Consider the following 72,089-nt stretch of genomic DNA (forward strand, 5'->3'; position numbering starts at 1 on the left):
GAGTCATTGGACGTGGTATATCTCGATTTTTCCAAAGCGTTTGATACCGTGCCGCACAAGAGGTTGGTACACAAAATGAGAATGCTTGGTCTGGGGGAAATTGTGTGTAAATGGGTTAGTAACTGGCTTAGTGATAGAAAGCAGAGGGTGGTTATAAATGGTATAGTCTCTAACTGGGTCGCTGTGACCAGTGGGGTACCGCAGGGGTCAGTATTGGGACCTGTTCTCTTCAACATATTCATTAATGATCTGGTAGAAGGTTTACACAGTAAAATATCGATATTTGCAGATGATACAAAACTATGTAAAGCAGTTAATACAAGAGAAGATAGTATTCTGCTACAGATGGATCTGGATAAGTTGGAAACTTGGGCTGAAAGGTGGCAGATGAGGTTTAACAATGATAAATGTAAGGTTATACACATGGGAAGAGGGAATCAATATCACCATTACACACTGAACGGGAAACCACTGGGTAAATCTGACAGGGAGAAGGACTTGGGGATCCTAGTTAATGATAAACTTACCTGGAGCAGCCAGTGCCAGGCAGCAGCTGCCAAGGCAAACAGGATCATGGGGTGCATTAAAAGAGGTCTGGATACACATGATGAGAGCATTATACTGCCTCTGTACAAATCCCTAGTTAGACCGCACATGGAGTACTGTGTCCAGTTTTGGGCACCGGTGCTCAGGAAGGATATAATGGAACTAGAGAGAGTACAAAGGAGGGCAACAAAATTAATAAAGGGGATGGGAGAACTACAATACCCAGATAGATTAGCGAAATTAGGATTATTTAGTCTAGAAAAAAGACGACTGAGGGGCGATCTAATAACCATGTATAAGTATATAAGGGGACAATACAAATATCTCGCTGAGGATCTGTTTATACCAAGGAAGGTGACGGGCACAAGGGGGCATTCTTTGCGTCTGGAGGAGAGAAGGTTTTTCCACCAACATAGAAGAGGATTCTTTACTGTTAGGGCAGTGAGAATCTGGAATTGCTTGCCTGAGGAGGTGGTGATGGCGAACTCAGTCGAGGGGTTCAAGAGAGGCCTGGATGTCTTCCTGGAGCAGAACAATATTGTATCATACAATTATTAGGTTCTGTAGAAGGACGTAGATCTGGGTATTTATTATGATGGAATATAGGCTGAACTGGATGGACAAATGTCTTTTTTCGGCCTTACTAACTATGTTACTATGTTACTATGTTACACCTTTGGCCAAGAATAAGCCTCAGTACTGGGCCCAGCTGACCATGTGCATGGCTCCTGCACATCAGGAAGTTATTCGCTTTCTGGTACTGCATAATTTGCATGATGTGGTCGTGTTGGGGTTGCCATGGCTACAAATCCATAATCCAGTATTGGATTGGAACTCTATGTCGGTAACCAGCTGGGGTTGTCAGGGAGTACATGGTGATGTTCCATTTTTGTCTATTTCGTCATCCATTCCTTCTGACATCCCAGAGTTCTTGTCGGACTTTCAGGATGTATTTGAAGAGTCCAAATCTGATGCCCTACCTCCGCATAGGAATTGTGATTGTGCTATCGATTTGATTCCTGGTAGTAAATTCCCTAAGGGTCGTTTATTTAATTTGTCCGTACCTGAACACACCGCTATGCGCAGTTATATGAAGGAGTCCCTGGAGAAGGGACATATTCGCCCATCGTCGTCACCATTGGGAGCAGGGTTCTTTTTTGTAGCCAAGAAGGATGGTTCGCTAAGACCGTGTATTAATTACCGCCTTCTTAATAAGATCACTGTTAAGTTTCAGTATCCCTTGCCATTGATTTCTGACTTGTTTTCTCGGATTAAGGGGGCTAGTTGGTTTACTAAGATTGATCTTCGTGGTGCGTATAATCTGGTGAGAATCAGGCAGGGAGATGAATGGAAAACGGCATTTAATACGCCCGAGGGTCATTTTGAGTATCTGGTGATGCCGTTTGGACTTGCCAATGCTCCATCTGTTTTTCAGTCTTTTATGCATGACATTTTCCGTGAGTATCTGGATAAATTCTTGATTGTTTACTTGGATGACATTTTGATCTTCTCAGATGATTGGGAGTCTCATGTGAAGCAAGTCAGAATGGTTTTCCAGGTACTGCGTGCTAATTCCTTGTTCGTGAAGGGATCAAAGTGTCTCTTCGGTGTGCAGAAAGTTTCATTTTTGGGGTTCATCTTTTCCCCTTCTACTATCGAGATGGATCCGGTTAAGGTTCAGGCCATCCAGGATTGGACTCAGCCGACATCTCTAAAAAGTCTGCAGAAATTCCTGGGCTTTGCTAATTTTTATCGTCGCTTCATCTGTAATTTTTCTAGCATTGCCAGACCATTGACCGATTTGACCAAGAAGGGTGCTGATTTGGTTAATTGGTCTTTTGCTGCCGTGGAAGCTTTTCAGGAGTTGAAGCGTCGTTTTTGCTGTGCCCCTGTGTTGTGTCAACCTGATGTTTCTCTTCCGTTCCAGGTCGAGGTTGATGCTTCTGAGATTGGTGCAGGGGCGGTTTTGTCACAGAGAGGTTCTGGTTGCTCAGTGTTCAAACCATGTGCTTTCTTTTCCAGGAAATTTTCTGCTGCTGAGCGTAATTATGATGTGGGCAACCGAGAGTTGCTGGCCATGAAGTGGGCATTCGAGGAGTGGCGTCATTGGCTTGAGGGTGCTAAGCATCGCGTGGTGGTTTTGACTGATCATAAGAACCTTACTTATCTTGAGTCTGCCAAGCGCTTGAATCCTAGACAGGCCCGTTGGTCGTTATTTTTTGCTCGTTTTGATTTTGTGATTTCATACCTTCCGGGCTCTAAAAATGTGAAGGCGGATGCTCTGTCTAGGAGTTTTGTGCCCGACTCTCCGGGGTTATCTGAGCCGGCGAGTATCCTCAAGGAAGGAGTCATTGTGTCTGCCATCTCCCCTGATTTGCGGAGAGTGTTGCAGAAATTTCAGGCTAATAAACCTGATCGTTGTCCGGCCGAGAAACTGTTCGTCCCTGATAGGTGGACTAGTAAAGTTATCTCTGAACTTCATTGTTCGGTGCTGGCCGGTCATCCAGGAATCTTTGGTACCAGGGAGTTGGTTGCTAGATCCTTCTGGTGGCCATCTCTGTCACGGGATGTGCGTGCTTTTGTGCAGTCCTGTGGAATTTGTGCTAGGGCTAAGCCCTGCTGTTCACGTGCCAGTGGGTTGCTTTTGCCCTTGCCGGTCCCGAAGAGGCCTTGGACACATATTTCGATGGATTTCATTTCTGACCTTCCCGTTTCTCAAAAAATGTCGGTCATTTGGGTGGTCTGTGATCGCTTTTCTAAAATGGTCCATCTGGTGCCCTTGGTTAAATTGCCTTCCTCCTCTGATTTGGTGCCTTTGTTCTTCCAGCATGTGGTTCGTTTACATGGCATTCCTGAGAATATTGTTTCTGACAGAGGTTCCCAGTTTGTCTCGAGGTTCTGGCGAGCCTTTTGTGGTAGGATGGGCATTGACCTATCTTTCTCCTCGGCCTTCCATCCTCAGACTAATGGCCAGACCGAACGAACCAATCAGACCTTGGAAACATATCTGAGATGTTTTGTTTCCGCTGACCAGGATGATTGGGTGTCATTTTTGCCGTTGGCTGAGTTCGCCCTTAATAATCGGGCCAGCTCGGCTACCTTGGTCTCTCCATTTTTCTGCAATTCTGGGTTCCATCCTCGTTTCTCTTCAGGACAGGTTGAGTCTTCGGACTGTCCTGGTGTGGATTCTGTGGTGGACAGGTTGCAGCAGATCTGGACTCAGGTAGTGGACAATTTGACCTTGTCCCAGGAGAAGGCTCAGCTTTTCGCTAATCGCAGACGCCGTGTGGGACCCCGACTTCGTGTTGGGGATCTGGTTTGGTTATCTTCTCGTCATATTCCTATGAAGGTTTCCTCTCCTAAATTTAAACCTCGTTTTATTGGTCCGTATAGGATTTCTGAGATTCTCAATCCGGTGTCTTTTCGTCTGATCCTCCCAGACTCCTTTTCCATACATAATGTATTCCATAGGTCGTTGTCAGGGGCGGATTATCAGAGGGTCAATATGGGCGGTAGCCCAGGGCCCAGTGGTCTGGGGGGGCCCTGGGCTACCGCACTGTTGACCCTCTGATCATCTGTTATTCGAATGCCGCTGCCGGCGGCCGCCGCCGGCATTTATGTGCCCGCCCCCGGCCCCCTGCCGTAGCCGGTGGGCAGAGAGAGGGGGCCCGCATCGGGCCCCTTCTCATCTGCTCACCGGGCCCCTTCCGGCGCTGCCTGCGGCGGTTTCCTATTGACTTGCGGGCACGCGCCCGCACGTCAATAGTTAACACCAGCCGCCAGCCAATTGGAGGCTAGCGGCTGATGTCGGCCGCAGGCGCACACGTCGCCGGCGTCTGACGTCATTGTCAGTCGCCGGCGAGTGTGCTCTGTTGGAGGGAGCTCACCGCGGCGCTGGAGCGAGGACAGGTGAGGAGACTTTGTTTTTTTTTTTTTTTTTTTTTTTTACAACGGTGGACTGGACACACTGAGGGCAATGCTGGAGGACACTGGGGCAGGTGGCTGGAGGACACTGGGGCAGATGGCAGGAGGACACTTGGGCAATGCTGGAGGACACTGGGGCAGATGGCTGGAGGACACTGGGGCAATGCTGGAGGACACTGGGGCAATGCTGGAGGACACTGGGGCAATGCTGGAGGACACTGGGGCAGATGGCTGGAGGACACTGGGGCAATGCTGGAGGACACTGGGGCAATGCTGGAGGACACTGGGGCAGATGGCTGGAGGACACTGGGGCAGATGGCTGGAGGACACTGGGGCAATGCTGGAGGACACTGGGGCAGATGGCTGGAGGACACTGGGGCAGATGGCTGGAGGACACTGGGGCAGATGGCCGGAGGACACTGGGGCAATGCTGGAGGACACTGGGGCAGATGGCTGGAGGACACTGGGGCAGATGGCTGGAGGACACTGGGGCAGATGGCCGGAGGACACTGGGGCAATGCTGGAGGACACTGGGGCAATGCTGGAGGACACTGGGGCAATGCTGGAGGACACTGGGGCAGATGGATGGAGGACACTGGGGCAGATGGCTGGAGGACACTGGGGCAGATGGCTGGAGGACACTGGGGCAATGCTGGAGGACACTGGGGCAGATTGCTGGAGGACAGTCACTGGGGCAGATTGCTGGAGGACAGTCACTGGGGCAATGCTGGAGGACACTGGGGCAATGCTGGAGGACACTGGGGCAGATGGCTGGAGGACACTGGGGCAGATGGCTGGAGGACACTGGGGCAGATGGCTGGAAGACACTGGGGCAGATTGTTGGAGGACACTGGGGCAATGCTGGAAGACACTGGGGCAATGCTGGAGGATACGGGCAGATGGCTGGATGACACTGGGGCAATGCTGGATGACACTGGGGCACATTGCTGGATGACACTGGGGCAGATTGCTGGATGACACTGGGGCAGATTGCTGGATGACACTGGGGCAGATTGCTGGAGGACACTGGGGCAATGCTGGAGGACACTGGGGCAATGCTGGAGGACACTGGGGCAATGCTGGAGGACATTGGGGCAGATTGCTGGAGCTGGAGGACACTGGGGCAATGCTGGAGACACTGGGGGAAATGCTGGACTTACTGGGGCAGATTTCTGGACACACTGGTGGTAATATTCTGGACACACTGTCTGGGGGCAATGCTGGACGCACTGGGGCAGATTGCTGGACACACTGTCTGGGGGCAATGCTGGACACACTGGGGGCAATATGCTGGAGACACTGGGGCAGATTGCTGGACACTGGGGCAATATGCTGGACATACTGGGGCAGATTGCTGGACACAATGGGGGCAGGACTGGAGGCATGGGCAGAATGTAGACACGGGGCATGATTGGAGACACGGGGCAGAATTAAAGACATGGGGCAGGATTGGATCATGTGGCAGGATGGATACGATGGAGACATATGGGGCAGGATGTGGAGATCATATGGGGTAGAATGGATACTCATGAGGGCAGGATGCGAGAACATATGGCTGGAGCCAGGAATGAGACACACGGGGCCAGGATGTGGAATATTATTACCATAGGGGCTAATTTAGGGATATTATTACTGCAGTGATGTATTTATTTTATTTTTTGAGTATACTGTTTTAAATGGGGGGCGGTCCTGTTACTGTGCAGAGTGACACTATATCACCTTTTTTTCTTCATGTGGTGTAATGTAGAAGTTGTGAAAATTAAGTAATGTGTTCTGCAAGCGGAGCTCGAGATAACTGTGTTATTTCCTGCAGAAACGAGTCCTGGCTGGAAGAAATGATGGCGGTCTGTGCTGGCTGAAAGATGAAGGACTTCACCTAGAGACGTCACTGGTGAGTCAGTGTTACCTATACACTGACACTATACAATGTATACTATATTGAGCTCCTGTGTATAATACCACCAGTGATCTCTGTATTACCTCTACACAGACACTGCATACTAAGTACAGATCTCCTGTGAATACTGGCACTTATGGTGATAGTATTGTGTTGTTGTTTTTTACTGATCAGTATTGTAGTATTCAGTCACTATGTGGTGGTAATATGTGGTCTGGAAATGGTGTTGTGGTATTTGTCCCTTGTATGTGATATTATTCGATCACTGTGGTTGTAATTTGTGGTCTGGTCATGGCGCGGTGGTATTTGATCCTTGTATGTAATATTATTCGATCACTGTGGTTGTAATTTGTGGTCTGGTCATGGCGCGGTGGTATTTGATCCTTGTATGTGATATTATTCGATCACTGTGGTTGTAATTTGTGGTCTGGTCATGGCGCGGTGGTATTTGATCCTTGTATGTGATATTATTCGATCACTGTGGTTGTAATTTGTGGTCTGGTCACGGTGCGGTGGTATTTGTTCCTTGTATGTGATATTATTGGTCAAAATATACCTAAATTGTATTGCAGATTCTAACAAATATTTAATAGGTTACAGTAGAGTAGGGCCCGGCCATTTTTCTGGAATAATCTGGTTCGGGTATATCATGACCCCCGTCACATGACCCCCGTCACATGACCCCCGTCACATGACCCCCGTCACATGACCGGGGGGGCCCACAGTGTCTGAACAGCCCGGGGCCCTGGCTACCCTTAATCCACCCCTGGTCGTTGTTGAGGAGATACGTGGCACCTATGGTTCCATCTGTGGAGCCTCCTGCCCCTGTTTTGGTGGAGGGGGAATTGGAGTATATTGTGGAGAAGATTTTGGATTCTCGTGTCTCTAGACGGAAACTCCAGTATCTGGTCAAATGGAAGGGTTATGCTCAGGAAGATAATTCCTGGGTTTTTGCCTCTGATGTCCATGCTCCAGATCTTGTTCGTGCCTTTCATGTGGCTCATCCTGGTCGGCCTGGGGGTTCTGGTGAGGGTTCGGTGACCCCTCCTCAAGGGGGGGGTACTGTTGTGAATTCTGTGGCTGAGTTCACTTCTGTGGTCACAAGTGGTATTGCAGTCTCTGGGCTTCCTCCCTCAGGTGTTTTGGTGAGCTCGTTGGCTGCCTTGCTATTTAGCTCCACCTGAGTCTGTCTTCCTTGCTCCTTGTCAATGTTCCAGTGTTGGATCTGAGCTGCTGCATCTTTCCTTGGGCCTGCTGCTCTGCTAGATAAGTGCTTCTAGTTTGTTTTCTGTTTTTTCTGTCCAGCTTGCTATTTACTTTTGCTGGAAGCTCTGAGAAGCAAAGGGGTGCACCGCCGTGCTGTTAGTTCGGCACGGTGGGTCTTTTTGCCCCTTTGCGTGGTTTTCGTTTTAGGGTTTTTTGTAGACTGCATAGTTCTCTTTGCTATCCTCGCTCTGTCTAGAATATCGGGCCTCACTTTGCTGAATCTATTTCATTCCTACGTTTGTCTTTTCATCTTGCTAACAGTCATTATATGTGGGGGGCTGCCTATTCCTTTGGGGTATTTCTCTGAGGTAAGTCAGGCTTGTATTTCTATCTTCAGGCTAGTCAGCTCCTCAGGCAGTGCCGAGTTGCATAGGTAGTGATAGGCGCAATCCACTGCTGCTTATAGTTGTGTGAGGATAGATCAGGTACTGCAGTCTACAGAGATTCCACGTCTCAGAGCTCGTCCTATTGTTTTTGGTTATTGCCAGATCTCTGTATGTGCGCTGATTACTGCACGCTGTGTTGCCTGATTGCCAGCCATAACAGCGCACTCCGGCGCTAATGCAACTCTGAGAAAAAAACGGATACGGCGGAAAAAAAAAATCCGGCGAAAAAAACGGATCCTGCAAATGTGCTCGCATATAGTATATAAGACAGCCTCCCCCATAGAATAGAATATACCCCCGCAGTATACATGACATATGACAGAACAGGGGTGCAGGATGGGAGCAGCACATGACAGGATGGGGGCGCAGGATGGAGCAGCACATGACAGGATGGAGACCATATACCAATATAAATGCTCGCCACCTGGGCGTAGAACGGGTTCAATAGCTAGTAGTATATAACACGGCCTCCCCCATAGAATATAATATACCTCCCATAGTATATATCAAAGCCCGCATATAATATAGCACAACTTGCATAGTATATAGCACAGCCCGCATAGTAGTATACAGCACAGCCCGTGTAGTAGTATACAGCACAGCACGGGTCGTAGTATATACAGCACAGCCCGCATAGTAGTATACAGCACAGCCCGTGTGGTAGTATACAGCACAGCCTGTGTAGTAGTATACTGCATAGTCTGGGTCGTAGTATATACAGCACAGCCCGCGTAGTATTATATACAGCACAGCCCGCGTAGTAGTATATACAGCACAGCCCGCGTAGTAGTATACACAACACAGCCCACACAGTGGTATATACACAACACAGCCCACACAGTGATATATACACAGCACAGCCCACACAGTGGTACATACACAGCACAGCCCACACAGTGGTATATACACAGCACAGCCCACACAGTGGTATATACACAGCACAGCCCACACAGTGGTAAATACACAGCACAGCCCACACAGTGGTATATACACAGCACAGCCCACACAGTGGTACATACACAGCACAGCCCACACAGTGGTATATACACAGCACAGCCCACACAGTGGTATATACACAGCACAGCCCACACAGTGGTATATACACAGCACAGCCCACACAGTGGTATATACACAGCACAGCCCACACAGTGGTATATACACAGCACAGCCCACACAGTGGTACATACACAGCACAGCCCACACAGTGGTATATACACAGCACAGCCCACACAGTGGTATATACAGCACAACCCACATCTCATCCCCCCGATAATGGCTCCACACTCTCCTCACCTTTCCTCTTGCCCGCGCTGCTCCTGTCTCGGCGGCTGCAGTCTGCCCGGGACACAGCAGGTCTGTGATGATATGACGTCATCGCGCACCCGCAGTGTCAGAGGCAGAGCGGGGAATGATGGGAGAGGGAGCGTCAGCGGACGCTCTCTCCTCCATCATTGCATTGAACTATACCGGCGTCATAGACGCCGGTATAGTTGAATGCAGCGGCGGCACTGGCGGAAGGAGGGGGAAAGAGTGCAGCGGCCCACTACTGGCACCGGCCCTTCTGGCATTTGCCAGAAGTGCCCGATGGCCAGTCCGGCCCTGGTCACCACCCACACGCTTCCCTCCTCCTGAACTGCAGCGTTTCTTGGACCCACATCCGCAGCAAAACTGCAGATATTTTTTACATCTCAATGAAAGTCTAAGGCCGGAGTCACACTACAGCGAGATACGGCCGAGTCTCGCAGGTTAAATATGGTCGAGTCTCGCAGGTCAAATACAAGCTCTGGCACCGGCACTCCGGAGCGGAGCGTGCGGCTCCATGTATTGCTGTGCGGCCGCACGCTCCGCTCCGGAGTGCCGGTGCCAGAGCTTGGTTTTAAATTGCGAGACTCGGCCGTATCTCGCTGTAGTGTGATCCCGGCCTAAGGGTGCAGAAACGCTGCAGTTCGGCACAAAAGAAGTGACATGCTGCGGAGAAAAAAAAAAGTTGCGTTTCGGTGCGGCCTTTTCCGCAGCATGTGCACAAAACAAGTCTGAGGCTCCCATAGACTTACATTGGTTGTGCACTACACTGCGGATTTGCTGCAATTCTGTGCGACAAAAAACGCTGCGGATCTGCAATCAAATCCGCAACGTGTGCACACAGCCTTAGCATTTAGTGAACCTAGCAAAAAGGCAAGCAAAAAACAAGTGTGGGATTGCACTTTTTTTGCAATTTCATCGCACTTTTAATTTTTTTCACATTTTCTGTTACACGACATGGTAAAACCAATGGTGTAATTCAAAAGTAGAACTTGTCCCGCAAAAGATAAGCCCTCACATGGCCATATTGACGGAAACATTATGGCTCTGGAAAGAAGGGGAGCGATAAACGAAAAAAGCTCCAGGGGTGAAGGGGTTTAGAAACATGGATATGGACATATCTATGGAAATAGACATAGATATATAGATATATAGATATATCTGTATGTATTTATCCCATATCTATCTAATTCTACAGGTCCTTCTCAAAAAATTAGCATATAGTGTTAAATTTCATTATTTACCATAATGTAATGATTACAATTAAACTTTCATATATTATAGATTCATTATCCACCAACTGAAATTTGTCATGTCTTTTATTGTTTTAATACTGATGATTTTGGCATACAACTCCTGATAACCCAAAAAACCTGTCTCAATAAATTAGCATATCAAGAAAAGGTTCTCTAAACGACCTATTACCCTAATCTTCTGAATCAACTAATTAACTCTAAACACATGCAAAAGATACCTGAGGCTTTTATAAACTCCCTGCCTGGTTCATTACTCAAAACCCCCATCATGGATAAGACTAGCGACCTGACAGATGTCGAGAAGGCCATCATTGACACCCTCAAGCAAGAGGGTAAGACCCAGAAAGAAATTTCTCAACAAATAGGCTGTTCCCAGAGTGCTGTATCAAGGCACCTCAATGGTAAGTCTGTTGGAAGGAAACAATGTGGCAGAAAACGCTGTACAACGAGAAGAGGAGACCGGACCCTGAGGAAGATTGTGGAGAAGGACCGATTCCAGCCCTTGGGGAACCTGAGGAAGCAGTGGACTGAGTCTGGTGTGGAAACATCCAGAGCCACCGTGCACAGGCGTGTGCAGGAAATGGGCTACAGGTGCCGCATTCCCCAGGTAAAGCCACTTTTGAGCTACAGAGAAGCAGCACTGGACTGTTGCTAAGTGGTCCCAAGTACTTTTTTCTGATGAAAGCAAATTTTGCATGTCATTCGGAAATCAAGGTGCCAGAGTCTGGAGGAAGACTGGGGAGAAGGAAATGCCAAAATGCCTGAAGTCCAGTGTCAAGTACCCACAGTCAGTGATGGTGTGGGGTGCCATGTCAGCTGCTGGTGTTGGTCCACTGTGTTTCATCAAGGGCAGGGTCAATGCAGCTAGCTATCAGGAGATTTTGGAGCACTTCATGCTTCCATCGGCTGAAATGCTTTATGGAGATGAAGATTTCGTTTTTCAGCACGACCTGGCACCTGCTCACAGTGCCAAAACCACTGGTAAATGGTTTACTGACCATGGTATTACTGTGCTCAATTGGCCTGCCAACTCTCCTGACCTGAACCCCATAGAGAATCTGTGGGATATTGTGAAGAGAAAGTTGAGAGACGCAAGACCCAACACTCTGGATGAGCTTAAGGCCGCTATTGAAGCATCCTGGGCCTCCATAACATCTCAGCAGTGTCACAGGCTGATTGCCTCCATGCCACGCCGCATTGAAGCAGTCATTTCTGCCAAAGGATTCCCGACCAAGTATTGAGTGCATAACTGAACATTATTATTTGTTGGTTTTTTTGTTTGTTATTAAAAAACACTTTTATTTGATTGGATGGGTGAAATATGCTAATTTATTGAGACAGGTTTTTTGGGTTATCAGGAGTTGTATGCCAAAATCATCAGTATTAAAACAATAAAAGACCTGACAAATTTCAGTTGGTGGATAATGAATCTATAATATATGAAAGTTTAATTGTAATCATTACATTATGGTAAATAATGAAATTTAACACTATATGCTAATTTTTTGAGAAGGACCTGTATCTATCTGTCTGTCTGTGTCTATCTATCTATCTATCTATCTATCTATCTATCTATCTATCTATCTATCTATCTATCTATCTCACATCTATCTATCTATCTATCTATCTATCTATCTATCTATCTATCTATCTATCTATCTATCCCACATCTATCTATCTATCTATTATCTATGTATCTAATATCTATCTATCTATCTATCTATCTATCTATCTATCTATCTATCTATCTATTATCTATCTAGCTATCTATCTATCTATTATCTATCTATGTATCTAATATCTATCTATCTATCTATCTGTGTGTAATGGAGTGTGGGTTGGACAAATGTAAAAGAGGAGTTGGACAGAAATGACACCACAAATCTTTTTAAAGAGAGGAGGGAGGGGTTTGGGTTCGTTTTTGGAGTGGGTGTGCTAGGTTCGGGCTTAGTGGCAGTGCAAAGCATCATGGAACTTGTAGTATTAGGGCACAATAAGGAAGTTGTCGATTAACCCCATGAGAGCTGAATCCAGCACTGAAGATGTGCTGCTGCAGCATGATAACAGGTAATATTGCTAAAATAAACACAGTAGATGTTTTCAGTGGCACATAATAGCAAGATTTATGAAAAAAAAAAAACTTTATAGTAGTGGACAACTTCTTTAATTATTAGGCAACTTCCTTTCCTTTGGCAAAATGGGTCAGAAGAGAGATTTGACGGGCTCTAAAAAGTCCAAAATTGTGAGATGTCTTGTAAAGGGATGCAGCAGTCTTGAAATTGCCAAACTTTTGAAGCGTGATCACCGAACAATCAAGCGTTTCATGGCAAATAGCCAACAGGGTTGCAAGAAGCGTGATGGGCAAAAAAGGCGCAAAATAACTGCCCATGAATTGAGGAAAATCAAGCGTGAAGCTGCCAAGATGCCATTTGCCACCAGTTTTGCCATATTTCAGAGCTACAACGTTACTGGAGTAACAAAATGCACAAGGTGTGCAATACTCAGGGACATGACCAAGGTAAGGAAGGCTGAAAAACGACCACCTTTGAACAAGAAACATAAGATAAAATGTCAAGACTGGGCCAGGAAATATCTTAAGACTGACTTTTCAAAGGTTTTATGGACTGATGAAATGAGAGTAACTCTTGATGGGCCAGATGGATGGGCCAGAGGCTGGATCAGTAAAGGGCAGAGAGCTCCACTCCGACTCAGACGCCAGCAAGGTGGAGGTGGGGTACTGGTATGAGCTGGTATAATCAAAGATGAACTTGTTGGACCTTTTAGGGTTGAGGATGGAGTGAAGCTCAACTCCCAGACCTATTGCCAGTTTCTGGAAGACAACTTCTTCAAGCAGTGATACAGGAAGAAGTCGGTATCGTTCAAGAAAAACATGATTTTCATGCAGGACAATTCTCCATCACATGCCTCCAACTACTCCACAGCGTGGCTGGCCAGTAAAGGTCTCAAAGAAGAAAAAATAATGACATGGCCCCCTTGTTCACCTGATCTGAACCCCATAGAGATCCTTTGGTCACTCATAAAATGTGAGATCTACAGGGAGGGAAAACAGTCTACCTCTCGGAACAGTGTCTGGGAGGCTGTGGTAGCTGCTGCACACAATGTTGGTCGTAAACAGATCAAGCAACTGACAGAATCTATGGATGGAAGGCTGTTGAGTGTCATAATAAAGAAAGGTGGCTATATCGGTCACTAATTTAGGGGGGTTTTGTTTTTGCATGTCAAATGTTTATTTCTAAATTTTGTGCAGTTATATTGGTTTACCTGGCAAAAATAAACCAGTGAGATGGGAATATATTTGGTTTTTATTAAGTTGCCTAATAATTCTGCACAGTAATAGCTACCTACACAAACAAATATCCTCCTAAGATAGCCAAATCTAAAAAAAAATACCCACTCCAACTTCCAAAAATATTAAGCTTTGATATTTATGAGTCTTTTGGGTTGATTGAGAACATAGTTGTTGATCAATAATAAAAATAATCCTCTAAAATACAACTTGCCTAATAACTCTGCACACAGTGTAGTTGAAGAACAATTTGTGATTAGTTTTACTCTCCTGAGCAATGTGCTTCTCTGTTTCCTTTTTGGCAGCTTTAAAGAACAGTTTGTGATTAGTTTTACTCTCCTTGGCAATGTGCTTCTCTGTTTCCTTTTTGGCAGCTTTAATTAGTTTTTTTTAGATAAAGTATTGTTCTCCCTATAGTTTTTTAGAGCTTCAAAGGTGCCATCCTGATTTAGTAGTGCAAATGCTTTCTTTTTACTGTTAATTGCCCCTCTTACTTCTTTGTTTAGCCACATAGGAAAAACCCCAATTTCTTGTCCTTTTATTCCCACAAGGTATAAACCGCTTACACTGCCTATTTACGATGTTCTTAAACATTTTCCATTTATTATCTGTATTCTTATTTCTGAGGATATTGTCCCAGTCTACCAGATTAAGGGCATCTCTAAGCTGGTCAAACTTTGCCTTCCTAAAGTTCAGTGTTTTTGTGACTCCCTGACAAGTCCCCCTAGTGAAAGACAGGTGAAACTGTACAATATTGTGGTCGCTATTTCCTAGATGCCCGATGACCTGCAGCTTTGTTATTCTGTCAGGTCTATTAGATAGTATTAGGTCTAAAAGTGCTGCTCCTCTGGTTGGATTCTGCACCAATTGTGAAATAATTTTTCTTGGTTATTAGCAGAAACCTGTTGCCTTTATGGGCTTCGCAGGTCTCTGTTTCCTAGTTAATATCCGGGGTAGATAAAGTCCCCCATAACAAGCACCTCATTATGGGTTGCAGCTTCATCTATCTGCTTTAGAAGTAGACTTTCCATGATTTCTGTTACACTTGGGAGCTTGTAACAGACCCCAATGAGAAATTTGCTACTATTTTTCCCTCCATGTATTTAAACCCATATGGACTCGACATCCTCATTCCCTTCGCCAATATCCTGCCTTAAAGTGGACTTTAGATAAGACTTTACATAGAGACCCCCCCTCCGCTGCTCTTAAATCTTTTAGCAATGGTATGTTTACATCCATATAATCCCCTCTCTTTTTTAAAGTAATCACACCATCATATGTATACAGTTGACATTGTTAGATGAGAAAATCCCACATGGTTGACATTTTATTTTTAAATACTGGCCGAGGTAATCTAGCACTTGTGCCATGACTTCTACATACCGCTCAGATCGATTTTCCCATTCTAATGTAAATTAGTACCTGATACAGAACCACTGAAAATGTACTTACTTGTTTTTTTTTTCTTCACTCTGGGGTCACACGTCTAATTATAATAGAAGACAGCTCCAAGTGTGAAAAGTTAAGAGTCTGTAGCAGAAAGTGGTAATAAGCTACATGGAACCTTAGCTTAACAAAGTGAACATCATACTTAAAATGATTTATTACATAAATACATGTCCAGTTACAGGCCCCCATTAAAAATCTGTATAAAATACACGCTCAGTAAATACATTGTGACTCAGAATAATGTATAAATATTTACAAATAGGTTTATTCATGCCGAGAGCAGAAGTCACCGAGGTTTACCATTTTGATCAGATGCTGACTGATTAAAGTGTCCAAAAGGTTTCACAGATTGCAATTCTGAGGAAAAGCTCCTTATAATAAAACATTTCTCTAAGATACCGGGTTGGATCAGTGTGATATTTCTAGTACTGTCAATTAGGCATGTTGTTCTTGTACTTTAATCCTGTACATTCTAGAAGAGGAGTTCAGACTACGAAAAGTTGTTTTAGGCCATGTGCAAAAAGGCGGCTTTTTATTCCTGCAAGTTTTTTCCTCTTTGATGAATTCATTTGAATTTCTTGACACCCTTTCCCTTTTGTATATACACATACATTATATATGATGTATATACTTCAGGCAGATTTGGCTTACATATTTTTTTTAGCTACAAACGCAGGCAATTTTTTTTTTCAGGATCTTTCTTTGCATTAAAAAAAATGTCTTTAAATGCACAGTGTGTACTAGTTTTTCATGACATTTCATCCATTTTGTTTAAACTATTAAAAAGCAGCAACTATGCTAATGTTAGAACATGGCTTTGAAAGGCAGTCGATCCCAAAAAATTTGGGATCTTTTATTCCCAAAAAGATTAAAAAAAAAAACGTCCAGAAAACAGTCAGAACTGATTTGGCCATGCATATGAGGAGATGAAGTAGCATTCTGGTAGTCCAGTTCTCTTTAAGGAATAAGGAGGATTTTTGCTTGATTGGATGCATAAGCTTCGAGTGTACTTTGTTATTTAAGACTATTAAGAAATTTGCCATGCTCCTCTCCTCTTGGCAGTAGTGTTTCACCTCCAATTTTTGGTCCACTTTTTTCCTGTTTAGAAAAACATAAAAATAAATGTAATCTGAAATCCGTACAAACATTAACAAATTTCCAGGTCAACAAAGTGCTGCCCAAGAACTTTCTTCACATATCTTCTAAATCTTAGAGAAATATCTTATTATTTCCAAAACTTGGAGACATGGCTTCACATCTCTACACCAGCAGCTTTTATTGATGTGGCTTTCCATGTGGAGAAAGGTACCCATCCCTCACTACCCATGAATCAAAGTGTGCCATTAGTTACTAATACAGACAATGTACTGCAAAGACTGCAGTTGGCAAATTTTCAGCAAAATTCACTAAAGTGGGTCTTAGGGGTGCTTGCTGGCAGTTTCTGTGACTAACGGGGTTCCTACTTTAACCCCTTTACCCCCAAGGGTGTTTGCACGTTAATTACCGGGCCAATTTTTACAATTCTGACCACTGTCCTTTTATGAGGTTATAACTCTGGAACGCTTCAACGGATCCCAGTGATTCTGACATTGTTTTCTCATGACATATTGTACTTCATGGTAGTGGTAAAATTTCTTTGATATTACCTGCGTTTATTTGTGGAAAAAAAACAGAAATTTGGCGAAAAATTTGAAAATTTCGCAATTTTCCAACTTTTAATTTTTATGCAATTAAATTACAGAGATATGTCACACAAAATACTTAACATGTAACATTTCCCACATATCTACATTACATCAGCACAATTTTGGAACCAAATTTTTTTTTGTTAGGGAGTTATAAGGGTTAAAAGTTGACCAGCAATTTCTCATTTTTACAACACCATTTTTTTTAGGGACCACATCTCATTTGAAGTCATTTTGAGGGGTCTATATGATAGAAAATACCCAAGTGTGACACCATTCTAAAAACTACACCCCTCAAGGTGCTCAAAACCATATTCAAGAAGTTTATTAACCCCTCTGGTGCTTCACAGGAATTTTTGGAATGTTTAAATAAAAATGAACATTTAACTTTTTTTCACAAAAAATTTACTTCAGCTCCAATTTGTTTTATTTTACCAAGGGTAACAGGAGAAAATGAACCCCAAAAGTTGTTGTACAATTTGTCCTGAGTACACCGATACCCCATATGTGGGGGTAAACCACTGTTTGGGCGCATGACAGAGCTCGGAAGCAGAGGAGCGCCATTTGACTTTTCAATGCAAAATTGACTGGAATCGAGATGGGACACCATGTTGCGCTTGGAGAGCCCCTGATGTGCCTAAACATTGAAACCCCCACAAGTGACACCATTTTGGAAAGTAGACCCCCTAAGGAACTTATCTAGATGTGTGGTGAGCGCTTTGACCCACAAAGGGCTTCACAGAAGTTTATAGAGCAAAGCCGTAAAAATAAAACAATCATTTTTTCCCGCAAATATTATTTTTTAGCCCCCAGTTTTGTATTTTCCCGAGGGTAACAGGAGAAATTGGACACCAAAATTTGTTGTCCAATTTGTCCTGAGTGCGCTGATACCCCATATGTGGGGGGGAACCACTGTTTGGGCGCATGAGAGGGCTCGGAAGGGAAGGAGCGCCATTTGGAATGCAGACTTAGGCTACTTTCACACTAGCATTAACTGCAATCCGTCACAATGCGTCGTTTTGCAGAAAAAATGCATCCTGCAAAAGTGCTTGCAGGATGCGTTTTTTTCCCCATAGACTTGTATTGACGACGCATTGCGACGGATTGCCACATGTCGCATCCATCGTGCCACGGATGCGTCGTGCTTCTGCGGACCGTCGGGAGCAAAAAACGCTACATGTAACGTTTTTTGCTCCTGACGGACCGCTTTTTCCGACCACGCATGCGCGGCCGGAACTCCGCCCCCACCTCCCCGCACCTTACAATGGGGCAGCGGATGCGCCGGAGAAATGCATCCGCTGCCTCCGTTGTGCAATGCGTTAAACGCTAGCGTCGGAATCTCTCCCCGATGCATTGCGACGGGGAGATTCCAACGCTAGTGTGAAAGTAGCCTTAGATGGAATGGTTTTTTTTTTTACTTTTTTACTTTGTCCCAGGGGGGACATCACAGATTGCTGATCTGACAGTTTGCACAGCACTCTGTCTGATCACCAATCTGTCTCAGAGCACTGCAGGCTTACCAAGCGCCTGCTCTGAGCAGGCACTTGGTAAGCCACCTCCCTCCCTGCAGGACCCGGATGCCGTGGCCATATTAGATCCGGGCCTGCTGCAGGGAGGGAGGTAAGGAGACCCTCGCAGCAACTCGATCACATCGCGTTGCTGCGGGGATCTCAGGGAAGCCCGCAGGGAGCCCCCTCCCTGCGCGATGCTTCCCTACCGCCGGCACACCGCGATCATGTTTGATCGCGGTGTGCTGGGGGTTAATGTGCCAGGGGCGGTCCGTGACCACTCCTGGCACATAGTGCCAGATGTCAGCTGCGATAGACAGCTGACACCCGTCCTCGATCGGCCCCGTGAGCGCGGCTGATCGCGTATGACATACTATCCCGTCGGTGGTCATACGGGCCCACCCCACCTCGACGGGATAGTACGTCATATGGCAGAAAGGGGTTAAATCTGCTGAGAAACATGGCCTACTCCTAATAATACAAGTCAGATTCACCAAATTCAACACCATAAAAAAAAAACAACTAAAAAATGTAAACTTCCCCAGCCCCTCCCCCCCAAAAAAAAATTCAAAAACAGGAAACACTGTTTTAAAACTACCGTAACCTTCTTCAGGCTGCATAATTTTACAACATTAACAGGCTGCAGAGGTACAATTGTACCTTTATATATATTTTATTGAAATTTGGCCAATATATTCTGGACCAAAACTGCAGAGATGTCACGAAATTTCAGCCCTCTACGGCTTTTCGAAAAAAAAAGTTATTGCAATTTTAAAACGGAATAGTTACAATTGTACCTACTCAGCCGGACGAAGGTTAAGCATGCCATCTCGTTCCCATTTGAAGTGACCACAGGTACTACAAGGAAGAAAAAAAAAGGAAAGTTATAGCAATCCATTAAATAAACTCCTGTATAATCAACATTGTAGTATTTTGGAGGCTTTAGGAAGGCCTGTTACCACAGAAATTCAGTTCAATCAATGAGCGTGTCACAGAGCAGGAGAAGCTGAACAGATTAATATTTAATTCTATGAGAGAATATATATCATATTATAGAATATGATATATAATATATTTACAAGTGTATAATACCATATTTTTCAAACTAAGCCGAACTTTTGTACTCCAAAAATGAGGAGGAAAATGGGAGGGGGGAGATGTCTTATAGTCCGGATGTACCTGTCTGGCTGTGGTGAGGAGGTGGGAGAGCAGCAGCGGGTCACAGGAGGCAGGAGCTGGCGGCTGCGGCTTACTCTACTCCCGTGCCCGCTGCTAAAGAGAAATGCTTAGCTACTTACCAGTAGCAGTGTTTTTCGGATACCATGACAGCACCATGAGAAAGGGAATCTGCCCTTCAGGGACAGAAAACCTACAGTCATAAAAGGGTGGCACCTCTCTCCTGCAATCAATACAGAGCATGAGAGGACCTCCCAGGTTAGTAGCAAAATATACAACATTTTAAACAAAATACAATTTTCACACGTGTAGAAGCTTCAAGCCCCAGAAGGGAGAGAATATAAGGGTGCTGTCATGGTATCTGAAAATCACCGCTACCGGTAAGTAGCTAAGCATTTATTCGGTCTCCCATTACAGCACCACAAGAGAATTACAGAGATGTAAAGAACCTAGGGAGGGACTACTGCTTCAAACACCCTTCTCCCAAATGTGAGATCAGAAGAACCACCCAAAATCCAATCTATAATGTTTGAAGAACGTGGATGGGGAGGACCACATAGCCGCCTTACATATGTCCTCAATCGATATTTCCGAACTCTCCACCCAGGATGTTGGAACGGCTCAGGTGGAGTGCGCCTTTAAGCCCTTTGGAACTGCAGTGCCACTCGCTGTGTATGGCAAAGAAATTGCCTCGGTACTCTACGCCCTTTCCTAACCCCTTCAAAGGACACAAATAAGGAGTTTTCTCCCAATCTCCGCCCCAGAGACTGACAGGAACTTTCTCCAGATTCTGGCGTAAATCCTAGTCGTGGATGCTTTCCTACTTTTTAGTAAAGTATCTACTAAAGGTACCTTCACACTCAGCGACGCTGCAGCGATACCGACAACGATGTCGATCGCTGCAGCGTTGCTGTTTGGTCGCTGGAGAGCTGTCACACAGACAGCTCTCCAGCGACCAACGATCCCGAGGTCCCCTGTAACCAGGGTAAACATCGGGTTACTAAGCGCAGGGCCGCGCTTAGTAACCCGATGTTTACCCTGGTTACCAGCGTAAAAGTAAAAAAAAAACAACCACTACATACTTACCTACCGCTGTCTGTCCCCGGCGCTGTGCTTCTCTGCACTCCTCCTGCACTGGCTGAGCACAGCGGCCGGAAAGCAGAGCGGTGACGTCACCGCTCTGCTTTCCGGCTGACCGACGCTCACAGCCAGTGCAGGAGGAGTGCAGAGAAGCACAGCGCCGGGGACAGACAGCGGTAGGTAAGTATGTAGTGGTTTTTTTTTTTTACTTTTACGCTGGTAACCAGGGTAAACATTGGGTTACTAAGCGCGGCCCTGCGCTTAGTAACCCGATGTTTACCCTGGTTACCAGTGAAGACTTCGCTGGATCGGTGTCACACACACCGATCCAGCGATGTCTGCAGGGAGCCCAGCGACGAATAAAGTTCTGGACTTTCCTCAGCGACCAACGATCTCCCAGCAGGGGCCTGATCGTTGGTCGCTGTCACACAGAACGATTTCCTTAACGATATCGTTGCTACGTCACAAAAAGCAACAATATCGTTAACGATATCGTTATGTGTGAAGGTACCTTAAGCCCCGGGAAAACCCCTTCTCCCTCAGCAGTGGCCTCTCAAACTCCACACCGTCAGATGTAGACTGGACACTTGTGGATGGAAGCTTGGACCCTGTGAGAGGATATCTGGGAGCTGCGGGAGAACCCAAGGGTCGGTGACAGACATCTTTCTTAGCCAGGGAAACCATGGCCTTCTGGACCAGAATGGAGCTTTCAGAATTATAGATGCCCTGTCTTCCCGTATCTTCCTTAGAACTAGTGGTATCAGGGCTATCAGGAGGAAGGCATATGCAAGCCTAAAGTCCCTTGGGATCAGTAAGGCATCCACAGCATATGGATCTTCTCTGGGGTTTAAAGAACAAAACTGCTGCACCTTCCAGTTCCCCTGTTGGCAAACAGATCTATGTCCGGGGACCCCCACATCTGCACAATCAGGTCGAAGATAGTACAGTCATGGACAAAAATTTTGAGAATGAGACAAATATTAATTTTTCCAAAGTCTACTGCTTCATTTTTTCTAATGGCAATTTGCATATACTCCTGAATGTCAGAGTGATCAGCTTAACAGCAATTACTGTACTTGCAAAGTCAATATTTGCCCAGAAAATGAACTTTAACCCCCAAAACACATTTCAACATCATTGCAGTCCTGCCTTAAAAAGAGCAGCTAACATCGTTTTAGTGATTGATCCATTAAGACAGGTGTGGGTGTTGATAAGGACAGGGCTGGCGATCAGTCAGTCATGATTAAGTAAGAATGACATCACTGAACACTTTAAAAGGAGGCTGGTGCTTGGTATCATTGTTTCTCTTCAGTTAACCATGGTTATCTCTAAATAAATACGTGCAGCCATCATTGCACTGCACAAAAATGACCTAACAGGGAAGAGTATCGCAGCTACAAAGATTGCACCCCAGTCAACAATCTATCGCATCATCAAGAACTTCAAGGAGAGAGCTTCCATTGTTGTCAAAAAGGCTCCAAGGCGCCCAAGAAAGACCAGCAAGCGCCAGGACCGTATGTTAATACTGTTTCAGCTGCGGGATCGGACTACCAGCAGTGCCGAGCTTGCTCAGGAATGGCAGCAGGCTGGTGTGAGTGCTTCTGCACGCACTGTGAGGCGGAGACTCTTTGAGCAAGGCCTGGTTTCAAGGAGGGCAGCAAAGAAGCCACTTCTCTCCAGAAAAAACATCAGGGACCGACTGATATTCTGCAAAAGGTACAGGGAGTGGACTGCTGAGGACTGGGGCAAAGTCATTTTCTCTGATGAATCCCCTTTTCGATTTTTTGAGACATCTGGAAAACAGCTTATTCGGAGAAGAAGAGGTGAGCGATACCACCAGTCTTGTCTCATGCCAACTGTAAAGCATCCTGAAACCATTCATGTGTAGGGTTGCTTCTCAGCCAAGGGAATCGGCTCACTCACAGTCTTTCCTAAAAACACAGCCATGAATAAAGAATGGTACCAGAATGTCCTCCAAGAGCAACTTCTCCCAACCGTCCAAGAGCAGTTTGGCGCCCAACAATGCCTTTTCCAGCATGATGGAGCACCTTGCCATAAAGCAAAGGTGATAACTAAATGGCTCATGGAACAAAACATAGAGATTTTGGGTCCATGGCCTGGAAACTCCCCATATCTTAATCCCATTGAGAATCATCAAGAGACGGGTGGACAAACAAAAAACAACAAATTCTGGCAAAATGCAAGCATTGATTATGCAAGAATGCACTGCTTGCAGTCAGGATTTGGTCCAGAAGTTGATTGAGAGCATGCCAGGGAGAATTGCAGAGGTCTTGAAGAACGGTCAACACTGCAAATATTGACTTGCTGCATTAACTCATTCTAACTGTCAATATAACCTATTGGTACTCATAATATGATTGCAATTATATTTCTGTATGTGATATAAACATCAGACAAACACTAATAAAAACCAGAGGGCAGCAGATCATGTGAAAATATAATTTTGGTGTCATTCTCAAAACTTTTGGCCATTACTGTATACCGTATATACTCAAGTATAAGCCGACCCAAGTATAAGCCAACCCCCCTAATTTTGCCACATAAAATGGGAAAACTTAATGACTCGAGTATAAGCCTAGGGTGGAAAATGCAGCAGCTACTGGTAAATGGGCTCTATAAGATGCTCCATATTAAAATATGCCCCATATAATGCTGCACATATGCTGATTATGGCCCCATAAGATGCTCCATAGACACATTTGCCCCGTATAATGCTCCACAAATGTGGATTATGGCCCCATAAGATGCTCCAGAGATATTTACCCCATATAATGCTGCACATGGCCCCATACAGATATTTGCCCATATAATGCTGCACATGGCCCCATAAGATACTCTATACAGATAATTGCCCCATATAGTGCTGCATATGGCCCCATAAGATGCTCCATACAGATAATTGCCCCATATAATGCTGAACAAATTCGGATTATGGCCCCATAAGATGCTTCATACAGATATTTGCCCCATATAATGCTGCACATGGCCCGATAAGATGCTCTACACAGATAATTGCCCCATATAACGTTGCACATGACCCCATAAGATGCTCCATACAGATATTTGCCCCATATGCTGTTGCTGTGGTTAAAAAAATAAAAAAATCACATACTCACCTCTCAGGCCCCCGACACTTGCTATATTCACCTGCTGCCCCCTGCCTGAGCTCGTAGTGGCTTAAAAAGTCGTCTCTGATGTTCTCTTTTCCTTTTACTGTGCAGGGATGTTAATGACAGAAGATGAGTTTCAGCCATCTGAAAAATACGATCCGTCACCTCCATCAAAGACCCAGATCGAATTCCCTAAGGAACATGGATGGATTATTTATAGCCCTCTGCACCTGTCGCTGAATACCAACTACCTTTGACTGTGGTAAATGACACTCCTGCACCCCGGAGTCCAGGACGAGACCAAGAAACTCGTGCACCCTAAGGGGCTGCAACCATGACTTTTTAAAATTAATAAGCCATCCCAATTTTTCTAAAACCGATATTACTGCCTCCAATTGAGTCTTGCTGTGCTGGAGTGAGCGGCCAACGATTAGAAAGTCGTCCAGATAGGGGACCACCAGTATGTCCTGCTCATGGAGATGTGCCATCACCTCTGTGACTACTTTAGTGAATACCTGATGAGCAAAGGCAAGGCCGAACGAATCCTTAAAGAGCAGTTTTATTTCTGACCTCACTGACTCCATCTTAAAGTAATCGGACCAATGAGAATTTATTCAGACCCTCAGGTTAACAAAGGTCCGAAAGGAACCGTCTGGTTTCTCAATCAGGAAGAGGGGTGAATAGAACCCTTCACCTCCTGATGCAGGAACATCTATCAGGACTGCTTTCTGCCATAGTCCCAGGACCTCCGACTCCGCCTGTTGTTCTGCTGGTGAAGAACGAGTGGGAGTCAATTTAAAGCTGTCATGAAGCACTTTCAGGAACTCAGACTTAAGACCTGTGCTGATGACACCCTGTATCCACACACTGTCCAAAATCTATGACCAGGTTGGGTAGAAAGCTGAGAGCCTCCCCCCATCTGGGCCGGCAGTCATTGAGGCAGTTTCCTGAGATCTCGGGAGGAGACGAACATATAGCCTCTACCTCTCTTTTTGCTGTTTCATTTAGCATTATCTCTAGAAGATCTCCTACGGCTGGACCATCTTCTACTGGAGTCACGCCTGTATGAAGGACCCGCTAGACTAGGGAACCTTTTCTTGCTGTCCCCTGCGCTCTCCAAGAGTTCATCCAATACTAGCAAAAACAGATGTCCTCCTTCACAAGAGATACTGCACAACTTAGACCTGGCCTGAATATCCCCCGGCCAGCATTTTAGCTATTGTGCCCTGTGTGAAGCAGTAGAAAGGGCCACAGTTCTTGCTGCTAGCCTGAGTCTGCCAAAGCGTCTGATAGAAAGGCCGCCGCCCCTGAATCATGGGAAGGGAAGATGGAATACTGTCTCTCGAAGCTCCCTCCCTAAGCTGTTCCTCCATCCGGTCTAACCAGACCATTAATGACCTAGCAGTGCAGGTAGCCGCCACTGCTGGTCTAAGGGACCCTGCCAATGTTTCCCAGGAGCCCTTCAGAAAAACCTCTGCCTTTTTGTCCAATGGGTCCTTTAAACTTCCTATGTCTTCAAACGGCAGTGAAGCCTTCCTGAAAGCCTAAAGGTACCGTTACACTAAACGATCACGACCAGCGATACAACCTGGCCGTGATCGTTGGTAAGTCGTTGTGTGGTCGCTGGGGAGCTGTCACACAGACAGCTCTCTCCAGCGACCAACGATCAGGGGAACGACTTCGGCATCGTTGAAAGTGTCTTCAAAGATGCCGAAGTCCCCGGGTAAACATCAGGTTACTAAGTGCAGGGCCGCGCTTAGTAACCCGATATTTACCCTGGTTACCATTGTAAAAGTAAAAACAAAAAAAACAGTACATACTCACATTCCGATGTCTGTCACGTCCCCCGCCATCAGCTTCCCGCACTGACTGTGTCAGCGCCTGCCATAAAGCAGAGCACAGTGGTGATGTCACCGCTGTGCTCTGCTTAACGGCTGGCGCTGACCGTCAGTGCAGGGAAGCTGACGCCGGGGGGACGTGACAGACAACCCGATATTTACCCTGGTTACCAGTGAACACATCGCTGGATCAGCGTCACACACGCCGATCCAGCGATGACAGTGGGTGATCAGCGACGAAAAAAAGGTCCTGATCATTCCCCAGCGACCAACGATCTCCCAGCAGGGGCCTGATCGTTGGTCGCTGTCACACATAACGATTTTGTTAACGATATCGTTGCTACGTCACAAAAAGCGTGACGTTGCAACGATATCGTTAACGAAATCGTTATGTGTGAAGGTACCTTTAGCCATTGCTGTGACCAGCTTTGGGGCCTTAGTCCATGAAGACGAGGCTGATTCCTCAAACGAGAACCTCCTCTTAAAAGCTGGAGGCAGAGACCCTTTTCTTTTAGGCTTCTTCCATTCACGGGTAATCACTGCACGGATTTTATCATTAAGTGGGAAGGGCCTGCGAACCTTCAGATCCAGACCCCTGAACATCACATCCTACATGGACTTTTCCAGATGGGGCTCTACAATACCCATTGTGTTATTAACTGCTTTCACTAGATGGTCCATTTGCTCAAGCGGAAGGCAGGAATGGCCTGTTCGGGCCTCTGACAATGAGAGGATGAAGGAGATGATTCTGAAATGATCTCTCCAGAGTCACTCTCAGACCTTGACACCGGAGAGCTGGATGATCTTTCTTTAAGGGGCATTTCTTGGGAAAGGGATCTTACTGAACCCCTGCTCTAACCATTTCCCTCAATGTGGAGGCAAAGTTCGGAGTCTACTCTGTCACCATCTGCTGGATGCAAGGCTGGCATAATTTTTTTACATAGTGGACTGGTAGCAGAACTCCGCAAACCGCACACTCCCTGGGTTTGGCATTAGAGGTATACTTCTTCCCTTAATAAAACATGGAGAGACAAGGGGAGAGCTACATCACCAAGCGAACTGTCACGAAGATCACTTACCAGTGACGTGTAAATGAATGGTACCGTAATCCTGGGGGCCTCTCTCAGACGAAGGGTCGTCCTTATGGGCTGGAGATTCGTCCAGTCCACTCTTCTGACTGGCTCTAGTGCCACCCCTAAGACCACGAGCTGTGACACTGTCATCGTCGCTGGGTGACCTATACGTTAAGCTTCTCCATCTGGTGCTGCTGCTCTGGTGACTGCTGCATCTGTTGCTCAGGTGACTCCATACTTAGAATATGAGCTCAGAAGCACATGGCGTTCACCCTGGCCTCCTTAAGTAGCACTGGCCACTCCCCCTGTTCGGTGCTCCCCCTGTTCAGGGCCAGCAGGATCTCCAGATGGTCTGGGAGCCCCCCCAGGCACGCACGCGGCAACCCCCCCACCCTACTGGCCTGGTCCCGCGACATCAGCACTGCTGCAGCTTCCACTGCCATGCGCCCCCCACTGTGCTCTGCTTTACGGCCGGCGCTGACACAGTCAGTGCGGGAAGCTGACGCCGGGGGACGTGACAGACATCTCTGCCCCAACACGTCCGACTATCAACCACAGTCGGATCCTTCAGACGGAACCTGAAAACTCATCTCTTCAGGAAAGCCTACAGCCTGCACTGACACCGCTGCTGCCTCACCAACACCGGAGCTACCGCCTGACCAACACCGGAGCTACCGCCCGACCAACACCGGAGCTACCGCCTGACCAACACCGGAGCTACCGCCTGACCAACACCGGAGCTACCGCCTGACCAACATCGGAGCTACTGCCTGACCAACATCGGAGCTACCGCCTGACCAACACCGGAGCTACCGCCTGACCAACACCGGAGCTACCGCCTGACCAACACCGGAGCTACCGCCTGACCAACACCGGAGCTACCGCCTGACCAACACCGGAGCTACCGCCTGACCAACACCGGAGCTCCTGCAACCCTCAACCTACTGTCTCCTTCCCCATAATCCTGTAGAATGTAAGCCCGCAAGGGCAGGGTCCTCGCCCCTCTGTATCAGTCCGTCACTGTTAGTTTGTTTACTGTATGTGATATTTGTAACTTGTATGTAACCCCTTCTCATGTACAGCACCATGGAATCAATGGTGCTATATAAATAAATAATAATAAAATAATAATAATAATGTGAGTATGTACTGTTTTTGTTTTTTTAACTTTTACAATGGTAATCAGGGTAAATATCGGATTACTAAGCACGGCCCTGCACTTAGTAACCTGATGTTTACCCTGGTTACCCGGGGACTTCGGCATCGTTGAAGACAGTTTCAACGATGCCGAAGTCGTTCGTCGCTGGAGAGAGCTGTGTGACAGCTCCCCAGCGACCACACAACGACTTACTAACGATCACGGCGAGGTCGTATCGCTGGTCGTGATCGTTGGTAAGTCGTTTAGTGTAACGGTACCTTTATCTGTATGCAGTTTACCTCCAGCGGTGGAGTGGGAACATTAAAGTACAGAAGCATGACATTGCAAAAAGTAATATTTTGTAGGAATCACGTCTTTGCTGATTTAACCCCTTTCTGACATCGGACATACTATCCCGTCGAGGTGGGGTGGGCCCCTATGACCACCGACGGGATAGTACGTCCAGCGCGATCGGCGGAGCTCACGGGGGGAGCGCGGCCGATCGCGGCCGGGTGTCAGCTGCCTATCGCAGCTGACATCCGGCACTATGTGCCAGGAGCGGTCACGGACCGCCCCCGGCACATTAACCCCCGGCACACCGCGATCAAAGATGATCGCGATGTGTCGGCGGTGCAGGGAAGCATCGCGCCGGGAGGGGGCTCCCTGCGGGCTTCCCTGAGCTCCCCGCAGCAACGCGATGTGATCGCGTTGCTGCGAGGGTCTGCATACCTCCCTCCCTGCTCCAGGCCCGGATCCAAGATGGCCGCGGCATCCGGGTCCTGCAGGGAGGGAAGTGGCTTCACAGAGCCTGCACAGAGCAGGCACTGTGAAGCCTGCAGCACTGTAAGTCAGATAGGTGATCTGACAGAGTGCTATGCAAACTGTCAGATCATCGATCTGTGATGTCCCCTGTTGTGAATTCTGTGGTCGAGCTCCCTCCTGTGGTCACCAGTGGTACTTCGGCTGATTCTGTCTATGGGCTTCCGTTGGTGGATGTGAGTGGTACTGCGGCTTCTGAGTTTCCTTCCTCAGGTGATGAGGTTAAGTCGTTAGGTGCTGCTCTATTTAACTCCACCTAGTGCTTTGATCCTGGCCTCCAGTCAATGTTCTAGTGTTGGTCTTGCTTCCTCCTGGATCGTTCCTGTGGCCTGTCTGCTCAGCATAAGCTAAGTTCTGTTTGTGTTACTTTTGTTTGCTATATTTTCTGTCCAGCTTGCTTTATTGGTTCTTCTTGCTTGCTGGAAGCTCTGAGACGCAGAGGGAGCACCTCCGTACCGTTAGTCGGTGCGGAGGGTCTTTTTGCCCCTCTGCGTGGTTGTTTGTAGGTTTTTGTGTTGACCGCAAAGCTATCTTTCCTATCCTCGGTCTATTCAGTAAGTCGGGCCTCACTTTGCTAAATCTATTTCATCTCTGTTTGTATTTTCATCTTTACTCACAGTCATTATATGTGGGGGGCTGCCTTTTCCTTTGGAGAATTTCTCTGAGGCAAGGTAGGCTTATTTTTCTATCTTCAGGGCTAGCTAGTTTCTCAGGCTGTGCCGAGTTGCATAGGGAGCGTTAGGCGCAATCCACGGCTACCTCTAGTGTGGTGTGATAGGTTTAGGGATTGCGGTCAGCAGAGTTCCCACATCTCAGAGCTCGTCCTATGTTTTTTGGTTATTCTCAGGTCACGTTGTGTGCTCTGAACTTCAAGGTCCATTGTGGTTCTGAATTACCTATTCATAACAGTACTGGAGGCCCAAAGTACTATGCTTCTCAATAGAGGGAAAAAAGAAGTTCTGAGACCATTTTTTTTTTCTTTGCACTGTGTTTTGCCTTTTTTTCCCCCTAGAGATTTGGGTGGTTCAGGACACAGGTGTAGTGATGGACATTAGAGGTCTGTCTTCATGTGTGGATCATCTCACTGCAAGAGAACAAAATATTCAAGACTTTGTGGCTCAGAATTCTATGTTAGAACCAAGAATTCCTATTCCTGATTTGTTTTCTGGAGATAGAGCTAAATTTCTGAGTTTCAAAAATAATTGCAAACTGTTTCTGGTGTTGAAACCTCGCTCCTCTGGTGACCCAGTTCAACAAGTTAAGATCATTATTTCTTTATTACGTGGCGACCCTCAAGACTGGGCATTTTCCCTTGCGCCAGGAGATCCTGCATTATGTAATATTGATGCGTTTTTTCTGGCGCTCGGATTACTGTACGATGAACCTAATTCAGTGGATCAGGCAGAGAAAAATTTACTGGCTCTGTGTCAGGGTCAGGATGAGATAGAGATTTATTGTCAGAAGTTTAGAAAGTGGTCCGTGCTCACTCAATGGAATGAATGTGCGCTGGCAGCTATTTTCAGAAAGGGTCTCTCTGAAGCCCTTAAGGATGTCATGGTGGGATTTCCTATGCCTGCTGGTCTGAATGAGTCTATGTCTTTGGCCATTCAGATCGGTCGACGCTTGCGTGAGCGTAAATCTGTGCACCATTTGGCGGTATTATCTGAGCATAAACCTGAGCCTATGCAGTGCGATTGGACTTTGACCAGAGCTGAAAGACAAGAACACAGACGTCAGAATGGGCTGTGTTTCTACTGTGGTGATTCCACTCATGCTATCTCCGATTGTCCTAAGCGCACTAAGCGGTTCGCTAAGTCTGCCACCATTGGTACGGTACAGTCGAAATTTCTTTTGTCCGTTACTTTGATCTGCTCTTTGTCTTCCTATTCTGTCATGGCATTTGTGGATTCAGGCGCTGCCCTGAATTTGATGGACTTGGAGTTTGCTAGGCGCTGTGGGTTTGTCTTGGAGCCCTTGCAGTGTCTTATTCCATTGAGAGGAATTGATGCTACGCCTTTGGCCAAGAATAAGCCTCAGTATTGGACCCAGCTGACCATGTGCATGGCTCCTACGCACCAGGAGGATATTCGCTTTCTGTTGTTGCAAAATCTGCATGATGTGGTCATGTTGGGGTTGCCATGGCTACAAGTCCATAACCCAGTATTAGATTGGAAATCAATGTCTGTGTCCAGCTGGGGTTGTCAGGGGGTACATGGTGATGTTCCATTTTTGTCTATCTCATCATCCACCCCTTCTGAGGTCCCAGAGTTCTTGTCTGATTACCGGGATGTATTCGATGAGCCCAAGTCCAATGCCCTACCTCCGCATAGGGATTGTAATTGTGCTATCGAGTTGATTCCTGGTAGTAAGTTTCCTAAGGGTCGACTGTTTAATTTATCTGTACCTGAGCACGCCGCTATGCTGAGTTACGTAAAAGAATCCTTGGAGAAGGGTCATATTCGCCCGTCGTCATCGCCATTGGGAGCAGAGTTCTTTTTTGTGGCCAAGAAGGATGGTTCGCTGAGACCTTGTATTGATTACCGCCTTCTAAATAAAATCACGGTCAAATTTCAGTACCCCTTGCCGCTGCTATCTGATTTGTTTGCTCGGATTAAGGGGGCTAGTTGGTTCACCAAGATAGATCTTCGTGGTGCATATAATCTTGTGCGTATTAAACGGGGCGATGAATGGAAAACTGCATTTAATACGCCCGAGGGCCATTTTGAGTACCTAGTTATGCCATTCGGACTTGCCAATGCTCCATCAGTATTTCAGTCCTTTATGCATGACATCTTCTGAGAGTACCTGGATAAATTCCTGATTGTATACTTGGATGATATTTTGGTCTTCTCGGATGATTGGGAGTCTCATGTGAAGCAGGTCAGAATGGTGTTCCAGGTCCTGCGTGCTAATTCTTTGTTTGTGAAGGGATCAAAGTGTCTCTTTGGTGTTCAGAAGGTTTCATTTTTGGGGTTCATTTTTTCCCCTTCTACTATCGAGATGGACCCTGTTAAGGTCCAGGCCATTTATGATTGGACTCAGCCGACATCTCTGAAGAGTCTGCAAAAGTTCCTTGGTTTTGCTAATTTTTATCATCGCTTCATCTGTAATTTTTCTAGTATTGCTAAACCATTGACCGATTTGACCAAGAAGGGTGCTGATGTGGTCAATTGGTCTTCTGCTGCTGTGGAAGCTTTTCAAGAGTTAAAGCGTCGTTTTTCTTCTGCCCCTGTGTTGTGTCAACCAGATGTTTCGCTTCCGTTCCAGGTCGAGGTTGATGCTTCTGAAATTGGAGCGGGGGCTGTTTTGTCGCAAAGAGGTTCTGATTGCTCGGTGATGAAGCCATGCGCCTTCTTTTCCAGGAAGTTTTCGCCTGCTGAGCGAAATTATGATGTTGGCAATCGAGAGTTGCTGGCCATGAAGTGGGCATTCGAGGAGTGGCGTCATTGGCTTGAAGGAGCTAAGCATCGCGTGGTTGTCTTGACTGATCACAAGAACTTGACTTATCTCGAGTCTGCCAAACGGTTGAATCCTAGACAGGCTCGTTGGTCGCTGTTTTTCTCCCGTTTTGACTTTGTGGTTTCGTACCTTCCTGGCTCTAAAAATGTGAAGGCGGATGCCCTGTCTAGGAGTTTTCTGCCCGACTCTCCGGGTTTGCCTGAGCCGGCGGGTATTCTCAAAAAGGGAGCAATTGTGTCTGCCATCTCCCCTGATTTGCGGCGGGTGCTGCAAAAATTTCAGGCTAATAAACCTGATCGTTGCCCAGCGGAGAAACTGTTTGTCCCTGATAGGTGGACGAATAAAGTTATCTCTGAGGTTCATTGTTCGGTGTTGGCTGGTCATCCTGGAATCTTTGGTACCAGAGATTTAGTGGCTAGATCCTTTTGGTGGCCGTCTCTGTCGCGGGATGTGCGTTCTTTTGTGCAGTCCTGTGGGATTTGTGCTCGGGCTAAGCCCTGCTGTTCTCGTGCCAGTGGGTTGCTTTTTCCCTTGCCGGTCCCGAAGAGGCCTTGGACACATATCTCTATGGATTTTATTTCGGATCTCCCCGTCTCTCAAAAAATGTCGGTCATTTGGGTAGTTTGTGATCGCTTCTCTAAGATGATCCATTTGGTACCCTTGTCTAAATTACCTTCCTCCTCTGATTTGGTGCCATTGTTCTTCCAGCATGTGGTTCGTTTACTTGGCATTCCAGAGAACATCGTTTCTGACAGAGGTTCCCAGTTTGTTTCGAGGTTTTGGCGAGCCTTTTGTGCTAGGATGGGCATTGATTTGTCTTTTTCCTCGGCTTTCCATCCTCAGACAAATGGCCAGACTGAACGAACCAATCAGACCTTGGAAACATATCTGAGATGTTTTGTTTCTGCTGATCAGGATGATTGGGTGTCCTTTTTGCCGTTGGCTGAGTTCGCCCTTAATAATCGGGCCATTTCGGCTACCTTGGTTTCGCCGTTTTTCTGCAATTCTGGGTTCCATCCTCGTTTCTCTTCAGGGCAGGTTGAGTCTTCGGACTGTCCTGGTGTGGATACTGTGGTGGACAGGTTGCAGCGGATTTGGACTCATGTAGTGGACAATTTGACCTTGTCCCAGGAGAAGGCTCAACGTTTCGCTAATCGCAGACGCTGTGTGGGTCCCCGACTTCGTGTTGGGGATTTGGTTTGGTTGTCATCTCGTTATATTCCTATGAAGGTTTCCTCTCCTAAGTTTAAGCCTCGTTTCATTGGTCCGTATAGGATTTCTGAGGTTCTTAATCCTGTGTCTTTTCGTTTGACCCTTCCAGATTCTTTTTCCATCCATAACGTATTCCATAGGTCATTGTTGCGGAGATACGTGGCACCTATGGTTCCATCTGTTGATCCTCCTGCCCCGGTTTTGGTGGAGGGGGAGTTGGAGTACGTAGTGGAGAAGATTTTGGATTCTCGTGTTTCAAGACGGAAACTCCAGTATCTGGTTAAGTGGAAGGGTTATGGTCAGGAAGATAATTCCTGGGTCTTTGCCTCTGATGTCCATGCTGCCGATCTTGTTCGTGCCTTTCATATGGCTCATCCTGGTCGGCCTGGGGGCTCTGGTGAGGGTTCGGTGACCCCTCCTCAAGGGGGGGTACTGTTGTGAATTCTGTGGTCGAGCTCCCTCCTGTGGTCACAAGTGGTACTTCGGCTGATTCTGTCTATGGGCTTCCGTTGGTGGATGTGAGTGGTACTGCGGCTTCTGAGTTTCCTTCCTCAGGTGATGAGGTTAAGTCGTTAGGTGCTGCTCTATTTAACTCCACCTAGTGCTTTGATCCTGGCCTCCAGTCAATGTTCTAGTATTGGTCTTGCTTCCTCCTGGATCGTTCCTGTGGCCTGTCTGCTCAGCATAAGCTAAGTTCTGCTTGTGTTACTTTTGTTTGCTATATTTTCTGTCCAGCTTGCTTTATTGGTTTTTCTTGCTTGCTGGAAGCTCTGAGACGCAGAGGGAGCACCTCCGTACCGTTAGTCGGTGCGGAGGGTCTTTTTGCCCCTCTGCGTGGTTGTTTGTAGGTTTTTGTGTTGACCGCAAAGCTATCTTTCCTATCCTCGGTCTATTCAGTAAGTCGGGCCTCACTTTGCTAAATCTATTTCATCTCTGTGTTTGTATTTTCATCTTTACTCACAGTCATATGTGGGGGGCTGCCTTTTCCTTTGGAGAATTTCTCTGAGGCAAGGTAGGCTTATTTTTCTATCTTCAGGGCTAGCTAGTTTCTCAGGCTGTGCCGAGTTGCATAGGGAGCGTTAGGCGCAATCCACGGCTACCTCTAGTGTGGTGTGATAGGTTTAGGGATTGCGGTCAGCAGAGTTCCCACGTCTCAGAGCTCGTCATATGTTTTTTGGTTATTCTCAGGTCACGTTGTGTGCTCTGAACTTCAAGGTCCATTGTGGTTCTGAATTACCTATTCATAACAGTCCCCTCCCCGGGACAAAGTAAAAAAAAATTTTTCCAAATGTGTAAAAAAAAATTAAAAAAAATATTCCTAAATAATGAAAAAAAATATATATTGTATTCCCATAAATACATTTCTTTATCTAAAAAAAAAAACCAAAACAATAAAAGTACACATATTTAGTATCGCCGCGTCCGTAACGGCCCGACCTATAAAACTGGCCCACTAGTTAACCCCTTCAGTAAACACCGTAAGAAAAAAAAATAAAAACGAGGCAAAAACAACGCTTTATTATCATACTGCTGAACATAAAGTGGAATAACACGCGATCAAAAAGACAGATATAAATTACCATGGTACCGCTGAAAACATCATCTTGTCCCGCAAAAAACGACCTGCCATACAGCATCATCAGCAAAAAATAAAAAAGTTATAGTCCCGAGAATAAAGCGATGCAAAAATAATTATTTTTTCTATAAAATAGTTTTTATCGTATAAATGCGCCAAAACATAAAAAAATGATATAAATGAGGTGTCGCTGTAATCGTACTGACCCGAAGAATAAAACTGCTTTATCAATTTTACCAAACGCGGAACGGTATAAATGCCTCCCCCAAAAGAAATTCATGAATAGCTGGTTTTTGGTCATTCTGCCTCACAAAAATCGTAATAAAAAGCGATCAAAAAATGTCACGTGCCCGAAAATGTTACCAATAAAAACGTGTGATGGTACCCTTAGTCGAGGTTCTTTATCCAACATCCGCACAATCTTGCATTGAAATCTCTTGTCAATTTTTGTTTTCCATCCACATCTAGGGAGGTTAGCCACAGTGCCATGGGCTTTAAACTTCTTGATGACACTGCTCATGGTAGACACAGGGACATTCAGGTCTTTGGAGATGGACTTGTAGCCTTGAGATTGCGCATGCTTCCTCACAATTTGGTTTCTCAAGTCCTCAGACAGTTCTTTGGTCTTCTTTCTTTTCTCCATGCTCAATGTGGTACACACAAGGACACAGGACAGAGGTTGAGTGAACTTTAATCCATGTCAACTAGACCTCACATGACTCTGTGGACCATAATATGGAAAAATTATAGCTCTCAAAATGTGGTAACGCAAAAAATATTTTTTGCAATAAAAAGCGTCTTTCAGTGTGTGACGGCTGCCAATCATAAAAATCTGCTAAAAAACCCGCTATAAAAGTAAATCAAACCCCCCTTCATCACCCCCTTAGTTAGGGAAAAATTAAAAAAATGTTTTTATTTCCATTTTCCCATTAGGGCTAGGGTTAGGGCTAGGGTTAGGGCTAGGGCTACAGTTTGGGTTGGGGCTAAAGTTAGGGTTAGGGTTGGGGCTAAAGTTACAGTTAGGGTTTAGATTACATTTACAGTTGGGAATAGGGTTGGGATTTGGGTTAGGGGTGTGTCAGGGTTAGAGGTGTGGTTAGGGTTACTGTTGAGATTAGGGTTAGGGGTGTGTTTGGATTAGGGTTTCAGTTATAATTGGGGGGATTCCACTGTTTAGGCACATCAGGGGCTCTCCAAACGCGACATGGCATCCGATCTCAATTCCAGGCAATTCTGCGTTGAAAAAGTAAAACAGTGCTTCTTCCCTTCCGAGCTCTCCCATGTGCCCAAACAGGGGTTTACCCCAACATATGGGGTATCAGCGTACTCAGGACAAATAGGACAACAACTTTTGGGGTTCAATTTCTCCTGTTACCCTTGGGAAAATACAAAACTGGGGGCTACAAAATTATTTTTGTGGGGAAAAAAAAAGATTTTTTATTTTCACGGCTCTGCGTTATAAATTGTAGTGAAACACTTGGGGGTTCAAAGCTCTCACAACACATCTAGATGAGTTCCTTAGGGGGTCTACTTTCCAAAATGGTGTCACTTGTGGGGGGTTTCTACTGTTTAGGTACATTAGGGGCTCTGCAAACGCAATGTGACACCTGCAGACCATTCCATCTAAGTCTGCATTCAAATGGCACTCCTTCCCTTCCGAGCCCTCCCATGCGCCCAAACAGTGGTTCCCCCCAAATATGGTGTATCATCGCACTCAGGACAAATTGGGCAACAAATTTTGGGGTCCAATTTCTCTTGTTACCCTCGGGAAAATACAAAACTGGGGGCTAAAAAAATAATTTTTGTGGGAAAAAATTTTTGTTTTATTTTTACGGCTCTGCATTATAAACTTCTGTGAAGCACTTGGTGGGTCAAAGTGCTCACCACACCTCTAGATAAGTTCCTTAGGGGGTCTACTTTCCAAAATGGTGTCACTTGTGGGGGGTTTCAATGTTTAGGCACATCAGTGGCTCTCCAAACGCAACATGGCGTCCCATCTCAATTCCTGTTAATTTTGCATTGAAAAGTCAAACGGCGCTCCTTCCCTTCCGAGCTCTCCCATCCGCCCAAACAGTGGTTTACCCCCACATGTGGGGTATCGGCGTACTCAGGACAAATTGTACAACAATGTTTGGGGTCCATTTTCTCCTGTTACCCTTGGTAAAATAAAACAAATTGGAGCTGAATTAAATTTTTTGTGAAAAAAAGTTAAATGTTCATTTTTATTTAAACATTCAAAAAATTCCTGTGAAGCACCAGAAGGGTTAATAAACTTCTTGAATATGGTTTTGAGCACCTTGAGGGGTGTATTTTTAAGAATGGTGTCACACTTGGGTATTTTCTATCATATAGACCCCTCAAAATGACTTCAAATGAGATGTGGTCCCTAAAAAAAATGGTGTTGTAGAAATGAGAAATTGCTGGTCAACTTTTAACCCTTATAACTCCCTAACAAAAAAAAAAATTTGGTTCCAAAATTGTGCTGATGTAAAGTAGATATGTGGGAAATATTACTTATTAAGTATTTTGTGCAACATATCTCTGTGATTTAATTGCATAAAAATTCAAAGTTGGAAAATTGCGAAATTTTCATAATTTTCGCCAAGTTTCCGTTTTTTTCCACAAATAAACGCAGGTACTATCAAAGAATTTTTACCATTGTCATGAAGTACAATATGTCACGAGAAAATGTCAGAATCACTGGGATCCGTTGAAGCGTTCCAGAGTTATAACCTCATAAAGGGACAGTGGTCAGAATTGGGGGTGAAGGGGTTAAAAGGAGTCTTATATTTTGCCTTAAAAGTCTAATCACTGGGAGTCAGACAGCTGGGACCACTAATTGCTGTTTAAATCCTTGGGTTGTTCTAGGAGGAGTTGCCACCACTGTATGTCAGCCTAATGAGTTCATAATGTGAGTTGCTAAACATATGGTATCCCAGGGCTGTATATACAGCACCCTGTGCCGAGATACAATCAGGTTTATCTACAGCGGCATCACATTCTGAAGCTTTTCAGATATTCATTACTTGTCTTTAATAGACCAAGAGCTAAAAATCTGTAATAATTTACTGGTGACTTAGTTTAGTGTAATTACGAAGAATTGCTGTGTAGACACCATCTATTTTTTTTCTCATCGTTGCCTTTTAGTACTGGGGTCTTGAGCTTGAACCCAAGCAAGGACAACATCTGCATGGAGCTTTTACATGTTCTCCCCGTGTTTCTCTAGGTGGCCTCACCCAGAGTTAAAAAAAACATTAAAGAGGTTCTCCAATACTGGACAACCTATTAATCACTTCATGTAAAATAAAAACAATGGACACTCGTCTCCCCAAGCGGCGCTGTTCCAGTGGTGGCGGTACCACTATTCTGCAGCCAATCAGCCTTTACTATTTCATCAGAGCAGATGTCTTATCTGATGGAATATTAATGCGGTACAACTAATCGGCCGCTTATTAGATGTAGCTCGTCATTATTCCCTCAGTCTAGATGTCCACTGTGGCAAAATTTTAAAGACTGCAGCTCGTCATTTGCCACTGATTGTCTGCAGTGGTCAAATGACACAGTAATGTAAATAGCGGTGCTGACATCACTAGAATGGAGGAGAGTATCTATTGTTTTTGCTTTACATAGGGCACTGAAGAGATTAAAAACCTAAAAGAAAAACAACCCTTGAAATTTCACTTTTAATGCAATAGGATTAAAAAAAAAAATTCCCTAGAAAAATTCTTAACAAATGCAACTCGCACCTCCTAAAGGTTTAGATCAAGGGAATATTACCAGGGAATAATGCACAGTGTAATAATACAGTCCTCACGCTGCCCCTATAAATGCCCTAATAAGCCGATAGCCTGCCTGACAGCGGAGGTTGGCAACCTAAAATTCGATATGGCACCCCCACTCAACGTCGGCTGTCCCTTGAAATCCCTGCAGGCCCCTATTACTAAACCCGTACCAATGTTACCCAACATGCACACAAATGAAACAAAATATCTATGATCTTGCTGATAGTCTCTAGACTATTTTATAATACTGAAGGGTTTTTGGACATATGGTAAAGTAACTATATAAACCCTTTCAAGATCAGGATGGTTATCTTCACCTCTAATGCATAGCCAAATGTTCAGTAAAGTGCATATGTAAACAATAGAGCTCCACGCCTATACTTGCACTACCTCTTATAGGAGGCTGTCAGTGCAACGTTGAGTGGGGGCACCACATCGAATTTTAGGGTGCCAACACTTTCAGGCAGGCAGCTATCAGCTTATTAGGGCATATTCCCTTGATCTAAACCTTTGGGAGGTGCGATTTGCATTTGTTAAGAATTAAGAATTTTTCTAGGGAATTTTTTTTTAATCCTATTGCATTAAAAGTTAAATTTTAAGGGTTGGTTTTCTATTTTTTTTAGCTTAATTACACCCATCACAATTGTTTTTGGTTGAATCACTGAAGAGATTAAGAAGGGGTTGCTCCTTAGTGGACAAACTCCTTTTAATATGTTGGCTCTAGTGTTTGAGACTATTGTGAGCCCCATTTGGGACAGAACTGTGTACTCTGCATCAGAATATGTTGGGATTACAAGCAACAGGAATTGTACAGACTTTCTAGTCACTTAAATGGTTTACTGGCTAAAATAGTATTTTTCATTAAAAAAAAAAACACTTTAAAAAGACAAAAATGTTTTCCCAAATTTTGAGGTTTATTGAAGTTGTAATACAGCATTTACAGTCATGGCCAAAAGTATTGACACCCCTGCAATTCTGTCGGATAATACTCAGTTTCTTCCTGAAAATGATTGCAAGCACAAATTATTTGGTGTTATTATCTTCATTTAATTTGTCTTAAATGAAAAAATACAAAAGAGAATGAAGCAAAAAGCAAAACATTGATCATTTCACACAAAACTCCAAAAAGGGGCCAGAGAAAAGGATTGGCACCCTCAACCTAATACTTGGTTGCACAACCTTTAGCCAAAATAACTGCGACCAACCGCTTCCGGTAACCATCAATGAGTTTCTTACAATGCTCTGCTGGAATTTTAGACCATTCTTCTTTGGCAAACTGCTCCAGGTCCCTGATATTTGAAGGGTGCCTTCTCCAAACCGCCATTTTTAGATCTCTCCACAGGTGTTCTAAGGGATTCAGGTCTGGACTCATTGCTGGCCACCTTAGAAGTTTCCAATGCTTTCTCTCAAACCATTTTCTAGTGCTTTTTGAAGTGTGTTTTGGGTCATTGTCCTGCTGGAAGACCCATGACCTCTGAGGGAGACCCAGCTTTCTCACACTGGAGCCTACATTATGCTGCAAAATTTGTTAGTAGTCTTCAGACTTCATAATGCCATGCACACAGTCAAGCAGTCCAGTGCCAGAGGCAGCAAAGCAACCCCAAAACATCAGGGAGCATCTTTTCTTTGAATGCCTCTTTTTTTCTCCTGTAAAGTCTATGTTGATGCCTTTGCCCAAAAAGCTCTACTTTTGTCTCATCTGACCAGAGAACATTCTTCCAAAACGTTTTAGGCTTTTTCAGGTAAGTTTTGGCAAACTCCAGCCTGGCTTTTTTATGTCTCGGGGTCAGAGGCGTAGCTAGAGCTTTTGCCGCCCAGGGCTGGTCCCGAGCTTGGCGCCCCCCCCCCCCCCCAGCAGGAATAAGACCTCAGATGTAGAACTTTAATTGTTTCGCCGGTGAATGTTACCATCACATGATCGGGACTGCAAAAAAAAAACAAGTTCTGCTTACCTGACCGCGCTCCTGCTCTCTCCACGCAGCTGAAACGTGCACTCGCCGGCGACTGACAATGATGTCAGACGCCGGCGACATGCACACTGGGACTGACGTCTGCTGCCAGCCTCAGATTGGCTGGCGGCTGTTAACTATTGACGTGCGGACGCGGGCCCGCACGTCAATAGCGTTAAACAGCTGCAGCGCCGGCCGCGGCCCGGTGACCCACCCCCAGGGCCGGCTCCAGGTTTTTGAGGGCCCCGGGCAAAAGAGTCTCAGTGGGTCCCCCCCCCCCTTTAACACATACCACGATTCATGATGCCCAGATACGGCAGAGAAATCTAGGTATAGTCCAATGCCATAATTCACTTCTTACATGAGTGATAGCTATTGTAAATTCTGCAGTGTATATATACAGGACAGGAGGAGTGGTACTGTGCGGTGTATATATACAGGACAGGAGGAGCGGTACTGTGCAGTGTATATATACAGGGCAGTGGTACTATGCAGTGTATATATACAGGGGAGAGGTACTGTGCAGTGTATATATACAGGGCAGTGGTACTGTGCAGTGTATATATACAGGGCAGTGGTACTGTGCAGTGTATATATACAGGGCAGTGGTACTGTGCAGTGTATATATACAGGGGAGTGGTACAGTGCAGTGTATATATACAGGAGGAGTGGTACTGTGCAGTGTATATATACAGGGCAGTGGTACTGTGCAGTGTATATATACAGGGCATTGGTACTGTGCAGTGTATATATACAGGGGAGTGATGGTGCTGTGCAGTGTATATATTTCAACAGCCGCCCAGCCCAGGCCCCCAGCACCTGTCCTGTATATATATTATATATACTGTCATACAGGCTGTATAGATACAGTATATACATATACAGGACAGGTGCTGGGGGCCTGGGCGGCTGCTGAAGTATATAATATACAGTATATCAGCTGTGGCCGCCCCAGGTCACCCAGACTGTCAGAATACAGGGATACATCGCACTCACTCAGGGCGGCAAGGAGCTCCTCCGGAATCTGCCTGTCCTGATAAGTTCAGCAGTCAGGGAGGGGCGGGCGGGAGAGCAGAGCAGGAGAACTCTCCGCCCACAAACAATGTCACGCTGGCTGCGTTGTTAACCCCGATGTGCCTGCACTGCCTGGCCCTGCACTGACTGAAAAGATGCTTGTGCCAGCAGGGCTAGATGCCCGCCCCCCGCATTGTGCCGCCCGGGGTGGCCCGTCCCCCCGCACCACCCTTCCTACGCCACTGCTCGGGGTAAGAAGTGGGGTCTTCCTGGGTCTGCTACCATACAGTCCCTTTTCATTCAGATGCCGACGGATAGTAGGGGTTGACACTGTTGTACCCTTTGACTGCAGGGCAGCTTGAACTTGTTTGGATGTTAGTCGAGGTTCTTTATCCAACATCCGCACAATCTTGCATTGAAATCTCTTGTCAATTTTTGTTTTCCATCCACATCTAGGGAGGTTAGCCACAGTGCCATGGGCTTTAAACTTCTTGATGACACTGCTCACGGTAGACACAGGGACATTCAGGTCTTTGGAGATGGACTTGTAGCCTTGAGATTGCGCATGCTTCCTCACAATTTGGTTTCTCAAGTCCTCAGACAGTTCTTTGGTCTTCTTTCTTTTCTCCATGCTCAATGTGGTACACACAAGGACACAGGACAGAGCAGGTAAGTTACAGGTGCTGTTAATTAAACAAATTAGAGAAGCATCACATGATTTTTCGAACAGTGCCAATACTTTTGTCCACCCCCTTTTTTATGTTTGGTGTGGAATTATATCCAATTTGGCTTTAGGACAATTCTTTTTGTGTTTTTTTCATTTAAGACAAATTAAATGAAGATAATAATACCAAACAGTTTGTGTTTGCAATCATTTTCAGGAAGAAAATGAGTATTATCTGACAGAATTGCAGGGGTGTCAATACTTTTGGCCATGACTGTACATAGAAGCGAATGTATGAATTCTTTACCAGAAGAGGGCAGTGTAGCACACTTTAAAAAAGACTTTCATTAGGTAGAAATTGCATTCTCCTATAGGTTCACTCTTGTTTTCCTCTGTTTGCTCATAAAAACCTTTATGTGAGAAGCGCAGAATAAGGATAAAGTCAGCAATGTGTTTAGAAGTTACAGAGACATGTAATTATGTAATGTTGTAAAGCATTATCAGCCTCATCATTTTTATTACTACCAGCACTTGGCTCTGGATGGAGAGGAAAGTCGTTCCTTTACCTTTGCACTTTTTACCTTTATATCTATTTTAGATATGCATTGGTCAGACACAAACTAAGTTATGTAAAGCGTTACACTGTTGTAACAAAATAAATAAGTAACTTGCATGTATGTTTAGGGAAAAAAGGAAATTGGTGAAAGTAAAAGGCACTCGCATGTAACTAGTCTAATACATTCACATGTCTAGGTATTAGAAACACAACAAAAAGGAAAATGGGGAGCCAGACCAGGAGGGGACACCTTTTCTAGCAAAATCACTATGGGTAAGTCGGATCCAATATACGGTGCACTATAGGCACCATGCTCTTGTGCTATTTATAGTAAGGAGAGACAGGTGGGACCCTGAATGTAATGGTATATGATTCAATAGTGCTAGTGTAAGGGATGATACAAAGATATATGAGATATGTGAGACAGTGTCTATCCCTCCTCGAGTTTTGGCTACCACCATGTCTCCTTTTTAGTACCTCTCTGTATGTGCGGAGTGCTTACAGCACTTACTGCACTATCAGCATCAGATATGTTTTTCTGATGCTAATATTGGTGTTATTTTGATGTTACTTCTGATAGAATTATTTAATAAACGTTATACCTTTTTAATAACTATGGTGTTATGGATGTCTATGCTCCGTTTTTTCGTACTAATCCCTGCTTGGAGCAATCCTGGTTGGCTAGCGCCTGTTGGGCGTGTAGGGAGAGCTAATGGTATTAGCTCTTCATCACTAATTACCTCAGTGCTTCATGGTTCTGCTATTAAAAAGGAAAATGTGTATAAAGGCTTTTGCATCAGTTTTCTGGAATCAAAAACTCTCACATTTAGACATGCCATTTTTTTTTAATAACAATTTGCAACTTTTTCCAATTTTATGCCACTTGGCCACTTTGGGAAAAGTGTGTCCAGTTAGTTTTGTAAATGAGCTGCAAGCAAGAGTTATGAATTGAAACTTTTAGAAATTCATACGTCATGTGAGACTGTAATACATTTACACGAATAACAGCAATGCAGCCAAAAGGAGAAGTGACCTGGAAGAGTTCCCTCATAATACCGTCCCACCAAACTGTTCTTACCAAATTGCTCTTCAAGGATGTTGTACCAAATATAGGACCATACATCACTTATAGCACATTGCATATTTATGTATTTTTTGTGAAAAATGTAACAATTTGTTTGGTATCATCCATGATATAGGTTTATCTACAGGTTAAAGCTGTGTGGCTACAGCACTTAATGCCGAGCTGCCAGGAGGAAAAGAACTGTATTCCTCCCGGCAGCCTCTGGTTTTCAGTCATGGAGGCTTCAGTCTCCACTCAGTACATAGAGATCACTGTAACTATGCCACAGCACTCGAACACCCTGCTGTACAGTTTATCATTGTACAGCCTGCTGTCAGTCGCTGCTCACCGTGTACTGAGTGGTGATTGAGGCCACACCTCTGACTGAAAGCCCACGGCTGCTGGGAGGAGTACAGTTAATTTCCTCTCGGCAGCGAGGCTTTCAGTGCAGAGGCAGCTTAAGAACACTATTATAGCAGAAAGCCGGTAATTTAATTGCCGGCTTCTGCTTTCTCCTTCCTAAAACCCGACATGATTTGAGACCTGGTTTACATACAGTAAACCATGTCTTCTCCCCATTTTTTTGCATATTCCACACTACTAATGTCAGTAGTGTGTCTATGCAAAATTTGGCCATGTGACCGCGACATCATCACAGGTCCTGCGAGAAGGACTTGCCATGACGTCATGGTCATGTGACCGCGACGTCATCACAGGTCCTGCGCTCATACCAACCCTGGGACCAGAAGCTGCCGCATGCACCGCACACAGGGCCAGGACTTCAAGGGGCCTTCGGAAGGTGAGTATATGTTTCTTTTTTATTTTAAGTCTGTTTACTACGTGGCTCTGTGCTGTATACTATGTCGCTGTGCAATATACTACGTGGCTGGGCAATATACTACGCGGCTGGGAAATATACTACGCGGCTGGGAAATATACTACGTGGCTGGGCAATATACTACGTGGCTGGGCAATATACTACGTGGCTGGCCAATATACTACGTGGCTGTGCAATATACTACGTGGCTGTGCAATATTCTACGTGGCTGTGCAATATGCTACGTAGCTGGGCAATATACTACGTGGCTGGGAATATGCTACGCGACTGGGCAATATGCTACGTGACTGGGCAATATACTACGTGGCTGGGCAATATACTATGTGGCTGGGCAATATACTACGTGGCTGGGCAATATGCTACGTGGCTGGGCAATATGCTACATGGCTGGGCAATATACTACGTGACTGGGCAATATACTACGTGGCTGGGCAATATACTACGTGGCTGGGCAATATGCTACGTGACTGGGCAATATACTACGTGGCTGGGCAATATGCTACGTGACTGGGCAATATACTACGTGGCTGGGCAATACTACGTGGCTGGGCAATATACTACGTGGCTGGGCAATATACTACGTGACTGGGCAATATACTATGTGGCTGGGCAATATACTACGTGGACATGCATATTCTAGAATACCCAATGCGTTAGAATCGGGCCACCATCTATTCTACTATATAATTGTCCAAGGGTCACTTCCGTCTGTCTGTCTTTCTGTGTGTCTTTCTGTCGGTCACGGATATTCATTGGTCGCGGCCTCTGTCTGTCATGGAAATCCAAGTCGCTGATTGGTCGTGGCAAAACACCCACAACCATTGCCACAACCAATCAGCGACGGGCATAGTCAGGCGGCAAAATGGCCGCTCCTTCCTCCCCGCAGTCAGTGCCCGCTCCATACTCCCCTCCAGTCAGCCCTCACACAGGGTTAATTCCAGGGTTACCAGAGCACGGTGTAACGCACTCCGGTAACGCAGCTATTAACTCTGTGTGACCAACTTTTTACTATTGATGCTGTGTATGCAGCATCAATCGTAAAAAGATCTAATGTTACAAATAATAATAAAAAAAGGTTATTCTCACCCTCCGAAGTCGCCCACTGTCCTCGGCAGTGCAAGCGGCAGGTTCCGGTGCCAAGGATGCTATGCGAGAAGGACCTGCCATGACGTCACGGTCATGTTACCGCGACGTCATCACAGGTCCTGCGCTCATACCAAGCCTGGGACCGGAAGCTGCTGCGTGCACCGTACACAGAGCCAGGACTTCAAGTGGCCTTCGGAAGGTGAGTATATGTTTATTTTAAGTCTGTTTACTACGTGGCTCTGTGCTGTATACTATGTTGCTGTGCAATATACTACGTGGCTGGGCAATATACTACGCGGCTGGGAAATATACTACGCGGCTGGGAAATATACTACGTGACTGGGCAGATACTACGTGACTGGGCAATATACTACGTGGCTGGGCAATATACTACGTGGCTGGGCAATATACTACGTGACTGGGCAATATACTACGTGCCTGGGCTATATACTACGTGGCTGTGCAACATACTACGTGGTTGTGCAACATACTACGTGGCTGTGCAATATACTACGTGGCTGGGCAATTTACTATGTGACTGGGCAATATACTACGTGACTGGGCAATATACAGTCATGGCCAAAAGTATTGACACCCCTGCAATTCTGTCAGATAATACTCAGTTTCTTCCTGAAAATGATTGCAAACACAAATTATTTGGTATTATTATCTTAATTTGTCTTAAATGAAAAAACACAAAAGAGAATGAAGCAAAAAGCAAAACATTGATCATGTCACACAAAACTCCAAAAATGGGCCAGACAAAAGTATTGGCACCCTCAGCCTAATACTTGGTTGCACAACCTTTAGCCAAAATAACTGCGACCAACCGCTTCCGGTAACCATCAATGAGTTTCTTACAATGCTCTGCTGGAATTTTAGACCATTCTTCTGTGGCAAACTGCTCCAGGTCCCTGATATTTGAAGGGTGCCTTCTCCAAACTGCCATTTTTAGATCTCTCCACAGGTGATCTATGGGATTCAGGTCTCGACTCATTGCTGGCCACCTTAGAAGTAACATAGTAACATAGTTAGTAAGGCCGAAAAAAGACATTTGTCCATCCAGTTCAGCCTATATTCCATCATAATAAATACCCAGATCTACGTCCTTCTACAGAACCTAATAATTGTATGATACAATATTGTTTTGCTCCAGGAAGACATCCAGGCTTCTCTTGAACCCCTCGACTGAGTTCGCCATCACCACCTCCTCAGGCAAGCATCACCACCTCCTCAGGCCGTCGCTCACAGTCAGTGCGGGAAGCTGAAGGCGAGGGACGTGACCAGACACCGGAATGTAAGTATGTAGTGTTTTTTTTTTTACATTTACAATGGTAACCAGGGTAAACATCGGGTTACTAAGCGCGGCCCTGCGCTTAGTAACCCGATATTTACCTGGTTATCAGTGAAGACATCGCTGAATCGGCGTCAGACACGCTGATTCAGCGATGTCAGCGGGAGATCAGCGACCAAAATAAAGTACTGATCATTCCCCAGCGACCAACGATCTCCCAGCAGGGGCCTGATCGTTGGTCGCTGTCACGCATAACGATTTCGTAACGATATCGTTGCTACGTCACAAAAAGCAACGGTATCGTTAACGATATCGTTATGTGTGACGGTACCTTAAGTTACAGGTGCTGTTAATTACACAAATTAGAGAAGCATCACATGATTTTTCGAACAGTGCCAATACTTTTGTCCACCCCCTTTTTATGTTTGGTGTGGAATTATATCCAATTTGGCTTTAGGACAATTCTTTTTGTGTTTATTCATTTAAGACAAATTAAATGAAGATAACAATACCAAATAATTTGTGTTTGCAATCATTTTCAGGAAGAAAATGAGTATTATCTGACAGAATTGAAGGGGTGTCAATACTTTTGGCCATGACTGTACTATGTAGCTGGGCAATATACTACGTGGCTGGGCAATATACTGCGTGGCTGGGCAATATACTGCGTGGCAGGGCAATATACTACGTGGGCAGGGCAATATACTATGTGGACATGCATATTCTAGAATCGGGCCACCATCTAGTATATATATATATATATATATATATATATACTAGCTGAAGAGCCCGGCATTGCCTGGGCATAGTAAATATCTGTGGTTAGTTATAGCACCTCACTTCTCTTATATTCCCATCACGCCTCTCATTTGCCCCCTCACAGCTTTCATTTTCTCCCTTACACCTCTCATTTTCCCCCTCACTCCTCTCATTCCCCCCTAACACTTGTCATTTCAACCTCACATCTGTCATTTTTCGATCACTCCACTATTTTCCCTCACTCCTCTCATTTTGCACTCACACCTTTTCATTTTCACCTCACACCCCCATTTTCACCTCATACCTCTCATTTTCCCCTCAGTATATACATGTTTGTCATCTCCCCTATATATAGTATACACCTGTATGTCATCTCCTGTATATAGTATATACCTGTATGTCATCTCCCCTGTAAATAGTATATACCTGCTGTATGTCATCTCCTCCTGTATATTGTATATACCTATGTGTCATCTCCTCCTGTATATAGTATATACCTGTATGTCATCTTTTCTGCATATACTATATACCTGTATGTCATCTCCTCCTATATATAGTATATACCTGTATGTCATCTCCTGTATATAGTAAATACCTGTATGTCATCTCCTCCTGTATATAGTATATACTTGTAAGTCATCTCCTCCTGTATATAGTATATACCTGTGTGTCATCTCCTCCTGTATATAGTATATACCTGTATGTCATCTCCTCCTGTATATAGTATATACCTGTGTCATCTCCCCTGTATATAGTATATATGTGTTTGTCATCTCCCCTGTATATAGTATATACCTGTGTCATCTCCTCCTGTATATAGTATATATCTGTGTGTCATCTGCTTCTGTATATAGTATATATGTGTCTCATCCCCTCCTGTATCTATAATATAACGCTGGGAGCATCACTCTGTCCGAAGCCTTTATAGACTACGCAGGCGCGACGCTCCTAACGTTACATCATAGTGTCAGGAAAAAAAAATGGCGCCGGAAGGCGCGGACTGCCGGGAGCAGGGGGTCGGGAGCAGGGGGACATCGTCCACATATTTCCGCTGATTATGCTGTGGCACTTCATGCCACAGCAATTTATTACGTACGCCATTCCTTTCCGCAGCGGCCATAGCAAGTTGTTACTTGCGCCACCTGATTCCTTTCCGGCGCCATTGTCTTGCTCCTCCTGGTGCCGGAATCGGCGCCTGCGCAGTCCGCGCTTTCCGGCGCCATTTTCTTGAAGACACACTGCCGTGTGTCTTCAAGAAAATGGCGCCGGAAAGTGCGGGCTGCGCAGGCGCCGATTCCGGCACCAGGAGGAGCAAGACAATGGCGCCGGAAAGGAATCAGGTGGCGCAAGTAACAAATTGTTGTGCCATGAGGCTGTGGCACTTCATGCCACAGCTATTTGTTACTTACGCCACCTGATTCATTTCCGCTGCCATTTTCTTTCTCCTCCTGCTCCCGGAATCGGCGCCTGCGCAGTCCGCGCTTTCCGGCGCCATTTTCTTGAAGACACACTGCAGTGTGTCTTCAAGAAAATGGCGCCGGAAAGCGCGGACTGCGCAGGCGCCGATTCCGAGAGCAGGAGGAGAAAGAATATGGCGGCGGAACACAACCAGGTAGCGTCTTCACAGGATCCCACCCTCATTACGCTGTGGCACTTCATGCCACAGCGATTTCTTACTTTTAGGCCCCCTGACTCCGGGCAATGAATGTCTCTCTTCTCCCGCAATCGGCGCATGCGCAGTCCGCGCTTTCCGGCGCCATTGTGTGGGAAACCTCAATGTGTCTTCAAGAAAATGGTGGCGGAAATCGCAGACTGCGCAGGGGCCGATTCCTGAAGCACCAGTCTGCACTTTTCGGCTCCATCAACCATAATGGAGCAGTGTACGGGGGCATATAATATGGAGCATCTTATGGGGGTCATCAACCATAATGGAGCAGTGTACGGGGGCATATACTATGGAGCATCTTATGGGGGCCATCAACCATAATGGAGCGGTGTACGGGAGCATATACTATGGAGCATCCTATGGGGGCTGTTGTGAATTCTGTTATCGAACTCCCTCCTGTGGTCATGAATGGTACTTCGGCGAGTTCTGTCCATGGACTCCCTCTGGTGGCTGTGAGTGGAGCTGCAGCTTCTGAGGTTCCTTCCACAGGTGACGTAGTTTATTCTTTGGCTGGCTGCTCTATTTAACTCCACTCAGATCGTTACTCCATGCCAGCTGTCAATGTTCTTGTACTGGTTCAGTTCGCTCATGGATCTTTCTGGTGACCTGTCTACTCCAGCAGAAGCTAAGTCCCTGCTAGTTCATTATTTGTTCTTTGTTTCATTGTCCAGCTTGCTATCATGATATTGCCTTGCTAGCTGGAAGCTCTGGGATGCAGAGTGGCACCTCCGCACCGTGAGTCGGTGCGGAGGTCTTTTTGCACACTCTGCGTGGTCTTTTTGTAGTTTTTTGTGCTGACCGCAAAGATACCTTTCCTATCCTCGGTCTGTTTAGTAAGTCTGGCCTCCCTTTGCTGAAACCTGTTTCATTTCTGTGTTTGTGACTTTCATCTTAACTCACAGTCAATATATGTGGGGGGCTACCTTTTCCTTTGGGGAATTTCTCTGAGGCAAGGTAGGCTTTATTTTCTATCTCTAAGGCTAGTTAGCTCTTAGGCTGTGAAGAGGCATCTAGGCAGTGTTAGGTACGCTCCACGGCTATTTCTAGTTGTGTGATAGGATTAGGGTTTGCGGTCAGCAGAGCTCCCACTTCCCAGAGCTTGCCCTGTGTGAGTTTAACCATCAGGTCGTTCCGGGTGCTCCTAACCACCAGGTCCATAACAGTACAGCTGGCCCGAAGTATTAATGCATCTCAATAGAGGGATCAGAGAAGTTCTGAGACCATTTTTTTTTCTCTGCTGTGTGTTTTGTCTTTCTTTTCCCCTTAACCTCTGGGTGGTTCAGGACACAGGTGTAGATATGGACATTCAAGGTCTGTCCTCTTGTGTGGATCATCTCACTGCAAGGGTACAAAACATTCAAGATTTTGTGGTTCAGAATCCGATGTTAGAGCCTAGAATTCCAATTCCTGATTTGTTTTCTGGGGATAGATCTAAGTTCCTGAATTTCAAAAATAATTGTAAACTGTTTCTAGCTTTGAAACCCCGCTCCTCTGGTAACCCCGTTCAACAAGTAAAAATCATTATTTCTTTGTTGCGTGGTGACCCTCAAGACTGGGCATTTTCCCTTGCGCCTGGAGATCCTGCATTGCATGATGTAGATGCGTTTTTTCTGGCGCTTGGATTGCTTTATGATGAACCAAATTCAGTGGATCAGGCAGAGAAAATCTTGCTGGCTTTGTGTCAGGGTCAGGATGAAGCGGAGGTTTTTTTTCCAGAAGTTTAGAAAGTGGTCTGTGCTTACTCAGTGGAATGAGAGTGCCCTGGCGGCAATTTTCAGAAAGGGTCTTTCTGAAGCCCTTAAGGATGTCATGGTGGGATTTCCCACGCCTGCTGGTCTGAATGAGTCTATGTCCTTGGCCATTCAGATCGATCGGCGCTTGCTTGAGCGCAAAGCTGTGCACCATTTGGCGGTATTCTCTGACCATAGGCCCGAGCCTATGCAATGTGATAGGACTTTGACCAGAGCTGAACAGCAAGAACACAGACGTCGGAATGGGCTGTGTTTTTACTGTGGTGATTCCACTCATGCTATCTCCGATTGTCCTAAGCGCACTAAGCGGTTCGCTAGGTCTGCCACCATTGGTACGGTACAGTCTAAATTTCTTTTGTCTGTTACTCTGATTTGCTCTTTGTCGTCCTATTCTGTTATGGCATTTGTGGATTCAGGCGCTGCCCTGAATTTGATGGACTTGGAGTTTGCCAGGCGCTGTGGTTTTTTCTTGGAGCCCTTGCAGTATCCTATTCCATTGAGAGGAATTGATGCTACGCCTTTGGCCAAGAATAAGCCTCAGTACTGGACTCAATTGACCATGTGCATGGCTCCTGCACATCAGGAGGATATTCGCTTTTTGGTGTTGCATGATCTGCATGATGTGGTCGTTTTGGGGTTGCCATGGCTACAGGTCCATAATCCAGTATTGGATTGGAAATCTATGTCTGTGTCCGGCTGGGGTTGTCAGGGGGTACATGGTGATGTTCCATTGTTGTCAATTTCGCCTTCCACTCCTTCTGAAGTCCATGAGTTTTTGTCAGATTACCGGGATGTATTTGATGAGCCTAAATCCGGGGCCCTACCTCCTCATAGGGATTGCGATTGTGCTATTGATTTGATTCCTGGTAGTAAGTTTCCTAAGGGCCGACTGTTTAATTTATCTGTGCCAGAGCACGCTGCTATGCAGAGTTATATAAAGGAATCCTTGGAGAAAGGTCATATTCGCCTGTCATCATCACCGTTGGGAGCAGGGTTCTTTTTTGTGGCCAAGAAGGATGGTTCTTTGAGACCTTGTATTGATTACCGCCTTCTTAATAAGATCACAGTCAAATTTCAGTACCCTTTGCCGCTGCTGTCTGATTTGTTTGCTCGGATTAAGGGGGCTAGTTGGTTCACCAAGATAGATCTTCGAGGGGCGTATAATCTTGTGTGAATTAAACAGGGCGATGAATGGAAAACGGCATTTAATACGCCCGAGGGCCATTTTGAGTACCTGGTTATGCCATTCGGGCTTTCTAATGCTCCATCTGTGTTTCAGTCCTTTATGCATGACATCTTCCGAAAGTACCTGGATAGATTCATGATTGTATATTTGGATGATATTTTGGTCTTTTCGGATGATTGGGAGTCTCATGTGAAGCAGGTCAGAATGGTGTTTCAGGTCCTTCGTGCAAATTCCTTGTTTGTGAAGGGGTCAAAGTGTCTCTTTGGAGTTCAGAAGGTTTCATTTTTGGGTTTCATTTTTTCCCCATCTACTATCGAGATGGACCCTGTTAAAGTTCAGGCCATTTATGATTGGACTCAGCCGGCATCTGTGAAGAGCCTGCAGAAGTTCCTGGGCTTTGCTAATTTTTACCGTCGCTTCATCGCTAATTTTTCTAGTGTTGCTAAACTGTTGACTGATTTGACCAAGAAAGGTGCTGATGTGGTCAATTGGTCCTCTGCGGCTGTAGAGGCTTTTCAGGAGTTGAAGCGTCGTTTTTCTTCTGCCCCTGTGTTGTGCCAGCCAGATGTTTCGCTCCCGTTTCAGGTCGAGGTTGATGCTTCTGATTTTGGCGCAGGGGCTGTTTTGTCGCAAAGAAGTTCTGATGGCTCGGTGATGAAACCATGTGCCTTCTTTTCTAGAAAATTCTCGCCTGCTGAGCGCAATTATGATGTTGGCAATCGAGAGTTGTTGGCCAAGAAGTGGGCATTCGAGGAGTGGCGACATTGGCTTGAAGGAGCCAAGCATCGCGTGGTGGTCTTGACGGATCACAAGAATTTGACTTATCTCGAGTCTGCCAAATGGTTGAATCCTAAACAGGCTCGATGGTCGCTGTTTTTCTCCCGTTTTGATTTTGTGGTTTCGTACCTTCCGGGCTCTAAGAATGTGAAGGCTGATGCCCTGTCAAGGAGTTTTGTGCCTGACTCTCCGGGTGTTCCTGAGCCGGCGGGTATTCTCAAAGAGGGGGTAATTTTGTCTGCCATCTCCCCTGATTTGCGGCGGGTACTGCAGAAGTTTCGGGCTGATAGACCTGACCGTTGTCCAGCGGAGAAACTGTTTGTCCCTGATAGATGGACTAGTAGAGTTATCTCTGAGGTTCATTGTTCGGTGTTGGCTGGTCATCCTGGAATCTTTGGTACCAGAGATTTGGTGGCTAGATCCTTTTGGTGGCCTTCGTTGTCACGGGATGTGCGTTCTTTTGTGCAGTCCTGTGGGACTTGTGCTCGGGCTAAGCCCTGCTGTTATCATGCCAGTGGGTTGCTTTTGCCCTTGCCGGTCCTGAAGAGGCCCTGGACGCATATTTCTATGGATTTTATTTCAGATCTCCCTGTCTCTCAAAGGATGTCGGTCACTTGGGTGGTTTGTGATCGCTTCTCTAAGATGGTCCATTTGATACCCTTGTCTAAATTGCCTTCCTCCTCTGATTTGGTGCCATTGTTTTTCCAGCATGTGGTTCGTTTGCATGGCATTCCAGAGAACATCGTCTCGGACAGAGGTTCCCAGTTTGTTTCGAGGTTTTGGCGGTCCTTTTGTGCTAAGATGGGCATTGATTTGTCTTTTTCTTCGGCTTTCCATCCTCAGACAAATGGCCAAACCGAACGAACTAATCAGACTTTGGAAACATATCTGAGATGCTTTGTTTCTGCTGATCAGGATGATTGGGTGTCCTTCTTGCCTTTGGCTGAGTTCGCCCTTAATAATCGGGCCAGCTCGGCTACTTTGGTTTCGCCTTTTTTCTGTAATTCTGGTTTGCATCCTCGTTTCTCTTCAGGGTAGGTTGAGCCTTCGGACTGTCCTGGTGTGGATACTATGGTGGACAGGTTGCAGCAGATTTGGACTCATGTGGTGGACAATTTGAGATTGTCCCAGGAGAAGGCTCAACGTTTCGCTAACCGCCGGCGCTGTGTTGGTCCCCGACTTCGTGTTGGGGATTTGGTTTGGTTGTCGTCTCGTTATGTTCCTATGAAGGTTTCCTCTCCTAAGTTTAAGCCTAGTTTCATTGGTCCGTATAAGATTTCTGAAGTTCTCAATCCTGTGTCTTTTCGTTTGGCCCTTCCAGCTTATTTTGCCATCCATAATGTGTTCCATAGGTCGTTATTGCGGAGATACGTGGCGCCTATGGTTCCCTCCGTTGATCCTCCTGCCCCGGTGTTGGTCGAGGGCGAGTTGGAGTATGTGGTGGAGAAGACTTTGGATTCTCGTGTTTCGAGACGGAAACTCCTGTACCTGGTCAAGTGGAAGGGTTATGCTCAGGAGGATAATTCCTGGGTTTTTGCCTCTGATGTTCATGCTGCCGATCTAGTTTGTGCCTTTCATTTGGCTCGTCCTCATCGGCCTGGGGGCTCTGGTGACGGTTCGGTGACCCCTCCTCAAGGGGGGGTACTGTTGTGAATTCTGTTATCGAACTCCCTCCTGTGGTCATGAATGGTACTTCGGCGAGTTCTGTCCATGGACTCCCTCTGGTGGCTGTGAGTGGAGCTGCTGCTTCTGAGGTTCCTTCCACAGGTGACGTAGTTTATTCTTTGGCTGGCTGCACTATTTAACTCCACTCAGATCGTTACTCCATGCCAGCTGTCAATGTTCTTGTACTGGTTCAGTTTGCTCTTGGATCTTTCTGGTGACCTGTCTACTCCAGCAGAAGCTAAGTCCCTGCTAGTTCATTATTTGTTCTTTGTTTCATTGTCCAGCTTGCTATCATGATATTGCCTTGCTAGCTGGAAGCTCTGGGATGCAGAGTGGCACCTCCGCACCGTGAGTCGGTGCGGAGGTCTTTTTGCACACTCTGCGTGGTCTTTTTGTAGTTTTTTGTGCTGACCGCAAAGATACCTTTCCTATCCTCGGGCTGTTTAGTAAGTCTGGCCTCCCTTTGCTGAAACCTGTTTCATTTCTGTGTTTGTGACTTTCATCTTAACTCACAGTCAATATATGTGGGGGGCTGCCTTTTCCTTTGGGGAATTTCTCTGAGGCAAGGTAGGCTTTATTTTCTATCTCTAGGGCTAGTTAGCTCTTAGGCTGTGAAGAGGCGTCTAGGCAGTGTTAGGTACGCTCCACGGCTATTTCTAGTTGTGTGATAGGATTAGGGGTTGCGGTCAGCAGAGCTCCCACTTCCCAGAGCTTGTCCTGTGTGAGTTTAACCATCAGGTCGTTCCGGGTGCTCCTAACCACCAGGTCCATAACAGGGGGCCACAAACCTTTATGGAGCAGTGTACGGGGCATATAATATGGAGCATCTTATGGGGGCCATAAACCTTTATGGAGCAGCGTATGGGGCATATGGATGGGAGCAGCAAATTACAGAATGGTGGCGCAGGATGGGAGCAGCACATGTCAGAATGGGGGCGCAGGATGGGAGCAGCACATGTCAGAATGGGGGCGCAGGATGGGAGCAGCATATGTCAGAATGGGGGCGCAGGATGGGTGCAGCACATGTCAGAATGGGGGCGCAGGATGGAGCAGCTCATGACAGGATGGGGACGCAGGATGGAGCAGCTCATGATAGGATGGGGACGCAGGATGAAGCAGCACATACCAGGATGGAGACCATATACCAATATAAATGCTCGCCACCCGGGCGTAGAACGGGTTCAATAGCTAGTATAGTATATACCTGTATGTCATCTCTTCCTGTATATAGTATATACCTGTGTCATCTCCCCTGTATATAGTATATATGTGTGTGTCATCTCCCCTGTATATAGTATATACCTGTGTGTCATCTCCTCCTGTATATAGTATATACCTGTGTGTCATCTCTCCTGTATATGCAGTAGTATATATCTGTATGTCATCTCCTCCTGTATTAGGTCCTCGTTCACACGTTATTTGCTCATTATTTTTACCTCAGTATTTGTAAGCTAAATTGGCAGCCTGATAAATCCCCAGCCAACAGGAAGCCCTCCCCCCTGGCAGTATATATTATATCACACATACACATAATAGACAGTTCATGTGACTGACAGCTGCCGTATTTCCTATATGGTACAGTTGTTGCTCTTGTAGTTTGTCTGCTTATTAATCAGATTTTTATTTTTGAAGGATAATAAAAAACTTGTGTTTGTTTTAGGGCGAGTTTCATGTGTCAAGTTGTGTGTGTTGAGTTGCGTGTGGCGACATGCATGTAGCGACTTTTGTGAGATGAGTTTTGTGTGGCGACATGCGTGTAGCAACTTTTTGTGTCGAGTTGCATGTGACAGGTTAGTGTAGCAAGTTGTGTGCAGCAAGTTTTGCGCATGGCGAGATTTATGTGTGGTGCGTTTTAAGTATGTGCAAGTTTTGTGTGAGGCAACTTTTGCATGTGTTGCAACTTTTGTGCATGTGGCAATTTTTCCGCGTGTGGCGAGTTATCCATGAGGTGAGTTTTGCACGTGTGGCGAGTTTTGCGTGAGCCTAGTTTTGCACGTGGCGTGTTTTGCGCGTGGCGAGTTTTGAGCGGCGACTTTTGTATTTCGACTTTTATGTGGCGAGGTTGGGGTATATGTGGTGAAATGTGTGCTGAGGGTGGTATATGTGTTCAAGCACGTGGTAGTGTGTGGTGCATTTTGTGTGTGTGTGTTCATATCCCCGTGTGTGGTGAGTATCCCATGTCGGGGCCCCACCTTAGCAACTGTATGGTATATACTCTTTGGCGCCATCACTCTCACTCTTTAAGTCCCCCTTGTTCACATCTGGCAGCTGTCAATTTGCCTCCAACACGTTTCCTTTCACTTTTTCCCCATTATGTAGATAGGGGCAAAATTGTTTGGTGAATTGGAACGCGCGGGGTTAAAATTTCGCCTCACAACATAGCCTATGACGCTCTCGGGGTCCAGACGTGTGACTGTGCAATATTTTGTGGCTGTAGCTGCGACGGTCCAGATGCCAATTTTGGACATACACACACACACACACATTCAGCTTTATATATTAGATATACCTGTAAGTCATCTCCCCTGTATATAGTATTTACCTGTATGTCATCTCCAATGTATATAGTATATACCTGTATGTCATCTCCTCCTGTATATAATATATACCTGTATGTCATCTCCAATGTATATAGTATATACCTGTATGTCATCTCCTCCTGTATATAATATATAGCTGTATATCATCTCCCCTGTATATAGTATATACCTGTATGCCATCTCCTCTTGGCTGTCAATTTGCCTCCAACACTTTTCCTTTCACTTTTTCCCCATTATGTAGATAGGGGCAAAATTGTTTGGTGAATTGGAAGGTGCGGGGTTAAAATTTTGCCTCACAACATAGCCTATGACGCTCTCGGGGTCCAGACGTGTGACTGTGCAAAATTTTGTGGCTCTAGCTGCGAGAATGCAGATGCCAATCCCGGACATACACACACACACACATACATACACGCGCACATACAGCTTTATATATTAGAGATTATATATATATATATGTGTGTCTCACTGATATATATATATATATATATATATATATATATCATATATACCGTAAGCTGAAGCTGAAGGGAGATGGGGACCATAAGGCCTAGCTTACCCTGAGAAGTATTGTTAATGTGACATAAAATATGCAAATAACATGCCTCCTTTGGCAGATTTAACAGCCCACAGCCCCAGGGAGATATGATAAGTTAATGGAGCCACAAGTGTGGACTCTGAGTCCGGGTATATTAAGCGGGGTACAGCCGGAGTATTAATGGCACCTCAATGTGGTCGAGTGTACCTGAGTTGACTGGAAGGCAGGAAGGCGGGAAAACGTGAAGGAAACCGATATGCCTCTGGTAGCAGGGGGGGTGGGAAATCACTGCAAGGCCTCACCGCAGCGTTGATGTTCGGTGTCCGGAGTGTCCTCTCTGCTGGTGGTCCTGCTGGTGGTCCGGAGGGGAATCCTGATCTTGTAATCGGGTGCAGCGATGGCTTCCCTGTTCACCGCAGCTTCGATGTCAAGAGCTGCAGCCGTCTCCTTGTGTTCTCTGTAGTGGCGAAGGCTTCCGGGTCTGTGCTACGGGCAGGAGTGTGCTCCAGGGTTGAAGACACTGTTGTTGATGGCGGCAATGGCTGTCCTCACACGCTCCTAGTAGGCCTCAGATTGCCATGAGGTAAATAAATCTTCCTGGGTGAATGGACAATTTTTGTTCTTTTTGGTCTAAAATAAGCCTGGGGGAAGGCTGTATCAATCACCCATATAAAATTGTGTGGATGGTTTGTAAAAGTAGGGATTAAAGTTGGATTGGAGGTTTTTACCTCAGGAGCTCCCTGATGGCATGTCTCACATAGCCAGAGACCGAAGCCACGCCCCTCCTTTAACCCCTTCATGACCTTGGGATTTTTCGGTTTTCCGTGTTTGTTTTTCACTCCCCTCCTTCCCAGAGCCATAACTTTTTTATTTTTCCGTCAATTTTTCCGGCCATGTGAGGGCTTATTTTTTGCGGGACGGGTTGTACTTTTGAACGACATCATTGGTTTTAGTATGTCGTGTACTAGAAAACGGGAAAAATATTCCAAGTGCGGTGAAATTGCAAAAAAAGTGCAATCCCAAACTTGTTTTTTGTTTGGCTGTTTTGCTAGGCTCACTAAAACTGACCTGCCATTATGATTCTCCAGGTCAGTACGAATTCATAGACACCTAACATGACTAGGTTATTTTTTATCTAAGTGGTGAAAAAAAATTTCAAACTTTGCTAAAAAAATAAATAAATAAATTGCGCAATTTTCCGATACTCGTAGCGTCTCCATTTTTCGTGATCTGGGGTCGGTTGAGGGCTTATTTTTTTGCGTGCCGAGATGATGTTTTTAATGAAAGCATTTTGGTGCAGATACGTTCTTTTGATCGCCCGTTATTGCATTTTAATGCAATGTCGCGGTGACCAAAAAACGTAATTCTGGCATTTTGAATTTTTTTCTCGCTACACCGTTTAGCGATCAGGTTAATGCTTTTTTTTTTTAATTGATAGATCGGGCGATTCTGAGTGCGGCGATACCAAATATGTGTAGATTTGATTTTTTTTTTATTGATTTATTTTGATTGGGGCGAAAGGGGGGTGATTTAAACTTTTATATTTTTTTTATTTTTTTCACATTTTTTTTAACTTTTTTTTTTTACTTTTGCCATGCTTCAATAGCCTCCATGGCTAGAAGCAGGCACAACTCGATCGCCTCTGCTACATAACAGCGATCTGCTGATCGCTGCTATGTAGCAGAAATGGAGGTGTGCTGTGAGCGCCGACCACAGGGTGGCGCTCACAGCCACCGGTGATCAGTAACCATAGAGGTCTCTAGGACCTCTATGGTTACCATCCTGACGCATCGCCGACCCCCGATCATGTGACGGGGGTCGGCGATGACGTCATTTCCGGCCGCCCGGCCGGAAGCGGTAGTTAAATGCCGCTGTCTGCGTTTGACAGAGGCATTTAACTAGTTAATAGGTGCGGGCAGATCGCGATTCTGCCCGCGCCTATTACGGGCACATGTCAGCTGTTCAAAACAGCTGACATGTCCCGGCTTTGATGCGGGCTCACTGCGGAGCCCTGCATCAAAGCAGGGGATCTGACCTCGGACGTACTATCCCGTCCGAGGTCAGAAAGGGGTTAAAAGATTTTAACCAAGAACCCTAGAGCTGAAAAACACCAACCACAGATCCACCATGCTGTACAACTGCAGCCTTTGTACATTACAGGGAATTAGTGATTTGTTTCCTTTTACCCGTCTATAGGTTTGTTTTAGGCTGCTTTCACACATCAGGTATTTGGTTTCAGGCGAAATCCGGCAAATTTGCTAAAAAACAGATCCGGCGTAAATTGTGAAAAACTGATGCACTGAAACTGTGAAAAACTGATGATCCGTTTTTTAGCTAGATCTGGCTCTCTGCGACTGCGCATGGTTTTTGACTTACTGAGGAGAGAGAGAGAGAGAAAGAGAGAGAGAGAGAGACTCGAAAACACAGCTTCTGGTCGTCAAAACGGCGGCCCTCTGCTGGTTGTTTCTAGATCATGGGAACTTTCCTAGAAAGCTCCCAGGCTCGAGTTCATATGAGGACAACCAGCAGAGGGCGCCTCTTATGAACTTGAGCCTGGGAGCTTTCTAGGAAAGTTCCCACGCTCCAGGAACAACCAGCAGAGGGCGCCTCACCGCAAATGAAGGTAAATATAGGTCATTGACCTACTTTACCTTCATTTTCCGGGGTTTTTGCAGCCATGAGCATCATTGCATTAGCAAAGCTCGTGGATGCAAATTATTTTAACCCCTTCAGATGGATTTACATCGTTGGACGTTACAGATCTGCGGAGGGTAAGGATATTGTTGGTTTATTATGTTTTTTTTTGTTACAGAACGAGGGTCTTCAGTGACTGGATTGGGCGTAGCATAAAATACTCCAACAACCATTGTTTTTATTTCATTAAAATAATTTTTAATAATGTGTGTGTGTTTTTTTTTAACCCTTTACTACTATTGGATTAATAATGGATAGGTGTCATAATTGACGCCTCTCCATTATTAATTTGGCTTAATGTCACCTTACAATAGCAAGGTGACATTAACCCTTCATTACCCCATATCCCACCGCTACACGGGAATGGGAAGAGAGTGGCCAAGTGCCAGAATAGGCGCATCTTCCAGATGTGCCTTTTCTGGGGTGGCTGGGGGCAGGTGTTTTTAGCCGGGGGGGGGGGGGCCAATAACCATGGACCCTCTCCAGGCTATTAATATCTGCCCTCAGTCACTGGCTTTACTACTCTGGCGGAGAAAATTGCGCGGGAGCCCACGCCAATTTTTTCCGCCATTTAACTCTTTAATTTAGTAGATAGAACGGCCAAATTTTGCAGATACACACTACTGACATTAGTAGTGTGGAATCTGCAAAAAAATGGAGAGAAGACATGGTTTACTGTATGTAAACCATGTCTCAAATCATGTCGGGTTTAGGAAGGAGAAAGAAAAAGCCGGTAATTGAATTACCGGCTTTCAAGCTGTATAGCGCTGGAAAAAATATTAATATATATACATATATGTGTCTCCTGACATATATATATATATATATATATAACGAGTATGAAGAAAGGAGCGCACTACCTGGACTTTCGCTGCGGGTGAACTTTATTGCAAAAGAATAAATGACATCTTCACGACCGGGGGTGCTGTGAAAGGAGTGCGGCAAAGCTGGACGACGGCCGTTTCGCGCCCGACCGGCGCTTCAACGGCTCACTGACCCGTTGAAGCGCCGGTCGGGCGCGAAACGGCCGTCGTCCAGCTTTGCCGCACTCCTTTCACAGCACCCCCGGTCGTGAAGATGTCTTTTATGCTTTTGCAATAAAGTTCACCCGCAGCGAAAGTCCAGGTAGTGCGCTCCTTTCTTCATACTCGTTATTCACTTGTGGCTGCTTTCTTTGGAGTCTCGCACCCAGGACTGAGCTTCTCCTCCAAGACATAGGTGAGCGGTTCCCACAGTATCTTTTGGCGGTGGTGCCGCCCGGCTGTTTTTCTCTTTGTTTGCATATATATATATATACAGTGGGGCAAAAAAGTATTTAGTCAGTCAGCAATAGTGCAAGTTCCACCACTTAAAAAGATGAGAGGCGTCTGTAATTTACATCATAGGTAGACCTCAACTATGGGAGACAAACTGAGAAAAAAAAAATCCAGAAAATCACATTGTCTGTTTTTTTAACATTTTATTTGCATATTATGGTGGAAAATAAGTATTTGGTCAGAAACAAAATTTCATCTCAATACTTTGTAATATATCCTTTGTTGGCAATGACAGAGGTCAAACGTTTTCTGTAAGTCTTTACAAGGTTGCCACACACTGTTGTTGGTATGTTGGCCCATTCCTCCATGCAGATCTCCTCTAGAGCAGTGATGTTTTTGGCTTTTCGCTTGGCAACACGGACTTTCAACTCCCTCCAAAGGTTTTCTATAGGGTTGAGATCTGGAGACTGGCTAGGCCACTCCAGGCCCTTGAAATGCTTCTTACGAAGCCACTCCTTTGTTACCCTGGCGGTGTGCTTTGGATCATTGTCATGTTGAAAGACCCAGCCACGTTTCATCTTCAATGCCCTTGCTGATGGAAGGAGGTTTACACTCAAAATCTCACGATACATGGCCCCATTCATTCTTTCATGTACCCGGATCAGTCGTCCTGGCCCCTTTGCAGAGAAACAGCCCCAAAGCATGATGTTTCCACCACCATGCTTTACAGTAGGTATGGTGTTTGATGGATGCAACTCAGTATTCTTTTTCCTCCAAACACGACAAGTTGTGTTTCTACCAAACAGTTCCAGTTTGGTTTCATCAGACCATAGGACATTCTCCCAAAACTCCTCTGGATCATCCAAATGCTCTCTAGCAAACTTCAGACGGGCCCGGACATGTACTGGCTTAAGCAGTGGGACACGTCTGGCACTGCAGGATCTGAGTCCATGGTGGCGTAGTGTGTTACTTATGGTAGGCCTTGTTACATTGGTCCCAGCTCTCTGCAGTTCATTCACTAGGTCCCCCCGCGTGGTTCTGGGATTTTTGCTCACCGTTCTTGTGATCATTCTGACCCCACGGGGTGCGATTTTGCGTGGAGCCCCAGATCGAGGGAGATTATCAGTGGTCTTGTATATCTTCCATTTTCTAATTATTGCTCCCACTGTTGATTTCTTCACTCCAAGCTCGTTGGCTATTGCAGATTCAGTCTTCCCAGCCTGGTGCAGGGCTACAATTTTGTTTCTGGTGTCCTTTGACAGCTCTTTGGTCTTCACCATAGTGGAGTTTGGAGTCAGACTGTTTGAGGGTGTGCACAGGTGTCTTTTTATACTGATAACAAGTTTAAACAGGTGCCATTACTACAGGTAATGAGTGGAGGAAAGAGGAGACTCTTAAAGAAGAAGTTACAGGTCTGTGAGAGCCAGAAATCTTGATTGTTTGTTTCTGACCAAATACTTATTTTCCACCATAAAATGCAAAAAAAATGATAAAAAAACAGACAATGTGATTTTCTGGATTTTTTTTTCTCAGTTTGTCTCCCATAGTTGAGGTCTACCTATGATGTTAATTACAGACGCCTCTCATCTTTTTAAGTGGTGGAACTTGCACTATTGCTGACTGACTAAATACTTTTTTTGCCCCACTGTATATATATATATATATAGACAGTATATATATATATTTTTTTTTTTCTTGGGACACATGGATCACTTCTATAGCGGTATGTTGGTTTTGCAAGCCTGCGAGAAAACCACGCAGTACGGATGCCATACGGATTACATACGGAGGATGCCATGCGCAAAAAACGCTGACACACCCTGCCTACGGAGGAGCTACGGACCACTATTTTCGGGACTTTTCAGCGTATTACGGCCGTAATATATGGACCGTATTGTTTTACGCTGTGTGTGACGCCGGCCTTAAAGGGAACCTGTCACCAGGTTTTTCGTATATGAAGTAGTGCTAACACCTGTAAACACTCTGCCCTCTGCATAACACAAAAAAAGAGATATTATACTGTTATGTGTTATGCAGAGTGCATTAGGGACTAGTGTTGAGTGATACCGTCCGATACTTGAAAGTATCGGTATCGGATAGTATCGGCCGATACCCGAAAAGTATCGGATATCGCCGATACTGATATCCGATACCAATACAAGTCAATGGGACACCAAGTATCGGAAGGTATCCTGATGGTTCCCAGGGTCTGAAGGAGAGGAAACTCTCCTTCAGGTCCTGGGATCCATATTAATGTGTAAAATAAAGAATTAAAATAAAAAATATTGATATATTCACCTCTCCGGCGGCCCCTGGACATCACCGCGGGTAACCGGCAGGCTTCTTTGTTTAAAATGAGCACGTTTAGGACCTGAGGAATGACGTCGCGGCTTCTGATTGGTCGCGTGCCGCCCATGTGACCACCACGCGACCAATCAGAAGCCGCGACGTCATTCCTCAGGTCCTAAATTCCTAGAATGAGGAGTTTAGTGCCTGAGAATGACGTCGCGGCTTCTGATTGGTCGCGTGGCTGTCACATGGGCGGCACGCGACCAATTAGAAGCCGCGACGTCATTCCTCAGGTCCTAAACGCGCTCATTCTAGGAATTTAAGACCTGAGGAATGACGTCGCGGCTTCTGATTGGTCACGTGGCGGTCACATGGGCGGCACGCAAATCAGAAGCCGCACATCATTCCTCAGGTCCTAAACGCGCGCATTTTAAACAAAGAAGCCTGCCGGTTACCCGCGGTGATGTCAAGGGGCCGCCAGAGAGGTGAATATATCAATATTTTTTATTTTAATTCTTTATTTTACACATTACTATGGATCCGATACCGATAACCGATACCACAAAAGTATCGGATCTCGGTATCGGAATTCCGATACCGCAAGTATCGGCCGATACCCGATACTTGCGGTATCGGAATGCTCAACACTATTAGGGACATAAAGGCTTCATTCTAGAATACTGTATATGGGGGCTTACAGGTGCTTGCCCTACTTTATAGGTGCCGTCTAATTTAGTTATTGACATGCATAAAACATTAACTGTGAGATCTTTTTATTATTATTATTTTTTTATTATCATTATTATTGCTATTATTATTATTTTATATAGCACCATTAAATTCCATGGTGCTGTACATAAAAAGGGGTTACTGTTGTGAATTCTGTTGTCAAACTCCCTCCTGTGGTCATGAATGGTACTTCAGCGAGTTCTGTCTATGGGCTCCCTCTGGTGGCTTTGAGTGAAGCTGCTGCTTCTGAGGTTCCTTACAGAGGTGACGTGGTTTATCCTTTGGTTGTCTGCTCTATTTAACTCCTCTCAGATCGTTACTCCAGGCCAGCTGTCAATGTTTTTGCATTCGTTCAGTTCGCTCCTGGATCTCTCTGGTGACCTGCCTTCTCCTGCAGAAGCTAAGTTCCTAATAGTCTTATTTTGTTCTCTGCTTTCTTGTCCAGCTGGTTTTCATGATTTTGTCTTGCTAGCTGGAAGCTCTGGGATGCAGAGTGGCCCCTCCGCACCGTGAGTCGGTGCAGAGGGCTTTTTTTTGCACACTGTGCGTGGTCTTTGTAGGTTTTTGTGCTGATCGCAAAGTTACCTTTCCTATCCTCTGTCTATTTAGTAAGTCTGGCCTCCCTTTGCTAGACCTTTGGGTGGTTCAGGACACAGGTGTAGATATGGACATTCAAGGTCTGTCCTCTTGTTTGGATCATCTCACTGCAAGGGTGCAAAAAATTCAAGATTTTGTGGTTCAGAATCCGATGTTAGAGCCTAGAATTCCTATTCCTGACTTATTTTCTGGGGATAGATCTAGGTTCTTGAATTTCAAAAATAATTGTAAACTGTTTCTAGCTTTGAAACCCAACTCCTCTGGTGACCCCGTTCAACAGGTAAAAATCATTATTTCATTGTTACGTGGTGACCCTCAAGACTGGGCATTTTCCCTTGCGCCAGGAGATCCTGCATTGCGTGATGTTGATGCATTTTTTCTGGCGCTTGGATTGCTTTATGATGAACCAAATTCAGTGGATCAGGCAGAGAAAATCTTGCTGGCTTTGTGTCAGGGTCAGGATGAAGCGGAGGTGTACTGTCAGAAGTTTAGAAAGTGGTCTGTGCTTACTCAGTGGAATGAATGTGCCCTGGCGGCAATTTTCAGAAAGGGTCTTTCTGAAGCCCTTAAGGATGTTATGGTGGGATTTACCACGCCTGCTGGTCTGAATGAGTCTATGTCTTTGCCATTCAGATCGATCAGCGCATGCGTGAGCGCAAAGCTGTGCACCATATGGCGGTATCCTCTGAGCATAGGCCTGAGCCTATGCAGTGTGATAGGACTTTGACCAGAGCTGAACGGCAAGAACACAGACGTCGGAATGGGCTGTGTTTTTACTGTGGTGAATCCACTCATGCTATCTCCGATTGTCCTAAGCGCACTAAGCGGTTCGCTAGGTCTGCCACCATTGGTACGGTACAGTCTAAATTTCTTTTGTCCGTTACTCTGATTTGCTCTTTGTCGTCCTATTCTGTAATGGCATTTGTGGATTCAGGCGCTGCCCTGAATTTGATGGACTTGGAGTTTGCCAGGCGCTGTGGTTTTTTCTTGGAGCCCTTGCAGTATCCTATTCCATTGAGAGGAATTGATGCTACGCCTTTGGCCAAGAATAAGCCTCAGTACTGGACTCAATTGACCATGTGCATGGCTCCTGCACATCAGGAGGATGTTCGCTTTTTGGTGTTGCATAATCTGCATGATGTGGTCGTTTTGGGGTTGCCATGGCTACAGGTCCATAATCCAGTGTTGGATTGGAAATCTATGTCTGTGTCCAGCTGGGGTTGTCAGGGGGTACATGGTGATGTTCCATTGCTGTCAATTTCGCCATCCACTCCTTCTGAAGTCCCTGAGTTTTTATCAGATTACCGGGATGTATTTGAAGAGCCCAAATCTGGTGCCCTACCTCCTCATAGGGATTGCGACTGTGCTATTAATTTGATTCCTGGTAGTAAGCTTCCTAAGGGCCGTCTGTTTAATTTATCTGTGCCAGAGCACGCCGCTATGCGGAGTTATATAAAGGAATCCTTGGAGAAGGGTCATATTCATCCGTCGTCGTCACCATTGGGAGCAGGGTTCTTCTTTGTGGCCAAGAAGGATGGTTCTTTGAGACCTTGTATTGATTACCGCCTTCTTAATAAGATCACAGTCAAATTTCAGTATCCCTTGCCGCTGCTGTCTGATTTATTTGCTCGGATTAAGGGGGCTAGTTGGTTCACCAAGATAGATCTTCGTGGTGCGTATAATCTTGTGCGAATTAAACAGGGTGATGAATGGAAAACGGCATTTAATACGCCCGAGGGCCATTTTGAGTACCTGGTTATGCCATTCGGGCTTTCTAATACTCCATCTGTGTTTCAGTCCTTTATGCATGACATCTTTCGAGAGTACCTGGATAGATTCATGATTGTATATTTGGATGACATTTTGGTCTTTTCGGATGATTGGGAGTCGAATTCCCTCCTGTGGTCGTGAATGGTACTTCGGCGAGTTCTGTCTATGGGCTCCCTCTGGTGGCTTTGAGTGAAGCTGCTGCTTCTGAGGTTCCTTACACAGGTGACGTGGTTTATCCTTTGGTTGGCTGCTCTATTTAACTCCTCTCAGATCGTTACTCCAGGCCAGCTGTCAATGGTTTTGCATTCGTTCAGTTCGCTCCTGGATCTCTCTGGTGACCTGCCTTCTCCTGCAGAAGCTAAGTTCCTTATAGTCTTATTTTGTTCTCTGCTTTCTTATCCAGCTGTTTTTCATGATTTTGTCTTGCTAGCTGGAAGCTCTGGGATGCAGAGTGGCCCCTCCGCACCGTGAGTCGGTGCAGAGGGCTTTTTTTTGCACACTGTGCGTGGTCTTTGTAGGTTTTTGTGCTGATCGCAAAGTTACCTTTCCTATCCTCTGTCTATTTAGTAAGTCTGGCCTCCCTTTGCTGAAACCTGTTTCATTTCTGCGTTTGTGACTTTCATCTTACTCACAGTCAATATATGTGGGGGGCTTCCTTTACCTTTGGGGAATTTCTCTGAGGCAAGGCAGGCTTTATTTTCTATCTCTAGGGCTAGATAGTTCTTAGGCTCTGACGAGGCGCCTAGGTCTGGTCAGGAGCGTTCCACGGCTATTTCTAGTGTGTGTGATAGGATTAGGGCTTGCGGTCAGCAGAGCTCCCACATCCCAGAGCTCGTCCTGTATGAGGTTTAATTATCAGGTCATTCCGGGTGCTCCTAACCACCAGGTCATAACAGGTTACATACACAGTTAGAGATTTTTTTTACAATAAACAAATTTACGATGACAGACTGGTACAGAGAGGAGAGAACCCTGTCCTTGCGGACTTGCATTCTACGGGATAATGGGGAAGAGACAGAAGGTCAGGTGTGCAGCAGCTCCGGTGGTGGTGAGGCGGCGGCTTGGGCGGTGATGAGGCAGCAGAATGGTTATTGCAGGCTGTAAGCTTTCCTGAAGAGATGGGTTTTCAGGTTCCGTCTGAAGGATCCGAGGGTGGTGGGTAATCAGACGTGTTGAGGCGTGGAATTCCAGAGGATGGGGGATATTTGGGAGAAATCTTGGAGGCGGTTGTGTGAGGAACGAATAAGTGTGGAGTGTAAGAGGTCTTGTGAGGATCGAAGATTACATGAGGGAAGATATTGGGAGATTAGTTCAGAGATATAGGGAGGGGACAGGTTGTGGATGGCTTTGTAGGTCAGTGTTAGTAGTTTGAACTGGATTCGTGGGGGAATTGGGAGCCAGTGGAGGGATTTGCAGAGGGGAGAAACAGAGGAGTAGCGAGGAGAGAGATGGATTAGTCGGGCAGCAGAGTTGAGGACAGACTGGAGTGGTGCAAGAGAGGTAGCGGGGAGGCTACAGAGGAGGGTGTTGCAGTAATCGAGGCAGAAGATGATGAGGGCATGCACAAGAGTTTCAGTAGATTGAGGGCTGAGGGAGGGATGGATTCTGGAAATATTTTTGAGTTGGAGGTGACAGGAGGTGGCAAGAGTTTGGACGTACGGTTTGAAAGACATGGCAGAATGGAGAGTTACTCCGAGGCAGCGGATTTCAGGTGAGGGAGAGCGTGATGGCGTTTACCATAATAGATAGGTCGGGTAAGGGAGGTACGTGAGATGGAGGAAAAATGATGAGTTCGGTTTTGTCTACATTGAGTTTTAGGAAGCGAGAGGTGAAGGAGGAGGATATGGCTGATAGACACTCCGGGATTCTGGACAGCAGAGAGGTGACATCTGGGCCAGAGAGGTAGATCTGACTGTCGTCTGCATACCAGTGGTACTGGAAGCCATGGGACTTTATGAGTTGTCCTAGGCCAAGGGTATAGATGGAAAAAAGTAGGGGCCCAAGGACGGAGCCTTGAGGGACTCCAACAGTGAGAGGGCGGGATGAGGAAGGAGTCTGGGAGTGGGAAGCGCTAAATGTGCGGTCGGAAAGGTATGAGGCTATCCAGGACAGGGCAAGGTCTTTGATGCCAAGAGAAGAAAGAATCTCTAGCAGTAGGCAGTGGTCGACTAATCTCTAGCAGTAGGCAGTGGTCGACTAACCTACCTAACCTTGACCCAACTTGACCCAACTGCTATGCCCAGCTATTGCCCCATATCACTACTCCCATTTGCTTCCAAACTCCTTGAGCAGCATATTTCGTCCCACCACTCTAACTCTCTCCTTGACAACTTCCAATCTGGCTCCCGCCCCCACCACTCCACCGAAACTGCCCTGACCAAAATTACTAATGACTTACTCACAGCCACAGCTATCAGACAGTTCTCCATCCTCCTCCTTCTCGACCTGTTCTCTTCCTTCGACACAGACATTAGTAATTTTGGTCAGGGCAGTTTCGGTGGAGTGGTGGGGGCGGGAGCCAGATTGGAAGTTGTCAAGGAGAGAGTTAGAGTGGTGGGACGAAACATGCTGCTGAAGGAGTTTGGAAGCAAATGGGAGCAGTGATATGGGGCAATAGCTGGGCATAGCAGTTGGGTCAAGGCTAGGTTTTTTGAGGATGGGTATGATGGTGGCATGTTTGAAGGCCGAGGGGAAGGTACCAGAAGATAGCGATAGGAGAGAAGAGATGGGTTAGGGCTGGAATGAGCGCATTAGTGAGGTTGGAGAGCAGGTGGAAAGGGATGAGGTCAAGTGCACACGTGGTGAGGTGTGATTTGGAAAGGAGATGAGTAAGCTCTCCTTCAGTGATGTTGGAGAGGGAGGTTATTAGGGAAGGGCAGAAGTCTGGTATATGGAGTGGTTGGGGTGGTGGAACAGTAAAGGTTTGCTTTGTTTGGTTGATCTTATTTTTGAAGTAGGTGGCAAAGTCCTCGGCAGAGATGAGGGGAGTTGGAGGTGGTAGTGGTGGGCGGAGGAGAGAGTTGAATGTGCTGAACAGTTGTTTTGGGTTGTAGGATAATGAAGATACAAGGTTTGTGAAATATGTCTGTTTAGCAGAGGTGAGGGCTAATTTGAAAGCAAGTGTAGCTTGTTTGAAAGCAGTGAAGTCATCTGGCAGGCACGTTTTCTTCCAATGCCGCTCCGTGACCCTGGATGCTTGTCGAAGTTTTTTGGTGAGATTGTTATGCCAGGGTTGCCTATTGATTTGTCACTTTGCCCTGCATGAGAGTGGCAACTGAGTCTTTGGCTGATGTGAGGGTAGTGTTATAGAAAACGGTGGCACTGTCCATGTCGTGGAGTGAAGATATGGAGGACAGAGGTAGAAGAGAGTCTGAGAGTCTGTGAATGTCTAGGTGTTCAAGGTTTCTGCAAGGATGTGCTAGTGGCTGGACATGGGGGCGGGTGAGGAGAACAAGGATGAGAAGGTGAGTAGATGGTGGTCAGATAGGGGGAAGGGAGAGGTTGTGAGATTAGATATGGAACAGAGGTGGGTAAAGATGAGGTCTAGTGTATGTCTGTCTGTGTGGGTGGCTGTGGAGGACCACTGAGTAAGTCCAAAGGATTAGGTAAGGGACAGGAGTTTGGAGGCTGCTGGCTGGCAGGTGTCAATAGGGATATTAAAGTCGCCAATGATGATTGTGGGAATGTCAGCAGAGAGAAAGTTAAGAAGTCATGTGGAGAATTGGTCAATGAAGGCAGTGGCTGAGCCTGGTGGTCGGAATGGCAGCCATTTGGACATTACAGGGAGAGTAGATACGGACAGAGTAAACCTCGAAAGAAGGGAGGATAAGGGAGGGTGGGGATTGGATAGGGCTGAAGGAACAGTTTTTGGAAAGAAGGAAACCCACTCCTCCGCCATGTCTGTTGCCAGAGCGAGGAGTGTGGGTAAAGTGGAGGCCACCGTAACTCAGAGCAGCAGGGGAGGCAGTGTCGGGTGGCATCAGCCAGGTCTCAGTGAGGGCCAGGAAGGAAAGGTTGTGGGAAGTAAAAAGATCATGGATCACGTGGAGCTTGTTGCCGAAGGAGCGGGCATTCCAAATTGCTCCAGAGTGAGGAAGCAGGGGGTTGGGGGTCAGTGGCACAGATTTTAAGTGTGAGGGATTGCTATAGTGTGAGAAGTAAAGGGGTGAGGATTAGTGGGATGTATGAGGTGGAGGGGGCCAGATTTGGGGGATATATCCAGCAGTGAGAAGAAGCAGAGAAAGGGAAAGCAGATGGGTGAAGTAGATTGATCAGCTTATATTATATTTTAGTAGGAGAGGTCTGAGGTTAAGGAGCAGGTCTGCAGATGAAGCGAGGTGGGGGCGTAAGAGCGAGGAGGAGATAATATTTGGTTCGACAGTGCAGGGGTTTGGGGATAACGAAGGAGGGTGAGGATTAGTGGAGCAAATATGGTGAGGGCAAATGTGAGCATGGTTTAAAGAGCAGGATAAGAAAAGGTATGGTAAGTAAAATTAGAAGACAGTGATTAGTCTTACCTTCTGGACTATTTCTGGTATATTTCTGATGTTACACTTAAAAGATGTCACTTCAAATTATGTCACATCTAACCAAGGTCA

At 45.8% G+C, this 72,089-nt stretch overlaps 1 long non-coding RNA gene across 1 annotated transcript; it reads right to left on the reverse strand.

Moving 5' to 3' along the window:
- Positions 1–19,326: 19,326 nt before the first annotated feature.
- Positions 19,327–46,973, reverse strand: LOC138676204 (uncharacterized). Its single transcript, XR_011320763.1, has 2 exons — positions 46,842–46,973; positions 19,327–19,384 (listed from the first exon to the last, which is right to left on the reverse strand). It is a non-coding gene; the product is annotated as an uncharacterized lncRNA (long non-coding RNA).
- Positions 46,974–72,089: the final 25,116 nt, after the last annotated feature.

This window comes from Ranitomeya imitator, chromosome 4, assembly GCF_032444005.1.
Source record: "Ranitomeya imitator isolate aRanImi1 chromosome 4, aRanImi1.pri, whole genome shotgun sequence".
In the NCBI taxonomy this organism is placed as follows: Eukaryota; Metazoa; Chordata; class Amphibia; order Anura; family Dendrobatidae; genus Ranitomeya; species Ranitomeya imitator.